The following is a 56,573-nucleotide window of genomic DNA, read 5'->3' on the forward strand; positions in this document are numbered from 1 at the left end:
TTATATATTTCATATTACATGCAATATTACTAATAATATTACAATATAATGGTATAGTACAATATAGTAATATATAATATTGGTTGCAGCTAAACGTCAAAAAAACCAAGATTATGGCAACAAGAATGATTGACAACTGGAAAATAGAGGGAGAAACCGTGGAGGCCGTGACAGACTTTGTATTTCTAGGCGCAAAGATTACTGCAGATGCAGACTGTAGCCAGGAAATCAGAAGACGCTTACTTCTTGGGAGGAGAGCAATGTCCAGTCTCGATAAAATAGTGAAGAGTAGAGACATCAGACTGGCAACAAAGATCCGCCTAGTCAAAGCCATGGTATTCCCTGTAGTAACCTACGGATGTGAGAGCTGGACCTTAGGGAAGGCTGAGCGAAGGAAGATCGATGCTTTTGAGCTGTGGTGTTGGAGGAAAGTGCTAAGAGTGCCTTGGACTGCGAGAAGATCCAACCAGTCCATCCTCCAGGAAATAAAGCCCGACTGCTCATTGGAGGGAAGGAGACTAGAGACAAAGTTGAAGTACTTTGGCCACATCATGAGGAGACAGCTAAGCCTAGAGAAGACAATTTTGCTGGGGAAAGTGGAAGGCAAAAGGAAGAGGGACCGACCAAGGGCAAGATGGATGGATGGCATCCTTGAAGTGACTGGACTGACCTTGAGGGAGCTGGGGGTGGTAACGGCCGACAGGAAGCTCTGGCGTGGGCTGGTCCATGAGGTCACGAAGAGTCGGAGACGACTGAACGAATGAACAACAACAACATAATATTGATATTGTACTAAGCTAATAATATAATATATTTATTTTGTTGCTGTGGCCCACATGGGGGTTCTGTGTGGGAGGTTTGGTCCAATTCTATCGTTGGTGGGGTTCAGAATACTCTGTGATTGTAGGTGAACTATAAATCCCAGCAACTACAACTCCCAAATGACAAAATCAATTTTTTGAGTGAAGGACATACATTGGGTTGTTAGGTGTCTTGTGTCCAAATTTGGTGGCAATTTGTCTAGTGGGTTTTGAATTCTGTTAATCCCACAAACGAACATGACATTTTTATTTATATAGATCAGTGTTTCTCAACCTTCCTAATGCCGCGACCCCTTAATACGGTTCCTCATGTTGTGGTGACCCCCAACCATAACCCTAACATTATGAATTGCCATGTAAATAATGATTTGCAAGATGTATTTTCATTCACTGGAGCAAATTTGGCACAAATACCCAGTATGCCCAAATTTGAATACTGGTGGGGTTGTCGGGGGGATTGATTTCATCATTTGGGAGTTGTAGTTGCTGGGATTTATGGTTAGTATGTAAACAAAGAGCATTCTGAACCCCACCAACAATGGAATTGAACCAAAGTTGGCACAGAGGACTCTCACGATCAACAGAAAATACTGGAAGGGTTTGGCGGGCATTGACCTTGAGTTTGGGAGTTGTAGTTCGCCTACATCCAGAGAGCACTGTGGGCTCAAACAATGATGGATCTGGACCAAACTTGGTACGTATATTCAGTATGCCCAAATGTGAACACTGATGGGATTTGGGGAACATAGACTTTGACATTTGGGAGTTGTAGATACTGGGATTTATAGTTCACCTACAATCAAGGAGCGTTCTGAACCCCACCAATGATAGAATTGGGCCAAACTTCCCACACAGAACCCCCATGACCAACAGAAAATACTGTGTTTTCTGATGGTCTTTGACGACCCCTCTGACACCCCTTCGCAACCCCTTCAGGGGTCCCGACCCCCAGGTTGAGAAACACTGATATAGATATTATATTATATTATATTATATGGCTTATATTGTTGTTGCTGCTGCTGCTGCAACAGAAGCGTCAACTCCAAGGAAAGGCTGCTAGATAACACCGAACCAAAAACTAAACATTGTACGGAAAGATTAATATATTTAATATCCAGATCCTTTTGCCCCCTCTCCCCCCTCCCTTTAAAAACCAAACATATCGAAAAGTATTACGAAAAGGTGTATTTCACTCATTTAAATAGCTCTTAAGGTCGGCGCACAAAGGTAAGGAAACGAGGACCAATCGAAGAAACGTTTGCACAGGAATCAAATTAATTTAACCACGCAATAAATTAAAAACATTAAATATTAACTCTCAGTGCAACAACATATACAGAATGGGGAGAATGAAGAGTGTCCCTTGGACGGCAAATACACTTCAGTTTTGGGAAAAGTGTTTGGGAAGGAAACCAAGGGGAAGGAAGGCAGCACGGAATTGGGAATCGATGCCATAAAGTCCCTTTTTCAATCCCAAAACCGAGCCAAAGCCTGCAAAAACTACTTTTGCAGTGAATATATATATACCTATATCATTTAAAAATTGAACCAGAGAGTTTCCGTATAGACAGACTCCATGGTGTTTCATCAAGGAGTCCTGTTTTGTGGATTGAGTTCAAAATGATGGAAAGTTTGGGAAACTTTCCCATCAATAGCAGTGAAGGGTGCAAAATTTGGATTCAAAGCAAGCAACTTTGGGTCAAAAGGAGTGTGACATAATTTTGCTATTATTTTTAAAAAAGAGTGAAGTTGTCTTCAGACCAAACATTAAACAAATATATTAAAATATCCAAACTAAACAGTGTTGCGTTTTGCAGAATACAGAGAGGATATTTCCAACCTTGGTTTGCCCCAACTTTGTAGTTTTCTCCAAAATTTCAGCTTTATATTATTCCCATGTTTTTCCTATAAAATTCCCTTTAAATTGGGTCTGGGATTCCCTCTCTCTCCTCTCAAGACTCCAACTCCCATTATCTCCCATTTAAAAGGCCAGACATAACTGGGGATGATGGTTTTGCAGTCAAAACAAACCCAAACTGCCCGAAGAGGATGGCACAAGAAAGGGGAACATTTGAGTCTCGTAATATATTTCAAGAGACGAGACTCAAAAGTAAACTTTGGTTTCAAAAAAAGACTAATCAAAGAGGTAGGATGGGCATGTTTTTGCTTTTTTGGGGGGGAGGGGGGCAATATTTTTAGTTTGAATTGTAGGAGGTCAGACTAGATGACCTTTGAGGGTCCCTTCTCATTTTAATTATTTATCTATCTACTGCATTGCAGGGAGGAGGACTCTCCATCTTGGGAGGCTTTTTAAACAGAGGTAGGGTGAGCATTTTTCAGGGGCCATGTTTGAGTTGCATAGCAGGAGGTCAGACTAGATGGCCTTTGGGGGTATCTTCCAATTTTAGTGAATTATTGACCCCCTTGTAAGGAGCAGTTTCAGTCTTTGGAGGCCTTGAACAGAGGTCAAATGGGCAGTTTTCTGGGATATTTTAGTTGTAACTTCCTGCATGGTCAGACTAGATGGCATTTGAGGATCCCTTATTATTTTAATTATCTATCTAATGCATTGCAGAGAGGAGGACTCTTCACCATTGGCGGCATTTTAAACAGAGGTGGGATGAGCATTTTTGGAGGTGCATGCTTGGGTTCTATAGCATTCGGTCAGACTAGATGACCTTTGGGGGTCCCTCCTAATTAGAAACCAGGCAACGGACTAAAAGCAACACTGACCGTGTCCATAATATTATATCTCTTAATTTGCATCAGGTTTGGTCAAAACCTGACACAAATTAGGTCAGACTAGGTGACCTTTGGGGGTCCCTCCTAATTACAAACCAAGCAACTGACTAGAAGCAACACTGACCATGTCCATATTATTTCTCTTAATTTGCATCAGGTTTGAGCAAAACCTGACACAAATTAGGTCAGACTAGGTGACCTTTGGGGGTCTCTCCTAATTACAAATCAAGCAATTGACTAGAATAAACACTGACCATGTTCATAATATTATTTCTCTTAATTTGCATCAGGTTTGGGCAAAACATGGTGCAAATTAGGTCAGACTAGATGACGTTTGGGGTCCCTCCAAATTAGAAACCAAGCAATGGACTAAAAGCAACACTGACCATGTCCATAATATTATTTCTCTTAATTTGCATCAGATTTGGGCAAAACATGATGCAAATTAGGTCAGACTAGATGACCTTTGGGGGTCCCTCCTAATTACAAACCAAGCAACGGACTAGAAGCAACACTGACCATGTTCATAATATTATTTCTCTTAATTTACATCAGGTTTGGGCAAAACCTGACACAAATTAGGTCAGACTAGATGACCTCTGGGGGTCCCTCCTAATTAGAATCCAAGCAACTGACTAGAAACAACATTTAATACCACTTCTCTCCATTTGTGTCAGGTTTGGGCAAAAAAACAAAACAAAACAATGGGTTTTTAATTACGAAAACTTGCCAAAAAGGGTGGTCTTTGCATTGGGAAAAGTATGTAAACAGAGGAAGTTTCCATCTGGACACCTTTATATAAATATATAGAGAGGGAGAGAATTCAATTAATTGTTCTGCCAATTCAGGAAAGAGCGGACAGAGGTTTTCCATCCAAACATCTATTTAGTGCCTCCTCTCTCTATCCATTTCTCTTTCTATTTAAAGCGCATGGAAAGCGCATGGAGCAGCGGTGAGTCCGGCCCAGGCTTTACACCTAAACGAAGGAGCAAAGCAAAGAATTCCAGAAGGAAGTTTCCAAAACTTTGGATATGACTAAAAGATTAAAAATCCCACATTTATCATTTTATGGAGACGGGAGCGACCAACAGGCTCCAAAGGGTTATTTATTATTGCCAATTGTGCCAATGCAGCAAAATTAGAAGCGCCTGCACGATCAATATGGGATTCGGTGAGCAACCCAATGAGAATTTCCCTATATGGAATTGGGTGAGAAACAATCATGGGAATTCTCAATAGGGGGCATGGTGAGAAATGCCAATGGGAATTTACAAAACCGGTAATGGGAATCATAGATTTTGGATACGGGGAGCACCGCCAATGACAATCCGCAATATGGGATTTGGTGAGAAACAATCATGGGAATTCTCAGTAGGGGATTTGGTAAGCAATGTCAATGGGAATTCACAACACCAGTAATGGGGATTCTCAATATGGGGATTTGGAGAGAAATAGTAACAGGAATTCTTAGTATGACATTTGTTAAGCGATGTCAATGGAAATTCATAATGCCGGTAATAGGAATCACAGATTTTGGATATGGTGAGCAATGCAAATGAGAATTCTCCATATTGGATTTGGTGAGAAAAAATCATGGGAATTCTCAATATGGGATTTGGTGAGAAACGTCCATGGTAATTCACCACACCGGTAATGGGAATTACCAATTTTGGATACGGTGAGCAGCGCCAATGACAATCCGCAGTATGGGATTTGGTGAGAAACAATCATGGGTATTCTCAATAGGAGACTTGGTGAGTAATGTCAATGGGATTTTCACCATATGGGATTTGGTGACAAACAATAGTGGGAATTCTCCATAATGGGAATTCTCCATAATGGGAATTACTGACTTTGGATACAATGAGCAACACCAATGAGAATTCTCCATATGGGATTTGGTGAGAAACAATAACGGGAATTCTCAATATGGGGTTTGGTAAGCAATGTCAATGAGAATTCACAACACCGGTAATGGGAATTTCCAATTTCTGATACGGTGAGCGAACATCAATGGGAATTCTCAATATGGGATTTGGTGAGAAGTAATGATGGGAATTCTCAGTATGGGATTCGGTGAGCAATGTCAATAGGAATTCACGACACTGGTAATGGGAATTCTCAATATTTGATTTGGTGAGCCAAATAGTGAGAATTCACAATATATGATTCAGCGAGCAACTGTAACAAGAATTCTGAAATATCTGGAAGTGTAATTCTCAGTATCGGTAATGATTGGTAATGGGAATTCTCAATATGGGATTTGGTGAGAAATGCCAATGGGAATTCATAATACTGGTAATGGGAATTACCAATTTCGGATATGGTGAGCAACGCCAATTAGAATTCTCCATGTGGGATTTGGTGAGAAACAATAACGGGAATTCTCCATATGGGATTTGGTAAGCAATGCCAATGAGAATTCACAACACTGGTAATGGGAATTTCCAATTTCTGATACGGAGAGCGAACATCAATGGGAATTCTCAATATGGGATTTGGTGAGAAGTAATGATGGGAATTCTCAGTATGGGATTCAGTGAGCAATGTCAATGGGAATTCACAACACCGGTAATGGGGATTCTCAATATGGGAATCAGTGAGTAAAATAACGAGAATTCACAATATATATTTCAATGAACAATCATAATAGAGACTCTCAAAATCAGGAATTGGAATTCTCAGTATCGGAATGTGGATTCTCAATATGGGATTTGGTAGGCAATGGCAATGGGAATTCATAATAATAATGGGAATTACCAATTTTGGATACGGTGAGCAATGTTTTGGTGAGAAACGCCAATGGGAATTCATAATACCGGTAATGGGAATTACTAATTTTGGATACGGTGAGCAATGTTTTGGTGAGAGATGCCGATGGAAATTCATAATACCGGTAATAGGGATTCTCAGTATTGGATTTGGTGAGTAAAATAATGAGAATTCACAATATATGCTTCAGTGAGAAATCATAATGGGAATTCTCAAATATCTGGAACTGGTAATGATAGGGAATGAGAATTCTCAGTATGGGATTTGGTGGGCAATGCTACTGAGTCCTCATCATGTACAATACCTTCTATGTTCAGATATTGGGAATGCACCCCTAATTCTCCCCAATTTCCCCATAACTGTTGGGACAGTGGATGATGGGAATCCCTGGAAAAGCAGCAATGTTTCCAAGTAATGGGACGGATGTGCCGGAGTTCTCGTTGCACGACGCAATGCGATGCCTCCCACTTTTGGAAACCTTGCAAGCCTTTCTGCATTTCGATGAGTCCGATGCTATGCTTCCAGTCAAACCAGTAATCCACTGGGATAGGAAAAGGATGGTGGTACCAAGAGAAACAGGAAGCCCAGAAATCCCAAGCATGCCATTTGGATTTAGGAACGGGCATTAAAGAGGATTTCCTTATCACCTTGGAGGGCTTTTGGAGTAATAACAAAGGAAGCGTTTCAGATCCCTTCACATCCCACTTGATCTTTTTGACATCGAAAGTTTCTGCAGACTTGACTTTGCATTCGGAGTCAAAACTCAAAAGGGAAATTAGTCCTTTTGCTTCCGTTGGGATCCCAAACGGCACTGCATTTAAGGTTCTCTAAAAGCAAGTGATCCCAATATACAAAAGTATCCTTGTTTTGGAAACTATTTGAAGTTCTGCAAGGTTGCTCTTCATTCGTTGCTTTGCAAGAACGTGCCAACGAATGTCCAAAGTCCGCCTTCTCCGTTGGAGGATCTCCCCTTTTTGAGTCCAACGTCCAATAGGCATTCCCAATCTCCAAAGGAGTCTCAAGAAAGAAAGAGGATTCCTGGGGAATACGGGATAACAAACCCCAAAGTGATCTGTCCTTGTTTCATGTCAAAGCGCATTCGTTCCTTGGAGAGGCATAAACATAAAGTTTTCAGGCTAATTTCCTGTTGTTTCCCATTCTATTTTCGGAAGTAAAAGACCCCAAAGAGGCTCCGAGTGGAGTCCACATTGCCAATATTGTGATGCAAACAAATCCCTGGAAGACTTCTTCCTTTAAATAATATATAATCCACATTTACATCTTTGGAATACGGACGCCGCTTGATGAGATGAACGGTGTTCTCTCAGAACGGTGAGATGAATCTCGGCCAAACAGGTCTTGGTCAGACAACTGGGAAAAAGAAAAAAATCCAGGTCAAAATAAGCCTAAAAGAAGGGAAGGATTCTTCTGTTTGGCACAAAGGCAATAGAACATCAATGGTACCCAATGTGTACGCAAATCCCATACTCCCCAAAAGCATTTGAGACCGTGTTGTCAAAAGCTTTCATGGCCAGAATCACTGGGTTGCTGTGAGTTTTCCAGGCTGTACAGCCATGTTCCAAAAGCATTCTCTCCTGGCATTCCACAGGTATATAAACCCCACTTGCCTAGTGTGGTGAAGTGTGAATTTTAACCTGCAGTTATGTATAATTATAAATTGATGTTTAAAAGGATATTTAAAGTTGCATAACTGGGGGGAATGATAGCCCGCTCAGCTCACTTTGAGCTGGGTTACCATAGAAATAGGGGCGGAGCCAACTGCCACTTGGCAGGGCAGCCGTTTTTAAAACAGTCAGTCTGTAGTCAGCGAACTACAGGAGAGGCTGGTTCTGTAGTAAGAATCAGGAAGGTTTTGGCTTTTAGCCTGGGTAGTTTAGATAAGTCGAGTTGACTTATTTATAGTAGTAGTTAGTGTATGAGTAGAAAAGATAAGAGAAACCCAGTGAGAATCTTTATTGCAACAGAAATATCACAAAGAAAGAATAAGCTTGTATCTGGAGTAATCTATTAAGGAAAGAAACACAGTTTGAAGAAAAATAAGTTTGAAACTTGTTTTGTGGAAGGAAGAGTCCTTTCCAGAGTTGTTTTAAGGAATGTTATAAATGTAACCTCTGAAGATAAGTGCCTCTAAGAGTTAAGAAACATTGAAACCATCAAGATCCTTCTACATTTCAATAAACCTGTTACAGTTTCTTCTAAAGCCCGGTCTCTGTTACAAATCCGTTCCAAGTTAAGTCACGCTACACACTGAAGAAAGACCAAATCAATATTACTAGCTATTAACTATGCTATCAATTTAACAAGCCCTTACAAAGTGGTGGCTTCTTTACAAAATTGTTACAAACAGGTGGTGGCTTCGTCACAAATTGGTGGCATCTCTACACATCTTTACACCTAGTTTCCAACAGACCCCTCATCCTCTGAGGATGCCTGCCATAGATGTGGGTGAAACGCCAGGAGAGAATGCTTCTGGAACATGGCCAAACAGCCCGGAAAACTCACAGCAACCCAGAATTTGAGACCTTTATCAAGATAGGAAATGGGAAAAAAAGGTGGTTGAAATAACCCAAAACAGAGCCAAAATCCTCCACCCATTCCCTGTGTTTTAATATGAATGCCTTAAAATCAGAAGGGACTCCCAAAGGTCATCTAGTCTGACCTTCGCCTGTGCGGGAATTCACAATGTGAAGACATTAAAAGAGAAATAGGCAATTAAAAAGGGAATTTTCTGGAACTGGATTATTTCTATGATGATGATGATGATGATGATGATGATTATTATTATTATTATTGTTAGAACCACAACAAGATTAGTACACGCTAAACAAGATCACTCTGCTGGCTGTTGTATTGGATCAGACGTCGGACACTTCCCAAGTGCCTAGGACTGTGTGATGTATCGGTGAATAATGCGTGCAGATCTGAGTTGGGTGACCTTTTGCAGATGACAGGCAGTAATTTTGTCAGCACTGATTGTGTTTAAGTGTGGGCCAAGGTCTTTAGGCACTGCACCCAGTGTGCCGATCCCCACTGGGACCCCCTCGCCTCACTTGAGACAAAGTCTTTACAGTTCGACTAGGTGGTCAGACTAGATGGTCTTTGAGGGTCCCTTCTAATTTTAATTAATTATCTATTCAATTTAATTATCTATTCAATCTCTGCATTGCAGAGAGGATGACTCTTCATAGTTGGAGGCTTTTTAAACAGAGGTGGGATGGGTATAATTCAGGGGCAATGCTTGCGTTGCATAGCATTTGGTCAGACTAGATGACCTTTGGGGGTCCCTCCTAATTTCAATTAATGATATAGTTAATGCATTGCAAGGAGGAGGACTCTATCTTTGGAGGCTTTTTAAACAGAGACATTATTCGGACGCCTTATCTGAGTCACATAGCAGGAGGTCAGACTAGATGGCCTTTGGGGCCCCTTCCGATTTGACATTTCAATGATTCTCGGAGGTCAGTCTAGATGGCCTTGGGGGGGGGGGCTCTTCCAATTTTAGTGGATTATTGACCCCCTTGTAAGGAGAAGTTTCCATCTTTGGAGACTTTGAACAAAGGCCAAATTGGCAGTTTTCTGGGATATTTTAGTTGTGAATTCCTGCATGGGAGGTGGTCAGACTAGATGGTCTTTGAGGGTCCCTTCTAATTTTAATTAATTATCTATTCAATGCATTGCAGAGAGGAGGACTCTTCATAGTTTGAGGCTTTTTAAACAGAGGTGGGATGGGTATTATTCAGGGGCAATGCTTGCGCTGCATAGCATTTGGTCAGACTAGATGACCTTTGGGGGTCCCTCCTAATTTCAATTGATGATATAGTTAATGCATTGCAAGGAGAAGGACTCTATCTTTGGAGGCTTTTTAAACAAAGACATTATTCGGAGGCCTTGTCTGAGTTGCATAGCAGGAGGTCAAACTAGATGGCCTTTGGGGGCCCCTTTCCAATTTGATGTTATGATGATTCTCGGCCTGTTTGTCTACCTGTTTCCGAGTGACAGCAGGATGACCCTCCCTTCAGGAGTCCGTTGGGTTTCTCCTGCCGGCAGACAGCGGTCCGGCACCCGCTGCAGTGTTTCCGGATTTTGCAGCAACTGCAAAACAGACAATGGAGAGAAAAAGGACAATGCAATTTAATGTAATTTTGGAATGACATTGAACACAATGGTGCACAGATTGGCCTTCTTAGCAGGAGAAAGAGTGATGCAATTTTTTATTGATTTTAGGGTAGGATTGTATTGTTGACACAGAACATCAGAGTCGCATTTTGGGCACCAATTCGGCACAAAATGCACCCAAAATCCTTTAGATTTGAGGTCCCTTTTCCGAGCCGAGAAAATCTGAATCCATCTTCCATCACAAGCATGGACCTAGGGTGAGTCACACTCTCTCGGCCTCAGAGGAAGACAAGAACAAGCATAAAGAAATGAAAACCAATCTTTGCCAATGTCTTTCATTAATGTCTTAAAGTCTCCATAATTGTTTTCAGTCCTGGAAACCCACTGGGCTGAATGGCCGTCTGTCAGGAGGGCTTTGGTTGTGTCTTCCGGCTTGGCTAGATCCCCTTTCCTACTCTAAGACTCTATGAAGTGGGATTCATTGGTTATTGTGAATGGTGTCAACGTTTAATTCTATTTTCACGGTTGTACGTTTAGTTTTGTTTAGTTTTCAAATTATATATTGTATTATTTTTATGGTTGGATGCTTTGGGTCAAAGCAAGATAGAAACAACAACAACAACAACAATGCCATCCTATGGAACACAGCCATGGTGGTTGGGCAATCTGCAACCAACAGTAAAAGGTTTTTAATGTGAGCTGTTCCAGTTGCAACACTCATAGGGCGCGCGTCACCCGCAAAGCCGTGTCCTTAGACAACAAAACACACACATTCAATAGAGATGCCATTCCAGGACATTTCAGCCACACAGATGCAAAGGCGCGTCATTTTCATGCTGTTTATGAACTCTTTCCCTTCCCAATGTATGACAGATGCATATGAGACAGAAGAAAGAAGATGCAATTGTTGTTTGGCCATATATATATATATATATATATATATATACACACACACACATATATACACACACACATACGCACGCACACACACACACACACATAAACACACACAAGCCATTCCTGAGCTAGAAACACCTGACTTACAAATGACTCCAAGTGAAGAACAGGGTTGGACTGGATGGCCTTTGGGGGTCCCTTCCAAATCTAGGATACTATATCTATGTTATATGTGTGTGTGTGTTGAGAGGGTGTGACCTGGACCTTTGGAGTAGTCGCATGCATTCCGATCGTGACCTCTAACCTATGGAATCATATTCATCTTAGAGTTAGTAGTCTTTGCGAGTACTCCAAAGGCCATCCAGTCCATCCACTTTCTCCAAGGCAGGAAGGTACAACTCGATCCTTCCCAACAGATAGCCATATAGCCTCTGCTTAGAAACCTCCAGAGAAAGGACAAAGCAAATCATAGAAAGATTCCTAGATTTGGAAAGGGACCTCTAAAGGATATCCAGTCCAACCCCTTTCTATCTTTATGCATGAAAAGCACAATCAAAGCTCTCCTGACAGATGGCCATCCAGCCATCTTTGAACACCCAAAATAACAACACAATATAATATAATAAAATATAATGTACAATAATATAATATGACCTAATTAAAATAAATAATATAATATAATATAAGTAATATTCTAGAATCCAGATAAAACAAGTTTTTGAACCACCAAAATAACAAAATATAATATATTGTCAAAGGCTTTCATGGCTGGAATCACTAGGTTCTTGTGGGTTTTTTCGGGCTATAGGGCCATGTTCTAGAGGCATTTCTCCTGACATTTCGCCTGCATCTATGGCAAGCATCCTCAGAGGTGAGGTCACCTCTGAGGATGCTTGCCATAGATGCACCTCTGAGGACCTCACCTCTGAGGATGCTTGCCATAGATGCAGGCGAAACGTCAGGAGAAATGCCTCTAGAACATGGCTCTATAGCCCGAAAAACCCACAAAAATATAATATAGCTCAATATAATATAAATAATACAATATAAATAATGTAATATGATATAATTAATATAAATAGTACAATAAAATATAAATAATATATATATTTATTTATTTACTTACTTACAACATTTATATGCCACCCTTCTCACCCCGAAGCGGACTCAGAGCGGCTTACAAGATATATATATATACATACAATATATTATTAACATAGTACAATATCAGTTTTAAATATTGCTATATTGTACTATATCAATTATACTGTAATATTATTAGTAATATTACATGTTATATAAATATATAATTATAATATCATAATATCATAAGTAATATTCTAGAATCCGGACAAAACATGTTTTTGAACCACCAAAATAACAAAATATAATATAGCTCAATACAATATAAATAATGTAATATGATATAATTAATATAAATAATACAATATAAAATAAATAATATAATACGATAAGTAATATTCTAGAATCCAGACAAAACAAGTTTTTGAACTACCAAAATAACCACCAAAATAACAAAAGATAATATAGATCAATATAATATAAATAATACAATATAAATAATATAATGTGATATAATTAATTTAGATAATACAATATAATATTAATAATATAATACGTAATTAATATACTATGATTAATGTAATATAATACAGCGAGACTCCTGTAAACATGGAACTGATATCCGCAGCCACTGACTGAGTGAAGGCGTACTTACTGTATGAGGACGCAGACCATAATAAGCATGGCACATGCGACCACAGAGACCACCGCCAGCGCTGTGATGGTCTGCTTCGTGTGGTTGGCGGCCACTACCGCCAGCAGGTCAACGTGCTCGCACCGAGTCCCAACATAACCACTGTGGCAACTGGGAAGGGAAAGGAAAAGTCATACATCAAACTGGGAAGAAGGAAAGCCCATCACAATGAGAAAAAGGGGTGATGGGAGTTGTAGCTGAGCATGGGCTTGATACACCTCAGCTGGAGAATGTAAACTACAACTCCCAGGGTTCCATCGCAGCTAAAGTGGGGTCAAAGGGTGTTCATTTCAACCGTGTAGATGCACACTTAATGCAGTTTGAACCCCACATCATCTGCCATTGGATCCTGGGAGTTGCAGTTTCGCAAGCCAAATAAGGAGCTGAACCATTGCAAGTCACTTTAATGTCGATGCACTGTTAGTGCGGTTTGGGACCACTTTATACAATGTAGATGCACCTTTAATGCGGTCTGGCAGCACTTTAATTGTACAATGTAGATGGACATGCATTGGTATGAGCAGTATCTCTTCCTGTATCCATTGTATGCAATTGTCTCCATAGAGGAATTCATCCATGCCCTAAGCCTGGATCCACACTGTCGAATGAATGTGGTTTGATCCCACTTTAAACAGCCATGGCTCAACCCAATGGAGTCCTGGGAGTTGTAGTCTGGAGAGGCACCAGTCCTCTTTGGCGGAGGAGGCGAAAGGCCTTGGGAAACTACAGCTCCCAGGATCCCGCAGCATTGAGCCACGGCAGTCAAAGTGGTGTCAATCTGTGCTAATTCCCCCATTCAGATGCCCCCCCCCCCCTTGAGGACAACCATAGCAGTCAAAGTGGAGTATTATTATTATTATTATTATTATTCAGATCCTAGGACCCCACAGCACTGAACCATGGCAGTCAAAGTGGAGTATTATTATTATTATTATTACTATCATTATCATCATCATCATCATCATCATCATTATTCAGTTCCCAGGACCTCACAGCATTGAACCATGGCAATCAAAGTGGAGTATTATTATTATTACAACAACTATGACTACAATTACTATTATTGTTACTACTACTGTTACTATTATTATTCAGCTCCCAGGACCCCATAACACTGAACCATGGCAATCAAAGTGGAGTATTATTATTATTACAACTATTACTACAATTACTATTATTGTTACTATTGTTACTACTGCTACTACCACTATTATTATTCAGCTCTCAGGACCCCATGGCACTGAACCATGGCAATCAAAGTGGAATATTATTATTACTATTACTATTCTTACTATTATTCTTACTATTATTCTTATTACTCATCTCCCAGAACCTCATAGCATTGAACAATGGCAATCAAAGTGGATTATTATTATTATTACTGCTATTAGCATTATTACTATTATAGTTACTATTGTTACCACTACTATTACTATTATTATTCAGTTCCCAGAACTGAACCATGGCAATTAAAGTAGATTATTATTATTATTATTATTATTATTATTATTCAGCTCCCAGGAACCCATGACACTGAACCCTGGCAATCAAAGTGGGGTATTATTATTATTGTTATTACTATTACTACTATTACTATTATTGTTACTATTGTTACTACTACTACTCTTATTATTCAACTCCCAGGACCCCATAGCATTGAACCATGGCAATCAAAGTGAGGTATTATTATGATTACTATTACTATTACTATTACTATTATTATTATTACTCATCTCCCAGGACTCCATAGCACTGAACCACAGCAATCAAAGTGGAGTGTTATTATTATTATTATTATTATTATTATTATTATTACTATTACTATTATTCAGCTCTGAAGACACAATAGCATTGAACCATGGCAGTCAAAGTGGAGTGTTATTATTATTATTATTACTATTATTATTATTCAGCTCTGAAGACACAATAGCATTGAACCATGGCAGTCAAAGTGGAGTGTTGTTATTATTATTATTATTATTATTATTATTATTATTATTACTATTATTATTATTCAGCTCTGAAGACACAATGACTGCCATGGTTCAATGCTATTGTGTCTTCAGAGCTGAATAATAATAATAGTGGAGTGTTATTATTATTGTTATTATTATTACTATTATTACTATTCAGCTCTGAAGACACAATAGCATTGAACCATGGCAGTCAAAGTGGAGTGTTATTGTTGTTATTATTATTATTATTATTATTATTATTACTACTACTACTACTATTATTACTATTATTATTATTCAGCTCTGAAGACACAATGACTGCCATGTGTCAGTCATTGTGCCATGTGTTATTATTCAACTCTGAAGACACAATGACTGTTCAATGCTATTGTGTCTTCAGAGCTGAATAATAATAATAGTGGAGTGTTATTATTATTATTACTATTATTATTATTCAGCTCTGAAGACGCAATATCATTGAACCATGGCAGTCAAAGTGGAGTATTATTATTATTATTATTATTATTATTATTATTACTATTACTATTCAGCTCTCATAGTATCAAACCATGGTGGTCAAAGTGGGTTACTATTATTACTATTATTCTTATTATAATTAAGCTCCGAGGACCCCATAGCATTGAACCATGGCAGTCAAAGTGGAGCATTACTATTACTATTATTATTCACCTCTCCCGATCTCACAGTACTGAACCATGGGAGTCCAAGTGGTGTCAATCTGCATTAATTCCCCTGTGTGGACTCACATGCACGCCGGCTTCTCCTCCTGCACCAGGAACCTGCAAGTGCCGTATACACAGAACTGGCTGTGGGCGTCCGGACAGGTGTCAAAGTGGGACCTCACGGCCGCTGCCACAGGAACACCTGGAAGGGAATCAAAGACACGGGCATAAGACCACGGAGAAGAACGCATCCAGTGGAAAGGAAGGGCTTTCCATTGAGGGAGGAAGGAAGGAAGGAAGGAAGGAAGGAAGGAAGGAAGGAAGGAAGGAAGGAAGGAAGGAAGGAGGGAAGGGGCAAGCTCCTGGAAAAAAGAAATGTCCCACAATGGATTATATGCAATGGAACCTCCTTCTCTGCAGGTTTTCAAGCAGAGGCTGGATGGCCACCTGTCGGGAGAGCTTGGATTGTGTCTTTCTTTAGGCAGAAGGGAGTTGGACTTCCAACTCTAACATGCTATGATTATATGAGTTATTTAAGCAGATGCTGGATGGTCATTTGTTGGAAGGGCTTTTATTATTCTTACATTTATTTATATGCTGCTTTATCTCTCCTTATGTCAGAACGAGGTTGGACTGGATGGCCTTGAGAGGTCCCTTCAAACTCTATCATTCTATGATTATATGAGTTTTTAAAAAAAGCAAATGATGGACGGCCGTCTGTCAGGACGGTTTGAATTGTGGCTTTCTTTATGGCAGAAGGGGGTTGGAGTGGATGGCCTTTGGGGATCCCTTCCAACTCTAGGATTGAATGGTTCTATTATTATCGTTATGCAGAGAATGGATGGCCATCTGTCAGGAGGGTTCGGATTGTGTCTTCCTCTATAACAGAAGGGGTTTGGACTGGATGGCCTTTGGGGGTCCCTTCCAACTCTAGGATTGAATGGTTCTATTATTATCGTTATGCAGAGAATGGATGGCCATCTGTCAGGAGGGTTCAGATTGTGTCTTCCTCTATAACAGAAGGGGTTTGGACTGGATGGCCTTTGGGGGTCCCTTCCAACTCTATCATTGTATGGTTCTATTATCATTATCATTATGCAGTGGCTGAGTGGCCATCTGTCAGGAAGGATCAAATTATGCTTTCCTGCCTGACAGAAGGGGGTTGGACTGGATGGCCTTTGGGGGTCCCTCATATAATGTCATATAATCATACAATAATAGATTATATGAGGGGTTTTTAAAGGAGATACTGAATGGTCAGGAGGGTTTGGATTTTGTCTATGAGGGTTGGACTAGATGGCCTTTGGGGACCCCTTCCAACTCTAGGATTCTATGGTTCTATTATCATTATTGTTATGCAGAGTATGGATGGCCATCTGTCAGGAGGGTTTGCATTGTGTCTTCCTCTATAACAGAAGGGGGTTGGACTAGATGGCCTTTAGGGGTCCCTTCCAATTCTATCATTGTATGGTTCTATTATCATTATCATTATGCAGTGGCTGAGTGGCCATCTGTTGGGAAGGCTCAAATTATGCTTTCCTGCCAGACAGAAGTGGGTTGGACTGGATGGCCTTTGAGGGACCCTAATATAATGTCATATATACAATAATAGATTATATGAGTTTTTTAAAGGAGATACTGGATGGCCATCTGTCAGGAGGGTTTGGATTGTGTCTTCCTCTATGGCAGAAGGGGGTTGGACAGGATGGCCTTTGAGGATCCCTTCCAACTCTATCATTCTATGGTTCTATTATCATTGATTATGCAGAGGCTGAGTGGCCATCTGTCAGGAAGGATCAAATTATGCCTTCCTGCCTGACAGAAGAGGGTTGGACTGGATGGCCCTTGGGGGTCCCTAATATAATGTCATATATACAATAATAGATTATATGAGTTTTTTAAAAGGAGGTACTGGATGGCCATCTGTCAGGAGGGTTTGGATTGTGTCTTCCTCTATGACAGAAGGGGGTTGGACAGGATGGCCTTTGAGGATCCCTTCCAACTCTATCATTCTAGGGTTCTATTATCATTGATTATGTAGAGGCTGAGTGGCCATCTGTCAGGAAGGATCAAATTATGCCTTCCTGCCTGACAGAAGGGGGTTGGACTGGATGGCCTTTGGGGGTCCCTCATATAATGTCATATAATCATACAATAATAGATTATATGAGGTTTTTTTAAAGGAGGTACTGGATGGCCATCTGTCAGGAGGGTTTGGCTTGTGTCTTAAAGCCTAAACCCATTGGGAAGCAAACAGGTGCATGTGCAAGGCTTAAAAACCATTGAATGCAAGCCCGCAAGGAAACAAACAACACTCAGCGGCCCCTGAGCTAAATCTAAACCCCGTTGGCGCTGCTATTAATTTCCCGGCTTCTCTGGCTCCGTTCCAGGGCGTGAGGAATGCCATGCCTTGCATTCTTCTCCGTCCCAAACAAAAACCCTTTCTTGGTGCCAAAAAAGCATAATAAGGTCCACGCTGCAAATAACTTGCGCCGTTAAACAGCATGACACAGAGCCATGTTCCCAAAGGCTTGCGCTTGATCCAAGGGTGCATCTGCACTGGGGGACTAATGCACCTTGGCGTCACTTGAACTGCCCTATCTCAATGGGAAGGGTAGTTTTGCAAGGTCTTTCGCCTACTCTGCCAAATGCCAAGTCCATAGGATTCCATAGCATTGAAAAGTGGTCCCAAACTGCATCGATCCTGCACAGAAAACATCCCAAATTGTCACACTTATGGATTTATATGCTGCTTTTCCTCCTCCCAAAAGGGGACCCTTAAGGTCATCTAGTCCATCCCCTGAGCTATGCAGGAATCGACAGCAAAAGTATGGATTTATATACTGCTTTTCTTCCTCCCAAAAAGGGACCTTTAAGGTCATCTAGTTCATCCCTGCAGCTATGCAGGAATCCAGTGCAAAATATGGATGTATAAGTTGCTTTTTCCTCCCAGAAAGGAACCCATAAGGTCATCTAGTCCAGCTCTGGAGCTATGCAGGAACCCAGAGGAAAAGGTGGATTTATATGCTGCCTTTCCACCCCAAAGGGCACCCTTAGGGTCATCTAATCCATCTCCAAAGTTATGCAGGAGTCCAGAGCAAAATACAGATTTATATGCTGCTTTTCCCCCCAAAAGGGAAGTCTTAAGATCATCTAGTCCAGCTCTGCATCTATGCAGGAATCCAGAGAAAAATATGGATTTATATGCTGCTTTTCCTCTCAAAAGGGGACCTTTAAGGTCATCTAGTTCATCCCTGCAGCTATGCAGGAATCCAGAGCAAAATATGGATTTAAAAGATACTTTTTCCTCCCAAAAAGGGGTCCATAAGGTCATCTAGTCCAGCTCTGGGGCTATGCAGGAACCCAGAGGAAAATGTGGATTTATATGCTGCTTTTCCATCCAAAAGGGCACCCTTAAGGTCATCCAATCCATCTCTACCGCTATGCAGGAATCCAGAGCAAAATACAGATTTATATGCTGCTTTTCCTCCCAAAAGGGGGGTCTTAAGATCATCTAGTACAGCTCCGCATCTATGCAGGAATCCAGAGCAAAATACGGATTTATATGCTGTTTTCCTCTCAAAAGGGGACCTTAAGGCCATCTAACCCACCTCCAAAGCTATCCAGAGCAAAATACAAATTTATATGTTGCTTTTCCTCCCCAAAGTGGGCTCTTAAAGTCATGTAGTTCATCCCTGCAGCTATGCAGCAATCCAGAGAAAAATATGGATTTATATGCTGCTTTTCCTCCCAAAAGGGGACCCTTAAGGTCAACTAGTTCATCCCTGCAGCTATGCAGGAATCCAGAGAAAAATATGGATTTATATGCTGCTTTTCCTCCCAAAAGGGGACCCTTAAGGTCAACTAGTTCATCCCTGCAGCTATGCAGGAATCCAGAGAAAAATATGGATTTATATGCTGCTTTTCCACCCAAAAGGGGACCCTTAAGGTCATCTAATACATTTCCACAGCTATGCAGGAATCCAAAGCAAAATACAGATTTATGTGTTGCTTTTCCTCCCAAAAGGGGACCTTTAAGGTCATCTAGTTCATCCCTGCAGCTATGCAGGAATCCAGAGAAAAATATGGATTTTTAAGATACTTTTTCCTCCCAAAAAGGAACCCATAAGGTCATCTAGTCCAGCTCTGGAGCTATGCAGGAACCCAGAGGAAAAGGTGGATTTATATGCTGCTTTTCTCCCCAAAAGGGGTGTCTTAAGATCATCTAGTCGAGCTCCGCATCTATGCAGAAATCCAGAGCAAAATATGGATTTATATGCTGCCTTTCCTCCCAAAAGGGGACCCTTAAGGCCATCTAATCTACCTCCAAAGCTATCCAGAGCAAAATACAAATTTATATGTTGCTTTTCCTCCTCCCAAAAGGGGACCCTTAAGGTCATCTAGCCCATCTCTGCAGCTATACCAGAATCCAGAGCAAACTACAGATTTATATGCTGCCTTTCCTCCCCAAATAGGGCTCTTTCCTCCCCAAATAGGGCTCATCTAGTGTGCATCTGCACTGTGGGACTAATGCACTTTGGTGCCACTTGATCTGCCATATCTCAATGGGAGGTGTAGTTTTGCAAGGTCTTTCGCCTACTCGGCCAAAACGACAAGTCCATAGGCTTCCATAGCATTGAGCCATAGCAGTGAAGAGTGGTCCCAAACTGCATCAATCCTGCAGTGTGGACGCACAGAATAAATCCAAAAATGTTACACTTCTGTTTTATTTAGTTGATTCTCACTAGGGTTTCCCACCACTTGCAAAAAAGAAGAAGCTATTTTTGACCATTAAAAATGTTTTTTAAAAGATTCTTTCCATCCCTAATGAAAAGCAGGAGGATTGTTTATATATAGTCTTGGAAAAAGAAGGTGGGAACACTTAGGAGAATGGACACATCTGCAAATTGTGGGGTTCCCCCCCCCCCCCCAACTCTGACTTTATATTTTTAGGCAAAGCAGATGTCATAAATTAATACCAGGCTATTTAAAGTAAATAGGAAGAAATAAATTGTTAAGTAATTATGGGAAGAGGCCTGCAGAATATAAGGATTGGCATTCATTCAGGGGGAAACAAATGGCAAGAAGATCACATTATATACAATCGCGAAGTACAGCATTGTCCTTTATATAAAATGGCAAAATCGAGCATTATTTAGAGAGTGTGTATGTGTATGTGTAGGAATTGTGTGAGTTGGAAGTCCAAAACAACTGGAGGGAGGGCCAAAGCTGGCCTAGGCCTGATACACTGGGACTGTGGCGCAGCTGGTTGGGAGTCAGCTGCATTAAGATCACTACTGACCGAAGAGTCATGAGTTTGAAGCCAGCCCGGGTCGGAGTGAGCTTCCGACCAATTTGTGTAGCTTGCTGTCGACCTTTGCAGCCCGAAAGACAGTTGCATCTGTCAAGTAGGAAATTTAGGTACCACTTATGTGGGGAGGTTAATTTAACTCATTTACGAGGCCATAAAAATCTCCAGGCAGTATGCAAAGAATGAGGAAGTACTTCATCAGTGTCACAATCGGACGGTGAAGCAACAGCTCCCTGGTGGCCAGAAGCTGGAATGTTAAATAGCCCCTGAGTGTCTTTTTTTCCCCCCAACTTTTTATTTTTACAATACAGAAAATACATACCTTGCACACACAAAACATTTACAATTCCCACCACCAACATGAGGATTATTATCTTTCACATATTCATTTCTTTTTTAGACAATCATTATTTCTTTATCTTTATACATTTCCATCCTGTATGCTATATAGCATTTGTATCTTATTTCTTATGACCTGATCTCCGGAATGATTCATAATATAGTTCATTACCCTTGTCCATCTATCTTCCATTTCTCTCATTCGATTTTCATTGATTTTTAAATCATTTCATTTCACATTCATAATTTCAAATTCCATTTGCTCCACCATATAATGGTACCAGTTATTTATTGTCCATTTTGATTTATCTTTCCACCCTAATACTATTACTGCTTGTGCACATTCAATTATTGCTTCTTTTGTGACGGTCTGGATGAGGGCGAACAAATTGAAATTGAATCCAGACAAGACAGAGGTCCTCCTGGTCAGTCGCAAGGCCGAACAGGGCATAGGGTTACAGCCTGTGTTGGATGGGGCCGCACTCCCCCTGAAGACGCAGGTTCGCAGCTTGGGTGTGACCCTGGACTCATCGCTGAGCCTGGAACCCCAGGTTTCGGCGGTGACCAGGGGAGCATTTGCACAGCTAAAGCTTGTGCACCAGCTGCGCCCGTACCTTGGGAAGTCTGACTTGGCCACGGTAGTCCACGCTCTGGTTACATCCCGTTTAGACTACTGCAACGCTCTCTACGTGGGGTTGCCTTTGAAGACAGCTCGGAAGCTCCAACTAGTCCAACGCTCGGCAGCCATGATTTTAACAGGAGCGGAGCGCAGGGAGCATACAACCCCCCTGTTGCGCCAACTCCACTGGTTACCGATCTGCTACCGGGCTGAATTCAAAGTGCTGGCATTGGCCTTTAAAGCCCTAAACGGTTCCGGCCCAAGCTACCTATCTGACCGCATCTCTGCCTATGAACCCACCAGGACTTTGAGATCTTCCGGGGAGACCCTGCTCTCGATCCCGCCTGCTTCTCAAGCTCGGCTGGCGAGGACGAGAGATAGGGCCTTCTCGGTGGTGGCTCCTCGGCTGTGGAACGCCCTTCCTACAGACATTAGACTAGCACCATCTCTAATGGTATTCCGCAAAAAGGTGAAGACCTGGATGTTTGTGCAGGCGTTTGAGTAATTTAGTGCAATCTGGTAATGGAACATAGGAATGGAACAATGGACGACGAACCTGGACTACGCTTGGATGATGAGAAGATTGGGTACGGTTGTTTTTTGTAATAATTGTGCATTGTAATTGCTTATTGGTAATTTATGGATAATGTGTTAAGTCCATTGTTATATGTTGTATGGAACCACTGCTGTTTCTACTGTTTTTACTGTTTGTGAACCGCTGTGAGTCGCCTTCGGGCTTGAGATACAGCGGTATATAAGAAAAGTAAATAAATAAATAAATAAATAAATTTTATTTCCCTTTTATTTCCCATTTCCTCCCTTTTCCCTAATACCGCTAATTCCTTTGTTATGACCCACTCATTTCCTAGTATTTAATTTGACACATTTTGTATAGTCTGCCAAAAACCTTGTACATATTCACATTCCCACATCATGTGCATAAAGCGCCCTTTCTGGTAGCATCCATGCCAGCACTGACTACTCCCCTCTTTATAGTAGTATGCTAATTGGCAGGGTGTGCGATACCATTTGTGCAATATTTTCCTCCTCGTTTCTCGTACTTTAGTATTCCTTTCCGTCCCTATTATCTCTACCACATTTCTCATTTTTTGTTCCGAGATTTGTAACTCCGTTTCCCACATAGTTTTCAAGTCCTGTATTGTACATCCTGAGTGTCTGTCTATATATGTTGTGTGGCTATGGCATTGAATGTTTGCATGTATATGTACATTGTAATCCGCCCTGAGTCCCCTGCTGCGGGGTGAGAAGGGCGGAATATAAATACTGTAAATTAATAAATAACATACTAGAGATGTTTGGGGAGAATTAATCATGATTTATAGGAGTTGTATGTACTGGGATGTGTAGTTCACCTGCAATCTAAGAGCACCCTGAATTTCACCAACGATGGACCTTGAACTAACTCTCCTTCTTTCCTTCTCACTCTTTCCTTTCTTTCGCCTCTCTTTCCTCTCTCTTTCCTTCTCTTCTTCTCTCTCTCCTTGGAAGGCTGCACAAACTCCTTTCAATTTCTCCGTTCAACCTTTCAAGGGAGGCCGAGCATCTCCTTTTGCAAGAAAAGAGGTTTTATCCCTTTGCCAAGAGGGATGTTTGCAAAATGCGCCTTTTTCCAAGCGGCACGGCCTGCTCTGGAGGCGCATGAATCGGCCCCATAGAGGCCATGTCTCTTTGAAGGAGAGAAGGAAGGAAGGGAAAACAAGCTCCCTCCAAAGAGCCCAAGACCCCCGGCCCTTTGCATCTCCATCCCAGACCCAACGGCGGAGGGCACCAAACAAGGCCCTTCTGTACCCGGGAAAGCCGAGGCTCATAAACCTTCACGCTGGCCAGAAAGGAGAGTGTTGACAAGCCCACAGCCCCCCCCCTTCGGCCCCCAAACAGACCCCATTCATTCATAAAATTCACTCAAGGAACCTGGAGACGGAGAGCCCAGAGAGAGAAGAAGGAGCCCAAGCCAGGAAATGCCTTGCTTCATGCCTACGATCAGGAAATTCTCATTTCCCAGATGAGGGCAGAGATTGGGAAAGACACACCAAACCATGGAATTGGAAGGAACCCTTCAGGTCATCTAGTCCATCTCTGCAGCTATGCAGAAATCCAGGACAATATATGGATTTATATGCTGCTTTTCCTCCCAAATGGGGACCCTTACGGTCATCTAGTCCATCTCTGCAGCTATGCAGAAATCCAGGACAAAATATGGATTTATATGCTGCTTTTCCTCCCAAATGGGGACCCATAAGGTCATCTAGTCCAGCTCCGCGTCTATGCAGGAATCCAGAGCAAAATATGGATTTATATGCTGCTTTTCCTCCCAAAAGGGCACCCTTAAAGTCCTCTAGTCCAGCTATGCATTTATGCAGGAATCCGGAGTAAAATATGGATTTATATGCTTCCTTTCCTTCCAAAAGGAGACCCTTAAGGTCATCTAGCCCATCTCTGCAGCTATACCAGAATCCAGAGCAAACAACATATTTATTTATATACTGCCTTTCCTCCCTAAAGGGGACCCATAAGGTCATCTAGTCCAGCTCTGCGTCTATGCAGGAATCCAGAGCAAAATATGGATTTATATGCTGTGTTCCCTGCAAAGGAGGACCTTAAGGTCATCTAGTCCATCTCTGCAGCTATGTAGGAATCCAGAGCAAAATATAGATTTATATGCTGCCTTTCCTCCCAAAAGTGGGCCCTTAAGGTCATCTAGTCCATCTCTGCAGCTATGCAGGAATGTAGCTACATAGAATGTTTTAAAACAACAACAACAACAACAGCTGGGCTAGAATATATTTGATGCAGGCATCACTAGAAGTGGCAAATACATCTGCACATATGTCCTTACTGCTGAAATAAATAAACCTCCCTTCCAGGATTAAAAATCCCCAGGGTTTCCCCATTGGAGTGGAGCTAAAAAGAGCCCTGGGTTGCAATGTGGGGCACCCAACCCCTTTGCAAGCCAACATCTGGGTCAAGTGTCCAGGGAACTATGTCAACATGATGGGTCACATTTCTGTTGCATGAGCCAACCAGCCACAAACGGCAACTGAGAACATAAATAAAGGCGACACAAATCAGTTACTCAGCTCCTATGAAACGGCAACCGCAACCGTCTTATCTGTTCTTATTCACAAGAGCGAAAAAGATTGAATGGTTCACTTGGCTGGGAGCCACACACACAAACATGCCATCCTGCTCGGCAAGTTCGAGGTGCCCTTGAATACAATGCAACACACACAGATAGAGATATTGTATAGACTTTGCACCATCAGGAACTGTCTTTGCACACTTGCAGCACACACAAGACTGATGGTTCAAGATGCACAACACACACACACACAGATATTGATACAGATATATAGACTTTGCACCATCAGGTATTGTGTTTGCACATTTACACACACAGACAAGCGTGATAGACAAGTTTGAGATGCCTAACAACAACAGGAACAATACAACTCTTTCTCTCTGTATATATATATATGTGTGTGTGTGTGTGTGTGTGTGACTTTGAACCATCAGGAATTGTGTTTGTACACTTACACATGCACACACAAGCCTGATTGGCAAGTCTGAGATGCCTAACAACAACAAGAACAATACAACTCTGTATGTGCGCGCGTGTATGCGGGTATATATATAAATGTGTGTGTGTGTGTGTGTGTGAGAGAGAGAGAGAGAGAGAGAGAGAAAGACTTTGGACCATCAGGAATTGTGTTTGCACACTTACACTTACACACACAAAAGCCTGATTGACAAGTCTGAGATGCCTAACAACAACAAAAACAATACAACTCTCTCTCTTTCTCTCTCTGTATATAAATGTGTGTGTGACTTTACACCATCAGGAATTGTGTTTGCACACTTACACACAAACACAAGTCTGATAGACAAGTCTGGGATGCCTAACAACAACAACAATACAACTCTGTGTATGTGTGTGTGTGTGTGTCTCTGTCTCTGTGTTACTTTGCACCATCAGGAATTGTGTTTGCACACTTACACACAAACACAAGTCTGACAGACAAGTCTGAGATGTCTAACAACAACAACAAGAACAATACAACTCTCTGTGTGTGTGTGTGTGTCTCTGTGTTACTTTGCACCATCAGGAATTGTGTTTGCACACTTACACACAAAAGCCTGATTGGCAAGTCTAATTTGCTTTACAGCAACAACAGCAACAATAAAACAGTTTGTATGTGTGTGACTTTGCACCATCAGGAATTGTGTTTGCACATTTACGCAAACACAAGTCTGACAGAAAAGTCTGAGATGCCTAACAACAACAACAATACAACTCTGTGTATGTGTGTGCGTCTCTCTCTTTCTCTGTCTCTGTGTTACTTTGCACCATCAGGAATTGTGTTTGCACTCTTACACACAAACACAAGTCTGATAGACAAGTCTGAGATGTCTAACAACAACAACAACAAAAACAATACAGCTCTGTGTGTGTGTGTGTCTGTCTCTGTGTTACTTTGCACCACCAGGAATTGTGTTTGCACACTTACACACAAAAGCCTGATTGACAAGTCTAATTTGCTTTACAGCAACAACAGCAACAATAAAACAGTTTGTATGTGTGTGTGTGTGTGTGACTTTGCACCATCAGGAATTGTCTTTACATACTTACACACACACACAATCCTGAAGGACAAGTCTAAGGTGCCTAACAACAACAACAATACATCTCTCTCTCTTTCTCTCTGTCTATATATTTAGGGGTGTGTGTGTGTGTGTGAGAGAGATAGAGAGACATTGTATCATAAGGAATTGTGTTTGCACACTTATACACACAAGCCTGATAGACAATAATAACAATGACAATAATACAACTCTCTCTGTGTGTGTATATATATGTATGTGTGTGACTTTGCACCATCTGGAATTGTGTTTACACACACACACACACAAGCCTGATAGACAAGCCTGAGATGGCTAATTTTAATGGTATATGTCATATTTATTATTAATATTATTATTATTTATTAATCTTGTATATGGTTTATGTAATGTGTAATTTGTTTATCTGTTTGATTTGGTTTATGATGCAGTGCTTTTTTGTGTCATGTAATTTCGGCGTTTCTTTACCACTGTACACCAGTTTGAATCCCACTCATGGGAGAAACGTGGGATACAAATAAATAAATAAACGACAGCATTACACAACACACACTACAGATATAGATAGAAACGGATCTGGGAGTCTTTGCACAGCAAGGTAGACTTTGCACCACCAGGAATTGTGCAAACACACACACACATATATATAAAACCTCGATTCGGCAGGGCTAGGCTGCCTTTGGCTTTTCAATTGACTCGCAACAACAACAGAGTTCAAAACTACCGGAAGGCCACCTCAATGGGTGATGTTTGAACAAGCCGGGTGGCTACCGGCAATGCCTTGCTCAGTGGCAAGTGGCCAAAGGGGAAAAAAACACTGGGACCTTTTGTCAAGGAACGCAGTTCGAATTGTCTCTTTTTCTTTCTGCCCAGCCCAAAGAAGGGAGAGTTCTTGGCTGTGTCTACACTGTGACATGGATGCAGTTTGGTGGCACTTATTATTTATTCATTTATTTATTATTTCGGCGACTCAAAGCAGTTAACAATAGCAAAATCCAATGCTCAACATCATAAAAACAGTTTATTTCAACGACATAATAAACAATCAATTAAACATAAATATAACATCTCATAAGCATCTCATAGGTAGAATCAAGATCCAATCTCATCATCCGTTGTTCCATATTTCTATATTCATTACACTGCCTATTCAAATACTTGCTCAAACAACCAGGTCTTCACTTTCCTCCGAAATGCCAGCAGGGAGGGGGCCGATCTAATTTCTGTCGGAAGGGCGTTCCACAGCCGAGGGGCCACCACTGAGAAGGCCTTGTCTCTCGTCCCTGCCAGACGTACTTGTGATGTAGGCGGGACCGAGAGCAGGGCCTCCCCAGATGATCTTAATGTCCTAGCCATGGCAACAACACTATATCATGGGAGTTGTACTTTGGTGAATCATCAGCACTCTTGGGTAGAGAAGGTGGATCAGTGTTTCTCAAATTGGGAGGTCACAAGGGAGGTGTCAGAGGGGTCGCCAAAGGCCAGCAGAAAACACAGTATTTTCTGTTGGTTATGGGAGTTCTGTGTGCCAAATTTAGTTCAATTCTATCATTGGTGGAGTTCAGAATGCTCTTTGATTGTAGGTCAATCCCAGCAACTACCACTCCCAAATCTCAAGCTCTATTTTCCCCAAACTCCACCAGCGTTCACATTTAGCCATATTGAGTATTCGTGCCAAGTTAGGTCCAGATCCATCATTGTTTGAGTCCACAGTGCTCTCTGGAGGTAGGTGAACTACAACTCCAAAACTCAAGGTCAATGTCCACCAAACCCAATATTTTCTGTTGGTCATGGGAGTTTTGTGTGCCAAATTTAGTTCAATTCTATCATTGGTCAAGTTCAGAATGGTCTTTGATTGTAGGTGAACTATAAATCCTAGCAAATACAACTCCCAAATGTCAAGGTCTATTTTCCCCAAATTCCACCAGTGTTCACATTTGGGCACATTGAGTATTTGTGCCAATTTTGGTCCAGATCCATCATTGTTTGAGTCCACAGTGCTCTCTGGAGGTAGGTGAACTACAACTCCAAAATTCAAGGTCAATGCCCACCAAACCCTTCCAATAGTTTCTGTTGGTCATGGGAGTTCTGTGTGCCAAATGTAGTTCAATTCTATTATTGGTGGAGTTTTGATCCTCTTTGATTATAGGTGAACTATAAATCCCAGCAACTGCAACTCTCAAATGACACAACCAATCCCCCCACCAACCCCACCAGTATTCAAATTTGGGCATATCAGGTATTTGTGTCAAATTTGGTCCAGTGAATGAAAATACATCCCGCATATCAGATATTTACATGACGATTCATAACGGGAGCAACATTACAGTTACGAAGTAGAAACAAAAATAATGTTATAGTTGGGGGTCACCACCACATGAGGAACTGTATTAAGGGGCCGTGGCATTAGGATGGTGGAGAACCTCTGGTGTAGATGCACCCTTTGGTGTGGATCTCCTTGTGGATCTGCCACTAGAAAACCCACATCCTCCAAGGCAATAATGAGAATGGCATAGTTTGCAAGAGCAGTGAGCATGCCTAGGTTGCATCCATTGCATCAATTGACTCCGAAGTGCCATAAGGAGGACTTCACCACTGCAAGGCATCCTTGCAAAGCTTGATGATCTTCAGATCCGTGATTAGGACAAATCCACTCCAGTAGAGATCCTGCTAAGCTGGGCTTTGGGCTCTTGATCTGCTCTTTCCTTCAGCAGAAGGAAACTGCTCATACTCGACTCCAAGACACTTGAGCAATAAATAGATTTTCTGGGTTGCTGTATTTTTTTGCATGGATTTTGCCACTTTCAGGAACAAAGGGGTGTAGAGTATCAACATTGCGCATGCAATTGGGTCTCTGCCCATGTGATGAGTGCATATCATGTTGCAAAACCTTGGGATGCTGGGGGCAAAAACCCAGAATCTGTTGAGGCAACAGTGGCTCAATGCAATGCAACCCTGGGAGTTGTAGCTTCCCAAGGTCTTTAGCCTTCTCTGCCAAAGAGTTCTGGGGTCTCACAAAACTTCATGCTATAGTATAGGACGCACCCAAAGAGTGACCCAATGCACACAGCATTCACAATAACAAGTACAAAGGGCAGTCCTTTAAAACTACAATTTCCACGATTCCGTAATATTCGGCAGTTAGTTCAAGGAGCCCCCGGTGATGCAGTGGGTTAAACTCCTGTACTGGCAGGATTGAAGACCGACAGGTCGCAGGTTCAAATCCGGGGAGAGCGCGGATGAGCTCCCTCTGTCAGTCTGGCTACATATGTGGGGACATATGTAGCTCTGGCTACATATGTGGGGACATGCGATAAGCCTCCCACAAGGATGGTAAAAACATCAAATCATCCAGGCGTCCCCTGGGCAACGTCCTTGCAGATGGCCAAGTCTCTCACACCAGAAGCGACTTGCAGTTTTTCAAGTCACTCCTGACATACACACACAAAAAAAAAGGTTCAAGTAGTGCCAATCTGCACTCATTCTGTATGTAGATAGATAGATGCAATCCTAGTTGCCATATGGTTGGTTCTTAGGCAAGCAAACCAATCCAGAATCCCTGGAATGAGGAAGAAAAGAGTTTCGTTCCTCCAAAAGCGCGTAATGTTCACAGCCGCATCGCCACAGGGATCAATGTTTCATTGCTTTGCGGTTGCGTCAATCATTCTTGGGAGGGACTCAAAGGGGAGCCACTGGAATCGGTGCAAGCAAAAGGGACTAGAAGTCCCGGCCACACCTGCATTCCTGGAGAGATATGCAGACAATTCTTGTAGGCAGGTGGCAAAGCGCACCAGAAACAACAAAACGCATGTGAACTGGAAATCCCTTTGAGAGCCTGGGATGTGTTTTCCACAAGGATCAAACCAGGAGAGACGCTGCCACCTTCTTTTGTATTTGCATACTAGCCGTCCCCTGCCACATGTTGCTGTAGCCCACTCTGGTGGTCATGGGGGTTCTGTGTGGGAGGTTTGGCCCAATTTTATTGCTGGTGGGGTTCAGAATGCTCTGTGATTGTAGGTGAACTACAGATCTCAGCAACCACAACTCCCAAATGTCAAGATTCTATTTCCTCCAAACTCCACCAGTGTTCACATCTGGGCATATCGAGTATGCATGCCAAGTTTGGTCTAGTTCCATCATTGTTTGAGTCCACAGTGCTCTCTGGATGTAGGTGAACTACAACTCCAAAACCAAAGGACACTGCCCACCAAACCCTTCCAGTATATATATATATATCTATAATAATATGTCCAAGTATCTAGGACTATAATAATAATAACAACAATAATAATAGCTACTGTTAGATTATATTATTATTAAATTTTTATTATAAGTACAATATAGTGATGTATAGCGCTGATATTGTACTGTGCTCATGGTATAATGTATTGTATGTGTGTGTGTGTGTGTGTGTGTGTATGTATGTGTATATACACACACAACATATTATATATATCTTGTAAGCCGCTCTGAGTCCCCTTCGGGATGAGAAGGGCGGCATATAAATGTCGCAAATAAACAGCAACTACAACTCCCAAATGTCAAGGTCTATTTCTCCCAAACTCCAGCAATGTTCACATTTGGGCATATTAAGAATTTGTGTCAAGTTTGGTCCAGATCCATCATTGTTTGTGTCCACAGCGCTCTCTGGATGTAGAACTACAACTCTCAAACTCAAGGTCAATGCCCACCAAACCCTTCCAGTATTTTCTGTCCGTCATGGGAATTCTATGTGCCAAGTTGGGTTCAATTCCATCATTGGTGGAGTTCATAATGCAATTTGATTGTAGGTAAACTATAAATCTCAGCAACTACAACTCCCAAATCTCAAGGTCTATTTCCCCCAAACTCCACAAGTGTTCACATCTGGGCATATTGAGTATGCGTGCCAAGTTTGGTGTAGATAAATCATTGTTGTGTCCACGGTGCTCTCTGGATGCAGAACTACAACTCTCAAACTCAAGGTCAATGCCCACCAATACCTTCCAATATTTTCTGTCCGTCATGGGAATTCTATGTGCCAAGTTGGGTTCAATTCCATCATTGGTGTTCATAATGCAATTTGATTGTAGGTGAACTATCAATCCCAGCAAATATCAAGGTCTATTTCCCCCAAACTCCACAAGTGTTCCCATCTGGGCATATTGAGTAAGCGTGTAAAGTTTGGTCCAGAGCCATCATGGCTTGAGTCCACAATGCTCTCTGGATGTAGGTGAACTACAACTCCATAACTAAAGGTCAATGCCCATCAAACCCTTCCTTTTTCCGTTGGTTGTGGGAGTTCTGTGTGCGAAGTTTGGTTCAATTCTATCATTGGTGGAGTTCAGAATGCTCTTTGATTGTAGGTAAGCTATAAATCCCAACAACTACAACTTCCAAAAGACAAACTCAATCCCTCCCCAACCCCACCAGTATTCAGATTTGGGCTTTTCGGGTATTTGCGCCAAATTTGGTCCAGTGAATGAAAATACGTCCTGCATATCAGATATTTACATGACGATTCGTAACAGTAGCAAAATTACAGTTTTGAAGTAGCAACGAAAATAATGTTATGGTTGGGGGTCACCACAACATGAGGAAAAGTATTAAGGGATCACGACATTCGGAAGGTGGAGAAGGCACTTTGTCCTTTGCAACGCTCCCTCCCTTTGCCGTTGAAACCAATGCAACCCGTCTAAATTCAGGGAGATATTTTCTTTTTTAAGCAGTCGGTGTCGTTTTTCCAAGATGGGATTGCCGTTGACAGATGGGGATCGCTTTTTAATAGCATAATTAATGGCTATTTTAAGAAATCGAGTTGGGAATCCTCACGATCTTGGCACCAGATGTGGAACAAAGCAGGTCTGGGAAGCTGCAAAGATAATGCAAAACTCACACTTTCTCTCCATATCTGAACACCATAAAGGAATGCAATGATTCCATGTAGAATTATACGTTTTGGAGAAAAGCAGAAGTGAGGAGAAGGAATCTTAGGGCGAGAGCACTGCATTGAAAATTTGTCAGACTTAGAATCATAGAATCACAGAATCAAAGAGTTGGAAGAGACCTCATGGGCCATCCAGTCCAACCCCATTCTGCCAAGAAGCAGGAATATTGCATTCAAATCACCCCTGACAGATGGCCATCCAGCCTCTGTTTAAAAGCTTCCAAAGAAGGAGCCTCCACCACACTCCGGGGCAGAGAGTTCCACTGCTAAACGGCTCTCACAGTCAGGAAGTTCTTCCTCATGTTCAGATGGAATCTCCTTTCTTGTTTGAAGCCATTGTTCCGCATCGTAGTCTCCAAGGAAGCAGAAAACAAGCTTGCTCCCTCCTCCCTGTGGCTTCCTCTCACATATTTATACATGGCTATCATATCCCCTCTCAGCCTTCTCTTCTTCAGACTAAACATGCCCAGCTCCTTAAGCCGCTCCTCATAGGGCTTGTTCTCCAGACCCTGGATCATTTTAGTCGCCCTCCTCTGGACACATTCCAGCTTGTCAATATCTCTCTTGAATTGTGGTGCCCAGAATTGGACACAATATTCCATGTGTGGTCTAACCAAAGCAGAACAGAGCATGGGGAGCATTACTTCCCTAGATCTAGACACTATGCTCCTATTGATGCAGGCCAAAATGCCATTGGCTTTTTTTGCCGCCAAATCACATTGTTGGCTCATGTTGAACTTGTTGTCCATGAGGACTCCAAGATCTTTTTCACACGCACTGCTCTTGAGCCAGGCATTGTCCCCCATTCTGTATCATTGCATTTCGCTTTTCCTGCCAAAGTGGAGTATCTTGCATTTGTCCCTGTTGAACTTCATTTTGTTAGTTTTGGCCCATCTCTCTAATCTGTCAAGATCGTTTTGAATTCTGCTCCTGTCCTCTGGACTATTGGCTATCCCTCCCAATTTGGTGTCGTTTGCAAACTTGATGATCCTGCCTTCTAACCGTTCATCCAAGTCACTTGGTGTTGTTTGTATTTATACGGCACACTCCATGTGTCTCCTACTCAATGACATCATAAGGTGATTTCCCTATGATGTCATAAGGGCTTGTTGCTAGGTGACAGGGGTTTCCCCGGAAACATCAGATCTCAGTTTGGTCCTAACTGGGCCAATGCAAAACTTGGCAACCCAAAGAAGGGGCAAAAAAGAAATCAATGGCCAAAATGCAGAAGTCGAGATTGACAAGGATTGGCTCATATTACATTTTACGACATCAGTAACTTACCATTGGAGGCGGACGTTGTGTTCTCCAAGCCATGGCACACGGCTAAAAAGATACCTAAAATGGAAAGATGGAGGGATGGAAAGTCAGGTGAAAAAGTTTAGAATCTATATAAATAAAAATGTTATTTTTTCGTTTGTGGGATTAACATAATTCAAAAACCACTGGCTGAATTGACACCAAATTTGGACGCAATACACCTATCAGGCCAACAAGTGATCATCACTCATAAAAACACTGAAAAACACAGCCAAAGGTACTTAAAAAGACAACAAATCAAAAATATATTACAAGGCATGCACAAAACCACATATATACACAAACACACACATATATACATATACACAAATATATACAGACATATATGCATATATATACACTCACAAAACACATATATACAGAACGGGGGAAGGAATGGAGGGAGGAGAGAAGGAGGGAAGGAGGGAAGGAGAAAAGGAAATAAAAAAGTGATAGAAGAAAGGAAAGAAAGAGGGAAGGAAGGAAAGAAGGGACGAAAGACAGAAAGAGGGAGGGAAGGAAGGAAAGAGAGAAGGAAGGATGGAACCTGAGAGTAAAGGAAAAGAGGAAAGAAAAAAGTAGAGAAGGAAGAAAGAAGGGAAAGAAAAAGAGGGAGGGAAGGAAAGAGGGAGGAAAGGAAGAAGGAGAGAAAGAGGGAGGGAAGGTTGGCCACAGCAATGCGTGGCAGGTACAGCTAGTCAGAATATATATTTTGATCCAAACTATTATTATTTTATTTATTTTATATTATTATTTTATATTATTTATTATTATTATTTATATTAATATTATTTATTTTAGTGGCGTGGTCTTGTGTGTATTTTAGTATTTTCACAGAGTGGTCTTTTATTGCTCTGTTTTAACCCTGTTTTACCCAGACTTGAGCCACAAGGAGAGGTGGAAATACAATTATTATTATTATTATTATTATTGTTATTATTATTCCACTCCGGTGGGAAGCTTCCCATCAGCAAGATAAAATATCATAGCAATGAAGATGGAAAATAAGGTTGGAGCAATAATAATACACCATCCCTGTTTGACACCTGATTCCACTTTGGTTCACTTTGGAAGCCATTGCTGTCCAAGACTGTTGCTATCATGTCACTGTGAAGGAGCCACAGGATATTAAATAGCTTGCCATCTATCGGATAGATGGCAAGCTGTTTAACCTCAGCAGACTGAAAGCTAAAACCAAGGTTCACAACATCTGTTATAGAACTCCAGTATGCTGATGATAATGCAGTCTGCTCATTCAGAAGAAGATCTACAACATCTGTTATACAATTCCAATATGCTGATGATAATGTAGTATGTGCTCATTCAGAAGATGTACATCTGTTATAGAACTCCAATATGCTGATGATAACATAGCCTGTGCTCATTCAGAAGATCTACATCTGTTATAGAACTCCAATATGCTGATGATAATGTAATCTGTGCTCATTCAGAAGATGTACATCTGTTATAGAACCCCAATATGCTGATGATAACATAATCTGTGCTCATCCAGAAGATCTATATTCTACAACATCTGTTATAGAACTCCAATATACTGATGATAACATAGTCTGTGCGCATTCAGAAGATATACAACATCTGTTAAACTCCAATATGCTGATGATAACATATCCCATGCTCATTCAGAAGATATACAACATCTGTTATAGAACTTCAATATGCTGATGGTAACATAGTCTGTGCGCATTCAGAAGACTTACAAACCACTCTAAACTCCTTTGCAGAAGCATACGGGAAGCTCGACCTGTCATTGAACATTGAGAAAACCAAAGTGCTCTTCCAGCAAAAGGCAGCATCTAATCCTTCTGCAATGCCAGAAATACAGTTTAATGGTGGAACATTAGAAAATGTTGACCATTTCCACTCCCTTGGCAGCCACCTCTCCACCAAAGTCAACATTGACACTGAAATACAATACCATCCGAGCTCTCCGAGTGCAGCATTTTCTCAAACGAAGCAGAGTGTTTGAGAATCAGGACATTCATAGGGAGACCAAGGGGCTTGTATATAAAGCCATTCTCCTCCCAGCCCTGCTATATGCCTGAGAAACATAGACTGTCTACAGACGTCACACTCAACTCCGGGAACGATTCCATCAGCGTTGCTTCCGAAAAATCCTGCAAATCTCTTAGGAAGGCAGGCGGACAAATGTCAGCATGCTGGAAGAAGAAGCATTGAAGCAATGCTCCTACACCCTCAACTCCGTAAGACTGAAGACCACATTGTCAGAATGCCCAAAGATCACCATCTCTCAAAGCAGTTACTCTACTCCCAACTCAAGAACAGAAAACGGAATGTTGATGGACAGGAAAAGAGACTGAAAGATGGGTTTAAAGCCAACCTTATAACTGTGGCACAGACACCGAGAGAGAACCGGGAAGCCCTGGCCCTTGAACACTCTAACTGGAAGTCAGCTGTGACCAGCAGTGCTGCGGAATTTGAAAAGGCACAATAGAGAGCGAAAGGGAGAAATGTGCCCAGAGAAAGAAGGTGCCTCAAGCCAACACTGACTGGGACAACCTTCAACCTGAAAATGGATGCCCTCACAACAGTCTTGGATAGCAATGGCCTCCAATGTGACCCATTTAAGGTGGAATCAGGTGTCAAAGAGGGATGTGTTATTGCCCCAACTTTATTTTCCATCTTCATTGCTATGATACTTCACCTTGTTGATAGGAAGCTTCCCACCGGAGTGGAAATCATCTATCCTCAGCAGACTGAAAGCCAAAACCAAGGTTACAACAACATCTATTATAGAACTCCAGTATGCTGATGACAACGTCATCTGTGCGCATTCAGAAGAAGACCTACAAGCCACTTTAAACACCTTCACAGAAGCATACGAGCAGGTTGGCTTATCATTAAACATTGAGAAAACCAAAGTGCTCTTCCAGCAGTCACCAGCCAATCCCTCTCGAATGCCAGAAATACAGCTTAATGGTGTAACATTAGAAAATGTTGACCATTTCCGCTACCTTGGCAGCCACCTCTACACAAAACCCAACACTGACACTGAAATACAACACCGCCTGAGCTCTGCGAGTGCAGCATTTTTCCGAATGAAGCAGAGAGTATTTGAGGACCGGGACATCCGTAGGGAGACCAAGGTGCTTGTTTATAAAGCTATTGTCCTCCCAAACCTACTATATGTCTGTGGAACGTGGACTGTCTACAGGCGTCAAATGCAACTCCTGGAACGATTCCATCAGCGCTGCCTCCACCAAGACACTACACTTGGAGGACCATCATCCTCGGGCGATGAGGGATCACCTAAGTACATAAGTAACATTATTATTTCAATATCATCATTATCATCCTCATCCTGGGAGACAAGGCCAAAGATCTTGTGAAACTACAAATCCCAGGGTTCTGTAGCATTGAGCCATTGCTGATCAAATGGTATTGATCTGTATTAATTCTGCAGCAGAGATACACCCTTAGTGGGTTTAAACTTACTTTAGATGTCATGAACTTGAACAACAAACCGTAATCAAGACTTGTGCAACTTTTGGACCAAATTGCAATCCTGGCAATGACAAAGCTCCAGGCATTTTGCAAATTTGGAACTGAGAATGTGAACACATTTGCAGACCAGAAGCTGCCTGCATCCCAATGGGCCACACACAGAAAAAGGAAAGATAATCCAAAGCACAACGGCGGAAAAATGCGACCACAACAGAGGCAGGAGGAGAGCCTTGCAAAGCCTGTTTCCTGCTACATTAATTCGCAGGAAGTTCATGCCAGCTGCTCCGAGACGGAACGGCAAATGGAAAAGCGGGATACTCATGAAGCAGAGAAGATTCAGAACTCAAAGCCTCAGGGAACCCCATGACAGCCATTAAGTCTCCAAAGGAACCCATGGGAACTATAAGTCTCCAAAGCAAGAATAAGGAATGTGTCCAGAGGAGGGCGACTAAAATGATCAAGGGTCTGGAGAACAAGCACTATGAGGAGCGGCTTGAAGAGCTGGTCATGTTTAGCCTGAAGAAGAGAAGGCTGAGAGGAGACATGATAGCCATATATAAATATGTGGGAGGAAGTCACGGGGAAGAGCGAGCAAGCTTGTTTTCTACTGCCCTGGAGACTAGGACGCAATGGAACAATGACTTCAAACTACAAGAAATGAGATTCCATCTGAACATGAGGAAGAACTTCCTGACTGTGAGAGCCGTTCAGCAGTGGAACTCTCTGCCCCGGAGTGTGGTAGAGGCTCCTTCTTTGGAAGCTTTTAAACAGAGGCTGGATGGCCATCTGTCAGGGGTGCTTTGAATGCAATTTTCCTGCTTCTTGCCAGGGGGTTGGACTGGATGGCCCATGAGGTTTCTTCCAACTCTAGGATTCAATGATTCTAACAGATGTAGCTGAAGGTCTTCTCTTTCCATGCCAAACCCTTCACATGTTTGGCTTCCTTGGCATCTTTGACCAAGACCCCAATGATGGGGAGTCTGGAAGGCGTTGCCGCTTTGTGGGTTGTTTGCAAAGATGAAGGGAGGAGAGGCTGCATTGACTTCCTCCCAAAACAGAAAGCCATGCTCTAGGAACAAAGGTCAGGACTTTAGCTCATTGTTTCCCATTTCCCAAGAAAACCTTATGCAAAAGATAACATAATACGTTCCTCTTTATATTCGGAGAAATGTGGAAAGGTTGTGTCCTTTCCTTCTGTTTGGACAGCAGTTGATGACGACCGGCTTGGGTTTCATGTCACAAAGTTCAGAGGCTAGATAGAAAAATAGAAAGATAGATAGATAGATAGATAGATAGACAGACAGATAAGGTTCATACTCTATACATATCTGTATCAGATGCAGATAGATAGATAGATAGATAGATAGATAAGATAAGATAGACAGATAGATAAGGTCCATATCTGTACATATCTATCTACATCCACATCAGGTCCAGATAGATAGACAGACAAATCAGGTCCATATCTATACTTATCTGTATCAGGTCCAGACAGACAGAGAGACAGATAGATAGATAGATAGATCAGGTCCATATGCACACATAACTATCTACATCCACATCAGGTTTGGATGGATGGATGGATGGACAGACAGACAGACAGATCAGGTTCATATCTATACATATCTGTATCAGGTCTAGATAGATAGATAGATAGATAGATAGATAGATAGATAGATAAGGTCCATATCTGTACATATCTATCTACATCCACATCAGGTCCAGATAGATAGACAGACAGACAAATCAGGTCCATATCTATACTTATCTGTATCAGGTCCAGATAGATAGATAGATAGATAGATAGATAGATAGGCAGGCAGGCAGGCAGGCAGGCAGGCAAATCAGGTCCATAGCTATACATATCTGTATCAGGTCCGGATAGCTAGCTAGCTAGCTAGAATAGATAGATAGATAGATAGATAGATAGATAGATAGATAGATCAATAGGCTCCATATCTACACATATCTATCTATATCTATATATATCAGGTTTGGATAGATAGATAGATAGATAGATAGATAGATAATATCCATATCTACACATATCTATATCAGGTCCAGATAAAAATATAAATAAGGTCCATATCCACACATATCTATGAGGACTATCCGGAAAGTAAGGTTACAAGGCACATAGCTCTCACAGAGAATTTTCTCAGGGAAAGTCGTTCTCACTGCAGTGTAGCGGGAAGCCGACAAAAGTGAACGAGCAGTGCCAGTCGTCAGGAGCTCATCGGCTGGCATTGTGGTGAAGGTTAGAGGTGAGCGTCCTCATTCTGTATCCCTCCAAATGCAGAGTTCGTGCTGTAGTATGCTACCTAAATGCTAAGGGCATGAACACTGTTGCGAGAAAAAATCGTGCAGGGAGTTTTGAAATGGTTGTACAGAAACTCTCCAAAGCTCTAGGTCAGTGGTTCCCAACCTGTGGTCCGTGGACCACCAGTGGTCCACAAGAACGAAAATATTGTCACCATTACTACACAGTTGCAACGAGAACGACTAGTCTCACAAAACCCTCTTATAGTGCCGAGGCTTATCAAATATGGTTTTCTGTGGGTGAGTAGATGGCGACGACTGGATGGCATATGTTCTGTATCAGAAACTAGAGCTGATGTAGTCTATCCAATGCCATTTTCTGAATCAGCACCCCAGATAACCAAACCGAATCTAAAGTTGACCAAAAACTGATTCGTAAGCCTTTTGGTACTAATGTTGGAGGGAGTGGTCCCTGGTCAAGTGGTCCCTGGTCAAGAAAAGTTTGGGAACCACTGAGATAGATAGATATCCAGATAAGGTGAGTTAAAAGGATAGATAGCTACATCAGATCCAGATTCAGCAACTATAACTTCCCAGCGGAGCAGAGAATCTATTTCAGGTGTTGGTTCAATATTGAAGGCGCTTTCCATGGTCCTGAACCTCTTTGGGGAGCACCACGTGGGGTGCCTTTACATTGCAGAAGGGAATGGGGTTTGACACCACATGAGGGGCCATGGCTCCAGGCTATGGGATCCTGCGATTTGTAGCTTGCACTGAAATTGTCCATATCTGGAATGCACCACAATGTTGGGGATTCATGATTTGCCTGAGAAACTTGTTTACTCTGAATGTAATTTTTTTTTTTGCTTAATAAGAAGGAAACAGGAAGTCAACTCAGGAGGCAGGAAGCAAAGGTTACATAGTTTCATGGAAGCACCCATAATTTTGCATACATTATCCCTGCTGAGTGCCATGCACGAGGATGGCACCATTTCCGTGACTAAGCTTTTGCCAAGTTTTGCTGCCGGCCCTTTAAGGCTGCCAAGTCAATCTATCTGGATGAGGCTGATGGGAGTTGCAGTCCAGTCACATCAGCAAGAGAAGCAAAACGAAGTTGTAAAGAGGCAAGAAATGTGACGTTCTCCCTTGGAAGGAAACTCAAGTGTAGACCAGGCATGGGCAAACTTGGGCCCTCCAGGTGTTTTAGACTTCAACTCCCACAATTCCTAACAGACGGTAGTCTGTTTGGAATTGTGGGAGTTGGAGTTCAAAACACCTGGAGGGCCCAAGTTTGCTCATGCCTGGTGTAGCCCAATATGTTCAACCAGCCTTCCATTCAAAACAAAGAAACCACAATCTACATCTCATCATGGATTGTTAATGGTTCATTAAAGCAAATCAGATTGCAATCCACGGCCAGAGGAAAAGACCTAACCAACAAATGGAGTTTGATTTCACTCAATTCGGAAATTAGAAGTCGGTGGACCGCTGTTGGGAGTCAGCCTGTGTTTATGTTCCAGGATCATGATGCTTCTGATGATGAGGGAAATGCTATGAGAAATGATGAGGGAAATGATGGTGCCAAGGTTGAGGTGGAAGATGGAGATGGTTTGGTCAATGATTTTCATACAGACAATGACAGAGAGGCCCCAGTACAAAGGGCAGTTTCTCATGAGAATATTCCTGCTGGGCCTAGGGATGATGGTTTGCTCCCTCTTTCTGTGAGCTCTCAAGATTTGGGTTTGGGAAACAATCTGACACCCGGAAATTCTAATGAACAGCCAGAAAGGGAGTTGAAAAACAGGCAGCTGGAGTTTAGCCAGGACCAACAACAAACTCAAGATTTACGTGAAAGGCTTCGTCAGATAAGAGCCAAAGGAAGGGGGAAATGAAATCAGTTTCTGGGTTTTGGGATATAAGCTTTGCTTCAAGGGAAAACCTGTTAGATCAGGCATCGTTTGGAAATCAAGTTCACGTGCCATGGAAATTCTGTTCAAGGGGTCTTGTTCCTGTGGATGCTTCTAGCCTTTTGATGTTGACTAGCAGCATTTGGATTGTCTTTGCATCCTGTTGATTCCTATTGGATATATACTGCCTTGGATTGTTTTTATATCTTTTATAGACATTGCTTTGAGTTACTGCATTTTACTGACCTTTTGCTTTTTGGAACTTTCCTATTTTCTTACAAGCATTTCTTTCTACTGGCTATTTTATTAAGTTGTTGTAGGTTTTTTCGGGCTATATGGCCATGTTCTAGAGGCATTCTCTCCTGACGTTTCGCCTGCCCCATTCTCACTACCTCTGAGGATGCTTGCCATAGAGGCAGGTGAAATGTCGGAGAGAATGCCTCTAGAACATGGCCATATAGCCCGAAAAAACCTACAACAACCCAGTGATTCCAGCCATGAAAGCCTCCGACAATATATTTTATTAAGCTTCAATAAAAAAAGGATTTGTTTCTTCACTCAGCCTGTGGTGTGTTTAAAGTGAGGGCTTTTCCTGTCCTGGAGTGCAACAACTGCACCTCCCATCATCCCCAAGCAGTCAAGCCGGGAATGCTGGGAGCTCCATGCCATCAACTTTATTGTGTTTCAATGTAATTTTTAACAGTTCTGTCTGAATGTTTATATCTTGTAGGTTTCAATTTGTAATTCAAATTGTTTTTAGCACCGGGAGCTGCATAGAATCTCATATATGAAAGGAAGGGAAGAAGAGAAAGATGAGGAGGAGGAGAAGAAGCAGGCAGAAGACCCCTCTCTTCCGCCTTGGTCAGACCACGTTACCTGGAATCACACTGTGTCCAATTCTGGGCACCACAATTGAAGGGAGAAGTTAACCCTTTATCTAAGTCATTCATAACAATGTTGATGGCCTGCCAGGCCTCTTCCAATTCAATGATTCTATGTTCCTTCACCTCCTCTTTCTCCTTCTTGTTCATCCTTCTCCTTCTCCTAGATTCCTAGAGTTGGAAGAATCCTGGTGGGCCATCCAGTCCAACCTCATTCTGCCAAGAAGCAGGAAAATCACCTTCAAAGCACCCCCAACAGATGGCCACCCAGACTCTGTTTCAAAGCCTTCAAAGAAGGAGCCTCCATCACACTCCCTCTGGGGCAGAGAGTTCCACTGCTGAACAGCTCTCTCTTTTCCCTCATCCTGTCTCCTCTCAGCCTTCTCTTCTGCAGGCTAAACATGCCAGCTCTTTCAGCTGTTCCTCATAGGGCTTGTTCTCCAGACCCTTGATCCTTTGAGTCACCCTCTTCCTCTGGACACATCCCAGCTTAGTGTCAACATCTCCCTTCAATTGTGGTGCCCAGAATTGGACGCAGTATTACAGATATGGTCTGACCAAGGTAGAATAGAATAGAGCATGGGGAGCATGACTTCGCTGGATCTAGGCACTAGGCTCCACTTGATGCAGGCCAAAATCCCATTGGCGTTTTGAGCAGTCGCATGACATTCCAGGCTCCTGTTCCCCTTCCTCCCCATGAGGACTCCCATATCTTTTCCACACTCACTACTGTTGAGTCAGGCCTCGTCCCCCATTCTGTCTCTTTGCCATTCCTTTTTTCTGCCTAAGTGGAGTCTCTTGCATTTGAACGTCTGTTGAACTTCATTGTGTGAGTTTTGGACCATCATCTCTCTGAATCTATGATATCAGTTTTGAATCCTGCTCCTGTCTTCTGGAGTATTGGCTCTCCCTCCCCATTTGGTCCCGTCTGCAAATTTAGTGATCCTGCCTTCTCACCCTTCATCTAAATCTTAACAAAGAACCTGAACAGGACTGGACCCAGGATGGAGCCCTGCTGATGCACTCCACTCAGCCCTTTTTTCCAGGACGAAGAGGAAGCATTGGGAAGAATCACACTCTGGGTTCATTCGCTTAATCAATTGCAGATCCATCTCACTGTAGTTTTGCCTCACACACACTGGACTAGTTTCCTTGCCAGAAGGTCATGGGGGACCTACGCTACAAGAAGGAGAAGAAGAACAAGGGGGAGAAGAAGGAGAAGGAACAAGAGGGAGGAGAACAATGAGGAGGAGGAGAAGGAAAAAGAAGGAGGAGGAGAAGGAACAAGAAAGAGGAGGAGGACCAAGGAGGAGAAGGATGAGAAGCAGAAGGAACAAGAAGGAGAAGGGAAAGAAGGAGGAGAAGGAACATGAGGGAGAACAAGGAGAAAAAGGAGGAGGAGTGTGAACAAGAAGAAGGATGAGAAGGAACAAGAAGGAGAAGGGAAAGAAGGAGGAGAAGGAACATGAGGGAGAACAAGGAGAAGAGGAGAAGGAATGAGAAGGATGAGAAGGAGAAGGGAGAGAAGGAGGAGAAGGAACAAGAGGGAGGAGAACAATGAGGAGGAGGAGAAGGAAAAAGAAGGAGGAGGAGGAACAAGGAGGAGAAGGATGAGAAGCAGAAGGAACAAGAAGGAGAAGGGAAAGAAGGAGGAGAAGGAACATGAGGGAGAACAAGGAGAAAAAGGAGGTGAACAAGAAGAAGGATGAGAAGGAGAAGGAACAAGAAGGAGAAGGGAGAGGAGGAGAAGGAACATGAGGGAGAACAAGGAGAAGAGAAGGAATGAGAAGGATGAGAAGGAGAAGGGAGAGAAGGAGGAGAAGGAACATGAGGGAGAACAAGGAGAAAAAGGAGGAGGAGGATGAACAAGAAGAAGGATGAGAAGGAGAAGGAACAAGAAGGAGACGGGAGAGGAGGAGAAGGAACATGAGAGAGAACAAGGAGAAAAGGAGGAGAAGGAATGAGAAGGATGAGAAGGAGAAGGGAGAGAAGGAGGAGAAGGAACAAGAGGGAGGAGAACAATGAGGAGGAGGAGAAGGAAAAAGAAGGAGGAGGAGGAACAAGGAGGAGAAGGATGAGAAGCAGAAGGAACAAGAAGGAGAAGGGAAAGAAGGAGGAGAAGGAACATGAGGGAGAACAAGGAGAAAAAGGAGGTGAACAAGAAGAAGGATGAGAAGGAGAAGGAACAAGAAGGAGAAGGGAGAGGAGGAGAAGGAACATGAGGGAGAACAAGGAGAAGAGGAGAAGGAATGAGAAGGATGAGAAGGAGAAGGGAGAGAAGGAGGAGAAGGAACATGAGGGAGAACAAGGAGAAAAAGGAGGAGGAGGATGAACAAGAAGAAGGATGAGAAGGAGAAGGAACAAGAAGGAGACGGGAGAGGAGGAGAAGGAACATGAGAGAGAACAAGGAGAAAAGGAGGAGAAGGAATGAGAAGGATGAGAAGGAGAAGGGAGAGAAGGAGGAGAAGGAACAAGAGGGAGGAGAAAAATGAGGAGGAGGAGAAGGAAAAAGAAGGAGGAGGAGAAGGAACAAGAAAGAGGAGGAGGAACAAGGAGGAGAAGGATGAGAAACAGAAGGAACAAGAAGGAGAAGGGAAAGAAGGAGGAGAAGGAACATGAGGGAGAACAAGGAGAAAAAGGAGGAGGAGTGTGAACAAGAAGAAGGATGAGAAGGAGAAGGAACAAGAAGGAGAAGGGAAAGAAGGAGGAGAAGGAACATGAGGGAGAACAAGGAGAAGAGGAGAAGGAATGAGAAGGATGAGAAGGAGAAGGGAGAGAAGGAGGAGAAGGAACATGAGGGAGAACAAGGAGAAAAAGGAGGAGGAGGATGAACAAGAAGAATGAAGAGAAGGAGAAGGAACAAGAAGGAGACGGGAGAGGAGGAGAAGGAACATGAGAGAGAACAAGGAGAAAAGGAGGAGAAGGAATGAGAAGAAGGATGAGAAGGAACAAGAAGGAGAAGGGAGAGGAGGAGAAGGAATATGAAGGAGAACAAGGAGGAGGAGCAAGAGGAAAGAGAGAAAGGAGAACAATGAGGAGGAGGAGGAAGAAGGAGGAGGAAGAAGGAACAAGAAAGAGGAGGAACAAGGAGGAGAACAAGGAGGAGGAGAAGGATGAGAAAGAGAAGGGACAAGAAGTAGAAGGGAGAGAAGGAGGAGAAGGAACATGAAGGAGAACAAGGAGAAGGAGGAGAAGGAATGAGAAGGATGAGAAGGAGAAGGGAGAGAAGGAGGAGAAGGAACATGAGGGAGAACAAGGAGAAAAAGGAGGAGGAGGATGAACAAGAAGAAGGATGAGAAGGAGAAGGAACAAGAAGGAGACGGGAGAGGAGGAGAAGGAACATGAGAGAGAACAAGGAGAAAAGGAGGAGAAGGAATGAGAAGGATGAGAAGGAGAAGGGAGAGAAGGAGGAGAAGGAACATGAGGGAGAACAAGGAGAAAAAGGAGGAGGAGGATGAACAAGAAGAAGGATGAGAAGGAGAAGGAACAAGAAGGAGACGGGAGAGGAGGAGAAGGAACATGAGAGAGAACAAGGAGAAAAGGAGGAGAAGGAATGAGAAGGAGAAGGAACAAGAAGGAGAAGGGAGAGGAGGAGAAGGAACATGAAGGAGAACAAGGAGGAGGAGCAAGAGGAAGGAGAGAAAGGAGAACAATGAGGAGGAGGAGGAAGAAGGAGGAGGAACAAGAAAGAGAAGGAACAAGGAGGAGAACAAGGAGGAGGAGAAGGATGAGAAAGAGAAGGGACAAGAAGTAGAAGGGAGAGAAGGAGGAGAAGGAACATGAAGGAGAACAAGGAGGAGGAGAAACAAGAAGGAGAAGGAAAATGGAGGAGGAGAAAGAGGAGGAGGAAAAGACAGAGAAGAAGGAGAAGAAAAAGGAGAAAGAGGGAAATAAAGAGAAGAAGGCAAAAAAAAAGCTCTTTAGAAGAGAATCTCAAAAAAGCTGCAAATCCCAAAAGTACTTGGGATCATGGGATGGGATCAAAAGTGGGACCAAAGTGGGATAATAGTGTCATACGGAAGCTTCAAAAGTGGCTGAGATGGGATCCACCATGGAATAATGGGGTTGTGCAGAAGTCTGAAAGTTCCCTGGAACTGGATCGAAAGTGGGACCAAAGCGTGGTCATGGTGCCGTGTAAATGAGGAGAGTAAGTGCCTCCACCGCAGCTTTCCAGATCCGATGCAAAGAGCAAACACTTTCTTAGCGGATCTGAGCCATCCGGTTTGACCAGAGGGCTGTTTATTTAATGCCGTTGACAACTTATCATCTTTGACATCCGTCCAGGAATTGACACCGGTCAGACTTGTTCCCCTGACCACATCTCCAGCCTCAGGGCAAACCTCACACCTGCCTTTTGCAAAAGGTGCACCGCGAACCCCACATTAGTGGTCAAATCCCCCCAATTATGTCCCTGGTAATGATCCCATGGAAATAAATAAAGAGGTGACTAATGCCCTCGCATGAAAACAAGCCGGGTCCGTGCTCTAAAAAGGAATTACAGAAGGACATTCGTAAGTGGCCAAAGTCACTCCTCTTGAGTTGGAAAATATTTTGACACGAAAAATGACATTTGGGGGATATATATATATATATATATATATATATATATATATCTGTGTGTGTGTGTGTGTGTATGTGTGTGTATATATATGTATATGTATATGTATATCTGCCCTGAGTTCCTTTGGGGAGATAGAGCGGAATAAAAATAAAGTATTTATTATTATTATTATTATTATTATTATTACTATTTGGTCCCGGGATAAAAATAATATTCCACCATCTTATGGTTGAAGAGAAAGAGAAAAGCAGGAAGGCGAGATAAGGAAACGTTGCTAAAAGCGGAGCAAACCGGAAAGAGAGCGGGCAAAGATAAAACATGATGACTGCCTTTATTGGGTATGTCTGCATAGGAAAGGGTTGGACTAGATGACCTTTGGAGGTCCCTTCCAATTCAAATAAAGACCGGATCTAAAGGCTCCAGACTGGATCCAAATTATTATTATTATTATTATTATTATTACTATTATTACTATTATTACTATTATTACTATTATTATTATTTTGAAAACACCAGATCTGGTCTAATGGTGAGGGGTTGGTCTAGATGACCCTTGGGAGTCCCTTCCAATATAATGAAAAGGCAGGTGGAATTATTCTAAAAGCATCAGACAAGAGCCAATATTGTATTATTATAATGATGAGGATGATTATGATTATTTTTAGATTTAGTTTTGGATGCTAAGCAGGGTCAGCCCTGGTTTGGATGGGAGACCGCCAAGGAAGCCCAACTGCTGGAGGTTCTATTACGGGATATAACTGGCTAATAGCAGGCATGTGCAAACTTGGGCCCTCCAGGTGTTTTGGACTACAGCTCCCATAATTCCTAACAGCCTACCGGCTGTTAGGAATTATGGGAGCTATAGTCCAAAACACCTGGAGGGCCCAAGTTTGCACATGCCTGTCTTACAGGGACTTCTGCTCTGACTAAGAATGAGATCAGATCCTTATAGAGAGGCCAGGCTAGGAGAATGTTACAACATCTGGCCAGAGCTGATCCTGCAAGGTTGGATGTTGATGAGTCGTTGACGGTCCCGGGTTCAAGTCTCCTTCTCTGCAGGTTTGAGAAGGAAAACCTCCTGCCTGCTGCCATCCATATGAGGCTGGAGGCTCCTTTGCATTGTCCTAGTATTGTCCACTATTCTAGTATTGTCCACTCCCGTATTGGTCCTGGGTTCAAGCCTCAGCCTCTGCAAATCTGCCTGAAGCTGTTGCCATCCACATGAGCTCCACTGCATTGTCCTTCTGTCTTCACTGCCATGTAATACAGATTATATCAAAGCGGATCATCCACATGATATGCTTTGGACTGGATTATAGGAGTCGACATTGCCATATAATCCACTTCAAGGCAGATAATCTGGGTTTGTCGATGGTACTGTAGGGCTCCTTCACCCTGAACTGGATTATATGGCAGTGTGGACTCAGATAATTCAGTTCAAAGCAGAGATTGTGGATGATCTGCCTTGTGTGGAATAATGGTACTCACAGGAGACTCCGAGCACATTACAGTAGATATATATATATATACACACAGATTATAGTAGATATATAGATATATAGATATATATATATGCACACATACACACACACACACACACACACACACACACAGTAGCCGTCCCCTGCCACATGTTGCTGTGGCCCGGTATGTGTATATGTGTTTTGTGTGTGCATATGTGTGTGTGTATATATATGTGTGCTTGCATATATGTGTGTGTACACAAATATATGTGTGCATATATTTGTGTATTTGTGTGTTGATATGTGTACATGCCTATTGTGTATATGTATGTGCTTGTCTATATGCATATATATGTTTATATATGTATGTGGATATGTATATGTATGTGCATAGGGATATGTATATATGTATGTGTGCATGTATATGTGCATGTGTATATGTATATTTGTGTGTTGATATGTACATGCCTATTGTGTATATGTGTGTGCTTGTCTATATGCATATGTGTATATATGTATGTGGATATGTATATGTATGTGCATGTGGATATGTATATATGTATGTGTGCATGTATATATGTATATTTGTGTGTTTATATGTGTACATGCCTACTGTGTATATGTGTGTGCTTGTCTATATGCATATGTGTATATATGTATGTGGATATGTATATGTATGTGCATGGGGATATGTATATATGTAAGTGTGCATGTATATTCTAAATTATTCTAAAGGCATAATGTATATGTATATATGTGCGTATGTACATGTATGTGTGTATATGTGTATATTTGTGTGTGTTTGTGCATACACACACAAATATGAATGTGTGCATGTGCATATGTGTATGAGTGTATGTCTATATGTCTATATGGTGTATTTTGGGGGGGGTTTTAAGTTTGTTCCGCTGGGGTTTTGTGTGTGTGTGTGTGTGTGTGTGTGTGTGTGCGTTTATGGGTGATGGACACTCATTGGACTGTTAGGTGTCTTGTGTCCAAATTTGGTGTCAATTCGTCCAGTGGTTTTTGAGTTCTGTTAATCCCACAAACATACATTACATTTATATTTATATTTATATATAGGCAAACATTCAATGCGTTCTATACACAAACATAAACAGTAAACAGTACACAAACAAAGGCAAAGATTTCCCTTTCCATCACCGGCGTCTGGATGCAACGCTCAACTCTGGCCATAGGGAGGTGCTCTTGTTCCATTTCCATGCCGAGGAGCCAATTGTCCATAGACTTTCCTGATTGCGTTTTCCAACATGGGTGCCTTTTACCTTCCCGCTATTGATCTACTCACATTGCATGTTTTTGAACTGCTAGGTCAGCAGGAGCTAGGGCTGACAGCGGAAGCTCACCCCAATCAACAACTTCAAACTGCCAACCTTCCGGTTAGCAAGTTTTGCTGCACCTGAAGGGTCCCAGAAGGAGCCTACGTTGCCCGATATCCCAGGATCTGATCCCAGATTATCTGTTTCGGAGTGGATCATGAGTCTCCACAGCCAGATAATCAGGGACAAATCTGGGATCAGATCCTGGGATAGAGGGACAGTTTAAGGCCCCTGACATCCAGATTATCTGCTTTGAACTGAAGGAAAGAGGAGGAAGAGGAGAAGGCTTACCCAGCAGGAGGAAGGCCATCTTGGAAGGAGGCTTCAGGCAGCGCTGGGACTTGGTCGGCCTCACTTGCCCAGCAAAGAGCAGCAGCGCATGGAGAGCCCTTCGGCCGCTGCTTGGTCAAGGGTCCAAAGAAAGGAGGGAAGGAAACAAGGGTAGGGAAGAAAAGGAAGAAAGGAGGAAGGAAATACCTGGAAAGAAAGGAGAGAAGGATCCAAGAAAGTAAGAAGGAAGAGAGTGAGAAAGACTTAAGTAGAGGAAAGGAGAGAAGAAGGGAAGGAACTAAGAAGGAGAGAAAGGAAGGAAGGAAATACCTGTAAAGAAAGGAGGGAAGGATCCAAGAAAGTGAGAAGCGGGTGAGAAAGACTTAAGAAGAGGAAAGGAGAGAAAAAGGGAAGAACTAAGAAGGAGAGGAATGAAGGAAAGAAAGAAATACCTATAAAGATAGGGTGGAAGAATCCAAGAAAGTAAAAAAGAAGAGAGTGGGGAAGACCTAAGGAAAGAAAAGGAGAGAAGAAGGGAAGAAAGAAGGAAAATGTAGGAAAGAATGAAGGAAATACTTGTAAAGAAAGGAGGGAAGGATCCAAGAAAGTGAGAAGAGAAGACTTAAGGAAAGGAAAGAAGAAGGGAAGGAATTAAGAATGAGAGAAAGGAAGGAAGGAAAGAAAGAAAGAAAGAAGGATGGAAATACTTATAAAAAAAGGAGAGAATGATCCAAGAAAGTATGAAGGAAAAGAGTGAGGAAGGCCTAAGGAAAGAAAAGGAGAGAAGAAGGGAAGAAACTAAGGAAAGAAAGGAAGGGAAAAAAGAAGGAAAGAGTATGAAAAAAGAAGGGAGAAATACCTTTTATAAAAGGAGGGAAGGATCCAAGAAAGTGAGAAGAGAGAGAGAATGACTTAAGGAAAGAAGAAGGGAAGGAACTAAGAAGGAGAGAAAGGAAGGAAATACCTGTAAAGAAAGGAGGGAAGGATCCAAGAAAGTAAAAAAGGAAGAGAGTGAAGAAGACGTAAAGAAAGAAGAGAAGAAGGGAAGAAACTAAGAAAGAGTAAGAAAGAAAAGAGGAAGAAATTCCTTTTATAAAAGGAGGGAAGGATCCAAGAAAGTGAGAAGGAAGGAAGGTGGGAAAGGAGGAGGGTGAGAAAGAACTAAGGAAAGAAAAGGAGAAAAGCAGGGAAGGAAGAAGGAAATAAAGGAGGGGAGAAACTAAGGAAGGAAAGGAGGAAAGAGGAGGGAAAGAAAGGAAGGAGAGAAGAAGGTAAGAAAAAAGGAAGGGAATGAAGGAAAGGGGGAAAAAGAGGAGGAAGGAAAGAAAGAAAGAAAGAAAGAAAGGAAGGAAGGAAGGAAGGAAGGAAGGAAGGAAGGAAGGAAGGAAGGAAGGAAGGAAGGAGGGGAGAAACGCCGGTAAAGAAAGAAGGGAAAGATCCAAGGAAGGAAAGGTAGAAACTGAGGAAGGAAAAGGGTTAGAAACTTAAAAAAAGGAAGAGAGATCAAAAAGAGGAAAGGAAGGAAGGAGGGGGGAAGACAAGAATGAACGAAGGAGGAAGGTGCCGGGGCGGGAGCGCTCTCTATCGCGCGATAGGAGCCAATGCGGACGGTGCAGCTCCTTCCAGCGCCCAGGTGTTGTGAGCTCTGCTCTCTGCAGATCCCTAGCCAGACCCCGCCCCTTTCCAGGCCCCGCCCCCTGGGTGCTGATTGGCTGTTCGAGGCGGAGGGGCTTGGCCGGGCAGGTCGCACAGGCGGCCTCTAGGGGGCGCCCTCGGGTCCCAACGCAGGAGGAACGGCGCTACTTGGAACGCGTTACTCCTCGGAAGGAACGAGTTCAGCCCAAAGAAGGCAGGAGAAAAGGCCTGACCTTTGTTGCTAAGCAGGGTCTGGCCTGGTTGGTGCTTGGATGGGAGACCGAGCAGGGATAGGCTCTTCTAAGGAAGCCCTATGGATCCCCATATTATTATTATTGGCATAAGCCAAAAAATATCCTAATTCTGATCCTGGATGCTAAGCAGGGCGGACCCTGGTTGGTCCTTGGATGGGAGACCGACCAGGAATAGGCTCTTATACTCTTAAGGAAGCCCTATGAATCCCCACATTATTATTATTATTATTATTGGTGTAAGTCAAAAAATATCCTAATTCTGATCTTGGATGCTAAGCAGGGCAGGCCCTGGTTGGTTCTTGGATGGGAGACCGACCAGGAATAGGCTTTTATACTCTTAAGGAAGCCATATGGATCCCTACATTATTATTATTATTGGCGTAAGTCAAAAAATATCCTAATTCTGAACTTGGATGCTAAGCAGGGTGGGCCCTGGTTGGTCCCTGGATGGGAGACCGACCAGGAATATGCTCCTATACTCTTAAGGAAGCCCTATGGATCCTCAGATTATTATTATTGGCGTAAGTCAAAAAATATCCTAATTCTGAACTTGGATGCTAAGCAGGGCGGGCCCTGGTTGGTCCTTGGATGGGAGACCGACCAGGAATAGGCTCTTCTAAGGAAACCCTATGGATCCCCACATTATTATTACTGGCATAAGCCAAAAAATAAAATCCTAATTCTGAAATTTGATGCTAAGCAGGGTGGGCCCTGGTTGGTCCTTGGATGGGAGACCGACCAGAAATAGGCTCTTATACTCTTAAGGAAGCCCCATGGATCCCCACATTATATTATTATTATTATTATTATTATTATTATTATTATTGGCGTAAGTCAAAAAATATCCTAATTCTGATCTTGGCTGCTAAGCAGGGCGGGCCCTGGTTGGTCCTTGGATGGGAGACTAACCAGGAATAGGCTCTTATACTCTAAGGAAGCCCTATGGATCCCCACATTATTATTATATTATTATTATTATTATTATTATTGGCGTAAGTCAAAAAATATCCTAATTCTGAACTTGGATGCTAAGCAGGGTGGGCCCTGGTTGGTCCTTGGATGGGAGACAGGCCAGGGATAGACTTACATGGGAGACCAGTGATGAATAGCAGGCACTATTTCAGAGGAAAGAACTTCTCAAATAACTTTTGACCATAGAATCACTTATGAGATCTATATTCTCTTAAAAGTTATCAGATAGCCATCTAGTTTCGGATGCTAAGAAGGGCCTGCCCTGAATGGCCCTTGGATGGGAGTCCAGCCATAAATAGGCTATACAGGCTCCATTTCAGAGGAAAGAACTGGCCAAACCAACTCTGAGTATTACTTTATTAAGAAAACTTGTCTACATTCCCTCAAAGGTAATGGATAGCCCCCTAGTTATGGATGCTAAGCAGGGCCAGCCATGGTTGGTCCTTGGATGGGAGACCGGCAATGAATCGCAGGCTCCATTTCAGAGGAAAGAACTGGCCAAACCACCTCTGAGTACTACTTTTCTAAGAAACCCCTGAATCTATATTTCCTTAAATGTATCATGTACATATCATATATGTATATAACAATAACTGATAATACTAACAATAATAATAAGACAAAAGAGGTTTGTCTTATTATTATACTAATAATTATTTGTGTCTTGTATTGTTGAAGGCTGAGATATATAAGCAAGCGAAGAATATATGCAAGGTACAAACATGTACATCATATCACATATATATTTCATACATCATATACATACATATTGTATATGATATGTAGGCATCGCATATGTATATATGTAAATAATAACTAATAATAACAATAACAAGACAGAATACCTTCTTCATTTTAGATAGATAGATAGATAGATAGATAGATAGATAGATAGATAGATAGATAGATAGATAGATAGATAGATAGATAGATAGATAGATAGAGTAGGGAGAGGGAGAGAGGTACACACACATACATATTGTGTATTCCTTCTTCCTTTGGGGTTGAATGCAAAGGATGAGCACAGAATCCACAATTGGATTTGCGGCGCCCTCTGCTGGCCAAAGAGAGCCACAGCAGGGCATCTCTCCATAGGGCTTTGATTTGCAAAGACATGCATGACTTTGACCTCTTCTACACTACCATATAAAATCCAGAATCATCTGCTTTGAACTGGATTATATGGCAGTGTAGACTCATACAACTCACACACCTTCTACATTACCATAATTCAGATTATCAAAGCAGATAATCCACATTATCTGCTTTGAACTGAATTATATAAGTCGACGCTGCCATATAACTTTAAATATGTTTTGATGGATTTTTAGCTGTGCTTTTTAGTGCTGTTTGTGTTTAATTCTGTTTGTGTATTTGTCTATTTTAGATTGTATGCTAATCCTTTTATGCCAAGCCACTTCAAGTCCCCTTTGAGAGAGATAAAGCAGGGTATTAATTATTATTATTATTATTATTATTACTATTACTATTTAATAATAATAATTTGCGAGCTTCTGATTGACAAAATGATACTGGAGAATTGCAAAAGCCGCAAGACAAATCTCTATACAACTTGGATTGATTACAAAACAGCATTTGGCTCATTGCCACATTGTTGGATTATCAAATGTCTAGATGTCATTGGGGTTTGTGAAAATATTAGAAAGTTCACTGAAAATGCAATGAAACAATGGAAAACCAAGTTGTTCATGGGCAACAAAAGTTATGGAACTGTTAACATCGAGAGAGGAATTTTCCAGGACGACTCACTGCCACCACTGCTGTTCATCATTGCAATGATCCCTCTGTCAGCAATTCTACAGAAAACAAACCTGGGCTACCAAACAGCAAGAAATTCACCAAAAATTTCCCACTTGCTGTACATGGATGATCTAAAGCTTTATGGAAAATCAGAAATTGAAATCCAGTCACTGACCAACACAGCCAGAATCTTCAGCACTGACATCAGTATGGAGTTCAGCCTAGACAAATGTGCCACAGTGGCATTAAAGAAAGGGAAAATTACACACATGTGGGAGTGTTCTGAAATAAAAAAATTCTGGCAAATGATACAAGGAAAAATTCAGGAGATATTCCAGATAAAAATTCAAATTAATAATGATTTGCTACTATGGGGAGTGTTGGATCATCTGAGTATAATAAGTAATTGCCAGGAGTTATTTAAGGTAATAATAAGAGCAGCCCATGCAGTGATTGATAGAGGATGGAAAGACAAATCGAAATGGACGTTAACTAATTGGAATGATTATATGTATGACCAAGTGTTGTTAGATATTACGGGAATTATGACTAACCGAGCACCAAGAATGGATAAAGAAAAGATCATTATAAATAGATGGAAGATTTACTTCAACTGGGTGAAAAATGGAGGAGCCAACGATCACATCAAAGAAAAATACAAAGACTCTTCAAGTGGATGGATCTGCAAGATTAGGAGAAATATATTGTGGTTCAAGAGGGAGAGGGAGGGAGGGAGGGAAGGTGGGGATAATGTAATCTACACCAGTGTAAATTAGCATAATGTCTTTAATATTTGTTGAATTACTCAGGATTTATATGTGTAACACCTGAAATGTAGCTTATTGATTTGTGTTTATAACATAATAAAATATGTTAAAATAAATAAATAAATAAATAAATAGGAAAAAAAATAGTACAACAGGACTGAAAAAGGGGGGGGGGAATTACACACAGCGAGGGCATAGAGATGCCAAATGGACAAACCATAAAGTGCAATCAACCTGAAGCCTATAAATATCTGGGCATGTTACAGTTCGACAATATAAAGCATGGGCAAGTGAAAAATGTGGTCAGCAAAGAATATATTCAAAGAGCCAGAAAGGTTTTGAAGACAAAATTAAATGGCGGAAATACGATCAAAGCTCTCAACCCTGGGCCGTCCCCATCATTTGATACACTGCTGGGATTGTAAACTGGACACAAGCAGAGCTGGATGATCTAGACAGAAAAACAAGAGAACTGATGACAATCAGCATTACACTCGCGTAGTGATGTCGACAGACTTGACCTGCCCAGAAAATCAGGAGGCAGAGAGAGGGCTTCTGCAAGTGAAACAGACAGTAGAAGAAGAGAAACACGCACTGGCACATTATGTGAAAGGCAGTCAAGAACCAACATTGAGGGAAGTCAAGAGTAGTAAACTGCTTAAAATGCAAAAGACAAAGAGCTAATACCATAAAAACACAATCCAGTGCAGAAGAGAAAACAGGGAAAGAAGGCTCTCCATGGACAATTCCTGGGAAAATTGAGAGCCAAATTGACAAAGAAAAAACATGACTGTGGCTCACAAATGGAACTCTGAAAAAGGAGACAAAGGAGGGCCTGATTCTAGCAGCCCAAGAACAAGGCATTAGAACAAATGCCATCAACTTTTAAAGGAATTTGTCCCCTACTGTCCTAGTTTCCTCTACCTGATTCAGGAAGCTAAGCTAAGCCAGGCCTGGTTAGGGCTCTGAGGGAAACAAATCATAAATGACAATAATAATGACAGTAACATTCTGAAAAAAAGTCAATACTTGCTTTTTTGAGCAAGCGTTTTCAATGCAGTGTAACAGACATAGGAAAATGGAATGACTGGATGATGTGAC

General features: G+C 42.1%; 1 protein-coding gene across 1 annotated transcript; it reads right to left on the reverse strand.

Annotated features, from left to right (window-relative positions):
* Positions 1-3,774: 3,774 nt before the first annotated feature.
* Positions 3,775-51,398, reverse strand: TGFA (transforming growth factor alpha). The gene is made up of 6 exons (XM_060787345.2): positions 50,105-51,398; positions 33,902-33,955; positions 15,869-15,986; positions 13,108-13,257; positions 10,339-10,448; positions 3,775-7,706 (listed from the first exon to the last, which is right to left on the reverse strand). The coding sequence occupies exons 1-6, from the start codon at positions 50,121-50,123 to the stop codon at positions 7,699-7,701; spliced, it is 459 nt and encodes a 152-aa protein (XP_060643328.2). The 5' UTR covers positions 50,124-51,398; the 3' UTR covers positions 3,775-7,698.
* Positions 51,399-56,573: the final 5,175 nt, after the last annotated feature.

This window comes from Anolis sagrei, chromosome 7 (assembly GCF_037176765.1).
Source record: "Anolis sagrei isolate rAnoSag1 chromosome 7, rAnoSag1.mat, whole genome shotgun sequence".
NCBI lineage: Eukaryota > Metazoa > Chordata > Lepidosauria > Squamata > Dactyloidae > Anolis > Anolis sagrei.

Bases quoted from the DNA above. Each gene is read 5' to 3' on its own strand.
- TGFA (XM_060787345.2), bottom strand. The intron at 13,258-15,868 runs GTGAGTCCACAC...TTCCCTTCCCAG, and splicing joins GAGGAGAAGCCGGCGTGCAT to TTGCCACAGTGGTTATGTTG. The intron at 10,449-13,107 runs GTAAGTACGCCT...TCTGTTTTGCAG, and splicing joins ATGGTCTGCGTCCTCATACA to TTGCTGCAAAATCCGGAAAC.